Raw genomic sequence first — 72,089 nt, forward strand, 5'->3', positions numbered from 1 at the left:
AGCATATAATCACACAGTATACACAGACATGTTTCTATTGGCTGAGAAGGTACTGGAGAGGTGGGGCAGCTATAATCTCTGGATTTTTAGACCAAAAGGATGTCGGTAAGGGACATTTCAGAGACAGATGTAAAAAACCCCCCACAAATTTTGATATACTGTCCCTGGTTTTACTGAGGCTGGCAACCCTGATGGGGCCCCCTAGTGGCATGGGGCCCTCGGGCAGTGCGGTGGAGGTTATTTCTACTTTCAGCTTTGTCAGCCATTTTTTAACTTTTGACTGCAAAAGATTCCAACGTGTACCTTTGTTAGCCAATAAAATAACCCCTTTTGCATCTCTCTGAAAACTAGCTTTCATGCGTCACTAGGAGCCCGCTCTTCCTGGTGCCTGGGCTGCCATTCCATTGAACAGTGAGGAGAAATTGTTAAAAACAGCAACACTTGCTCAGTACCGCCCAGGGGGCAGTCCTACTGGCTATAACCCCTCACACTGCATCCAGCAGCTTAGTTTTTTTTTCTGCCTAGTGTAGGAGAAGGAGCTGTCTCTCGTTGGGACCATTTGATTCCTGTGGTCTGCAATGACAGGTTGGATAATGTAGATCTTGGTAGTGTCCCCAGCCTGGCCATCAAGCGTGAGCAGGCCCTAGCTACGTGATGGGTCGGCCACGACATGCCCCATCTGATCCAGGGGCAGCGGGCGAGCTATATGCTCCCGGGCACACATATGACCAGGCTAATTCTGTGTGTGTCACAGTGTGCCATGGTCGACAGACACCCCGTACTGATGGGTCTGTCCGTGGAATGAGTCCAGCAGTCCCTTCAGGAAGGGTAAGTATGGTTCCACCTGTCTTGGCAGGATGGAGCAGCTGGGCATTCCCTGGGAGGTCATCTAGGGGGTCTCTCACTCTCTCTTTCTTTTCTCCCTGTCCTTTCCCTCCTCCCCATGCTATGTGTGACTGGGCAAATGGGGGTGTTGTGCACGTACCTGGCCGAGGGGTCCTCCAGTGGGGCTCTGGGTCCTGGCAGGGGGCTGTGCTGAGTGTTGGGGGTCCGCTCGTCCTCTTCCCTGTTTCTGGGCCATGGTGGGGTGTTTGTGCTGTGTTTTGACATGTGGGGAGGCCGCCGCCCATTTTCCTGGCCATTTTTTTTTTTAGCCACAACCAGTTTTTTGCCTTTCAGCCATTTTCAAAAGCCATATTCTCGGCACCCTCTGACGTCTTTGCTGAGGCGGCCGGCGGCCATTTTCTAGTAGCCTCAGGTAGCTTTGCCTCTAGCGCTGGGTGCTTGTTTCCTTCTAGAACAGCGCTCTTTTCACACAGACACCTCGTGGATGACACAGGGGAGAGTGGGCAGCAGCAGCACAGTGCAGAACCTGTGTCAGGGTGGTGAGTCCTGCGGGGGGCCCCTCAGTCTGTGGCAGCTAGGAGGGTGGACTTTTTGTGTGGCTTGCCTTAGGTCCCTAAGTGGTGACAGGCGAGTGTGGGTCAGCATGGCGTCGGAAGCTGGTGCTTCTTCCCTAGATGCCCCTATTATTGCAACTGGTTCCCCTGCACCTGCAGTGCCTATGGACGTTCTGCTGGCGGTCCTGGAGGCCTTTGTTACCAGAGTGGAAGCGGCGTGCGGGCACAAGGGGGGTAAAAAATGCCCCCCTCCCCCCACCGTCTTCTGTGGAAAGCTCTGATTCAGACTCGGGCCTCGCTGTGACAGGCAGCCCCTGTTCTAACGTATCAGAGGATGCAGACCATTGGGAGAAAACTCGCAATGCAAATAGTCTCCAGCTGACAGCAGTTGGTCTAATGCCCCATACACACGGTCAGACATTCCGACAACAAAATCCATCAGATTTTTTCTTTGATGGATTTTGTGCCAAACTTGTCTTGCATACACACGGTCGGACAAAGTTGTCGGAAAATCCGATCTTTTGGAACGAGGTGACGCTCGTTGCGTACGACGGGACTACGTAGAGGCTAGTAGCCAATATCTTTGGTCTCGTAATGTAATCTGAGCATGCGTGGCACTTTGTTCGTCGGAATTCTCTACAAACAATCGGAAAAAGTCAGATCGGATTTTGTTGTTGGAAAATTTTAGATCCAGCTCTCAAACTTTTTCCGTCAGGATTTCCGATGGAAAAAGTCCGATAGAGCCCACGCGCGATTGGATTTTCCGACAACATAATCCGATCAGACCTCTTCCGTCGGAAGATCGGACCGCGTGTACAGGGCATAAGACCGATAAACTCCAGATGGTAACAGAGGAGATATCAGGGGCCACCGCCGGCTGACGTGTTTCGAAGGATTACCTTCTTCCTCAGAGCCCAGCAGTTCCTTGAGGGTGTCCCTGTTCTCATTGATGCAAAGCTGTTTTGCTGCTGGCCAATTTATATCAAGTTCTCATTCAGAATGAAAAGAACTTCAGATGATAAAGCAGTGTGTAAGCAGATGCATTTGGGGGTGCCATTGATATTGTCCCCACTGTTGTATTAATTGCAATGTGTAGCTATGCAGATACACTATATTGTCAAAAGTATTGGGTCACCTGCCTTTACACCAGGGGTCGGGAACCTGTGGCTCTTTTGATGGCTGCATCTGTCTCGCAGACAAATCATTAATAAAAAAAAAAATCATTAACGTTAAAAATATAAAACATTCTCATCTGTTTCAATTCATCCATTTCCTAGCTCATGTTCATAGTTGCGGGTGGCTGGAGCCAATCACAGCTGTCTTCTGCCTTGTACACACGGTCGGACATTCCGACAACAAAATCCAGCTGATTTTTTTCCGACGGGTCTTGTGCCAAACTTGTCTTGCATAAACACGGTCGGACAAAGTTGTCGGAAAATCCCATCGTTCTTAACGAGGTGACGTAGAACACGTACGTCGGGACTATAAACGGGCCAGTAGCCAATAGCTGTGGTCTCTTAATTTATTCTGAGCATGCGTGGCACTTTGTCCGTCGGAATTGTCTACACACGATCGGAATTTAAACCTTTTATCGAAGAAGATGGCACACATTTACTTGTATTTAGTTTTAAACATATTGGGGCTGATTTACTAAGATGAATGCGCCGTGCCGGTTCATACCTCAATTTGTGCGCCAGATAAATTATCAAGTGAGCGTATGAACCGGCGCACGCCTAAGCACAACTCATAATATGCCGGCGCAATTGATAATAGCGCACACCGTATCATTAACAGTACATTCACACATGGGCAACGCGACTTCCAGCACGACTTTGGGAGGCAACTTGGACATGACTTGAGTAGGAATCACAGCGCGACTTGGGGCGACTTACAACACGACTTTAAGTCGCCCCCAGGCCAGGCAACTTTAATTTTAAAAGAAAAACTGCCATGAGTTCCCCTCAAAGAGCATACAAGGCCCTTCAGGTCTGGTATGGAACCCTGCGCCAAAAAAAAAAAAAAAAAATGGCATGGGGTCCCCCCCTCAAAATCCATACCAGGCCCTTCAGGTCTGGCATGGATTTTTAGGGGGAACCCCGCGCCAACATTTTTAAAAAAAAAGGGGCCAAGCCTGTCCTCACATATGCCCTTCAGGAAGAATGGTCAAACATTCCCATAGACACACTCCTAAATCGAGGTGAAGCTGTTATAGTTGCAAAGGGTGGGCCAACTCAATATTGAACCCTACGGGCTAAGACCGGGATGCCATTAAAGTTCATGTGCGTGTAAAGGCAGGTGTCCCAATACTTTTGACAGCTGTAAACCACATAAATACCAGGGGAGGGCTCACAGCTCTCTCTCTCTTCCACATGCAATTTACAGAGGAAGACCTGTTGCAACATGTAGTCCTACCGGAGCACATGGCCTCCCCTTGTGGGGTTCTCCCTGGACTAGGAACCTACCACTACTGGACTTTTGCTGAATGGACTTTGCTTCTCTGGAAGGTATGAGCCTGGGCAGCCTGCATTAGTTAGCTAGGCCTGGTTAACACTATTGCGGGTGCGGGAATCGCTGCGATAATCATGTGCGCCAGGCCTTAGGGCTGGGCTCTGGTTCATGTGTGCTGTGCTGTTGAACTGTGCTGCTGAATCTTCAGTAAAGCTGTTAACTTTTTAAAACCTGGTCTAAAAGCCATTCTAAAGTGTATATATACATACATTCTAAAGTGTATATACAGTAAAGCATGCTTCTTATTCTCACTGTGGAATCTAGGGGTGAATCCTCTGCATTGTTTGTGTAAAAAGGCTATTTGATCCTGTCGTCTCTCATCCTCCTCTTCTTCCACTGTCCCCAATCTATCTCTGGATAGAACAGAGTCTAGGGGACATGCTGCACATGCTCAGTCTGGTGTGTATTGCTAGAGAGTTTTTTCTCTCTTGCGAGGGTGTATGTGAGCAGCACAGGGCCAATCAGCATTGTCCAGGCAGAGGGTCAGGTGTCCTGCATCCTGATAGGACAATCAGGGGAAAATGAAAACCCTGCCTTCAAGCTTTAACCAGACACTGATAGAAGTCACAAGTTTAGTAATACTTTATTCATATGTAGTGACATGGGACAGAATGTTTCAGAGGAACTCTGTGCTTTTATTACTGCACACAGTGACATGGCTCACCTTGAGGTTGGGGAACTGCCTTAATGTTTGATTCTCACATGACCGCAGTCCATGTCTGGCCCTGGGTATTGATGAGCATGTGCACAGCCAAAGGTACCCCCACATGCAGGGCGAGTGGCCCCGCCCACAAGTGTAAAAATTGGCCTATCGCGGCACAGTTCTGATGAGCAAATGTCTTTGCATTCTGACAAGGAGAAGACTTCCCCTGGAGGTCCCTGCAGAACTGGCTGAATTTTGATCCATGATGAGTAGCCATCTTAAGACTAGGAAATAATGTAGTAGGGATGGAGGGCACAAGCAGGTGTGTTCTTACAAGATAATGCAGTGCACAGTTGTCCAGCAGCAGAACAATTTTAAAAAGTTTGAAACTAGAGATACACTGTATGTACTAGAGATACATAGTACAGATACAAGGGGTTGGATAAACATATGGAAAAACTACATGGTTTGCAGGTGCGAAAGTGATGACATGTTTCACATTGAATGTGGAAGTGATGTAACCAGTGACGTACCCATCCATACAGGGCGCAGAGGCGCCCCCCCCAATCCATTCTCTGGCCCCTAATCAACATGCAGGGCGCCAGACGCATGGATTCCAATGGGGTTTTTTTTTTTTTTATTGTAAAGCACATGTTTAGAGCCTGAGGCTACAATTGGCTTTAAAAAAGGATGGGCTCGGGCCGCCGAGGCGCCGAGGCACCTCGAGCCCACCCATTTGAATGGCAATAGCAAATGAATATTCCCTATTGTCTTCCTGATTCTCCTCCCAGCAAATCAGGAAGCAGATCCTGAGACCCAATTGCCCAGAAAATCTTATGACTCCCGGCCAGTTGGGTCTCGGACCCACTTCCTATGGAGTAGAAGCAAAGGCCCCAGAGTGAGGAGCAGCAGCCCTACCCCGGATCGTTGTAACCTTCCTCCTAAGGTTTTCCTCCCAGCCAAGCAGCTAGCAGCTCCTGAGACCCGGCTGCCAATGGAGTCTTAGGACTCCCAATCATGTCTCAGGACACACTGACCTGTTCAGCCTGTGTAACCACAGTGTACGTGTCATTCTTCCCAATAACCACCAGTGTAATGGTCATTCTTCCCAATAACCACCAGTGTAATTGCCATTCTTCCCAATAACCCCCAGTGTAATGGTCATTCTTCCCAATAACCATCAGGATAATGGTCATTCTTTCCAATAACCAACAGTGTAATGGTCATTCTTCCCAATAACCACCAGTGTAATGGTCATTCTTCCCAATAACCACCAGTGTAATGGTCATTCTTCCCAATAACCACCATTATAATGGCCATTCTTTTGGGTTCAGAAGAACCAATCCTAAGCTCATCGCTACTGGCCAGCTATGTAATGGCCATTCTTCCCAATAACCACCAGTGTAATGGCCATTCTTCCCAATAACCACCAGTGTAATGGCCATTCTTCCCAATAACCATCAGTGTAATGGTCATTCTTCCCAATAACCATCAGTGTAATGGTCATTCTTCCCAATAACCACCAGCGTAATGGTCATTCTTCCCATTACCCACCAGTGTAATGGCCATTCTTCCCAATAACCACCAGTGTAATGGTCATTCTTCCCAATAACCATCAGTGCAATGGTCATTCTTCCCAATAACCACCAGTGTAATGGTCATTCTTTCCAATAACCACCATTATAATGGGCATTCTTCTGGGTTCAGTAGAACCAATCCTAAGCTCATCGCTACTGGCCAGCTATGTAATGGCCCTTCTTCCCAATAACCACCGGTGTAATGGTAATTTTTCCCAATAACCACTGGTGTAATGGTCATTCTTCCCAATAACCACCAGTGTAATGGCATTCTTCCCAATAACCATCAGTGTAACAGGGTGTTCTGTCCATCACCAGTGCAAGAGGGACATCTCTCATTGACCATCAATGTAGTATGACTCACCAATAACTCCCAGTGTGACAGCCCAGCAATAACATCTAACTTCCAGGTTTGGATGAACTTGGGTGCGGACTGAATCCAAGCCCAAATCAAAGCACATCACTACTTTATCACTAGTGTAATGGCCATTCTTCCGAATAACCACCAGTGTAATGGTCATTCTTACCAATAATGACCAGCATAACAGGGTGTTCTTTCCATCACCAGTACAAGAGGGACATTGCTCATTGTCCACCAATGTAGTATGACTCACCAATAAACTCCAGTGTGACAACCCAGCAATGACCGCTAACTTCCAGGTTAGAACGAACTTGGGAACAGACTAAACCCAAACCCCAATTCTGAGCTCATCACTACTGACCACCAGTGTAACGGCGATTCTTCCCAATAACCACCAATGTAACGGTGTTCTTTCCACCACCAGTGCAAGGGGTACATCTCTCATTGACCACCAATATACAACTAATAGCCTCCAGTGTGACAGCCCAACAATGACAGCCAACTCCCAGGTTCAGACGAACTTGGGTGCAGACTAAACCCAAACCCACCACCACTGACCACCAATTAAATGAGCCTTCACCCCAATAACCACCAGTATAACCACCAATCTTTCCAGTGACCACTTCTGTAAGGGGAATAGCCCTCACTGGCCACTAATGATCATGTTAGTTGCCTGTAAAGGTGGGTCATTGTTTCCACTACATGGCCACTGCATGTTGATCAGGCCAAACCAAAGTTCATCACTACTGACCACCAGTGTAATGAGCATTATTCCCAATAACCACCAGAGCAACATTGTATTCTTTCCACTGACCACCGGCGTAAGGGGGATATCTCTCACTGACCACCAATCTGCTAACATTCCATGACAGGGGTTCCCAAGACCTGAACATTATTTTAGTGTAAGTGTGAGTGCAAATATATAAAAATTTAATTTTAATATACTGTATCTATAGTTTTTGGACATTTCCCATTTGGTAACAGCTACTTAAAGAGCTTCTATAAACATAGCGGAATACAAAAAAACTATTTCAAAGCTTTATTATTTCAGAGAATACTGAAAAGGAAGAGAGTAAAAAAGCCAAAAGGCATTATGAAACCCTAAAAAAACAAAAAAAACAAAAAAAAAAAAAAAAAGGCCAATGAAGTAATCCGGCCTTCCAATTGGCTCGCCTCAGTTATTGAGGTCACTTAGAACCATCTTTACAGTTGTAGCAGCTGGGTTGGGTGTCCCAGTGGAAGCCGATGCTGGTCAGGAGGCTGGGGGTGTATCGCCCACTAATGTAGCGCAGTACGGTACCCTCAAACAAAGGAAAGTCATTGAAGTTTGTTCCTGATGGTTGCCCGAATTTGAATATTCTTCCACGGCTTGTCACGAAGATCAGCTCATTCACATAAGTGCCGTATTTCCCCGACACTTGAGTGATGTTTTCACCGCGGAACAGCAAGACTTCGAAAAGAGTACCAATGGAATATCCGTAAAAAGTCCCCCAGACATCACCATACTGGAGCTGGATCCTGGAGAGAACAATATGAAGATATTAGAAAAAAGAACCAGCCGTATTGTAACGCTTCCAAGAGCTGAGATGTAATGCTGAAATCAGAGCCTACCATTTCATGCTCAGTAATGTGTGTGTGTAACCCCTCCAGGTATTTATTGCCTCTCACAGAGATCACAGAGGATCCTGCCTAAATTAGCCCTACTATGTGTATGTATGAATGTGAGTTAGGGACCTTAAGTTGTAAGCTACTTGAAGACAGGGACTGATGTGAATGTATATTATGTAAGTAAAGTGCTGCATAAATTGACAGCTCTATACAGGTACCTTAAAGTGGTTGTAAACCCTTACAACCAACTTTGACCTACAGGTAAGCCTAGATTAAGGCTTACCTGTAGGTCCAAGAAATATCTCCTAAACCTATACGGTTTAGGAGATATTTACCCGAAGACAGCGGCGTGCAGGCGCACTGGGGCAGGCTGCAGATTGAGGCGATATGCCGCGAGTGTCGGCTCCCGTGCGCATGCGCGGGAGTGACGTCATCGCGGATCCAGCGAATCACAGCGCCGGAGCAGCGAGACCCGGAAGTCGCTCCGGGATACATGGCAGCGGCGAAGAGGAAGATGGAGGACCGCTTCGAGGGCTTCGCTCTCAGGTAAGTTATTCATAATGAGCTAGTATGCTATGCATACTAGCTCATTATGCCTTTGCCTTACAGGGTGTGCTTTTTAAAAAAAAAAAATTTTGCCTTTACTTCCTCTTTAAATAAATAAAATCACAGTACTCCCCCTGACAAAGCCTTCATCTGCTTTTTTTTTCTCCAGACGGTTGGCACCATCATTGTTCAGAGATTACCCAGGGCTACTATCTACTTCCTGGAGATGCCGGCTCAGAGATGACACATTTATGTAAATCCTGGTGTCTATGCAGTTCTTAGCAGTGTTCACAAATGGCTGACCCTTGCTGCAGCTTTTTACCTTATCACTTGCTACAAAGTTACAATGTTGCAGTCTGATCACTGGGGGAGAGGAGACATAGAAAATGCTTCCTCCTGCCTGCAGCAGATTGGTGACCTCAGCTCAGCCTAGACAAAATCACCTGACAGGAATTTACATTACAGATTTGTATTATATGTGTACACCTGAAATGTGCTGAAAATGTTGGTGTGGTAGACAAGTGATAATCTGAAGGAAATTACCCAACTATATTGGCGGGAGTCTCCCTGATGCGAAAGCCTGTTATTTGCCCGTTCCGTTGTTCCGAAGAGAAAGAGAATGGTGTACCTCCACCAGCTCCGAACTCCCCAGAGAAAGAAGAGGGCTGCGACTGAACTGAAAGGTGCAAGAGAGAAGAGCGGTCAGACAGGCAGACGTCTCCTACAGGGAATGTGTATTCTATGCACATACAGTTTAGCCACCTATGAGAGATTGCCTTGAAAGCAATTTAAATAGGCACAGCTTACCAAAATGAGATGCCTGCACTCAATGTCTAGATCTGTACACCCATTATGAGGGGTTCCCGCCATCCCTGTGCTGAGTTCCCGGGTCTGTACACCAGCTGTGCCCATTATGAGGGGTTCCCACCATCTCTGTGCTGAGTTCCTGGGTCTTTACACCTGCTGTGCCCATTATAAGGGGTTCCCACCATCCCTGTTCCGAGTTCCCAGGTCTGTACACCTGCTGTGCCCATTATGAGCGGTTTCCATCATCCCTGTGCTGAGTTTCTAGGTCTGTACACCTGCTGTGCTCATTATGAGGGGTTCCCACTATCCCTGTGCTGAGTTCCGGGTCTATACACCTGCTGTGTCCATTATGAGGGGTTCCCACCATCCCTGTTCAGAGTTTCCAGGTCTGTACACCTGCTGTGCTCATTATGAGTGGTTCCCACTATCCCTGTGCTGAGTTTCTAGGTCTATACACTTGCTGTGCCCATTATGAGGGGTTCCCACCATCCCTGTTCCGAGTTCCCAGGTCTGTACACCTGCTGTGTTCATTATGCGTGGTTCGCACCATCCCTGTGCTGAGTTCATGGGTCTATACACCTGCCTGCTGTGCCCATTATAAGAGGTCCCCACTATCCCTGTGCTGAGTTCCCGGGTCTGTACACCTACTGTGCCCATTGTGAATGGTTCTTACCATCCCTTCACTGAGTTTCCAGGTCTGTACACCTGCTATGACGGAATCCGGACACCCTGTTGGGTATTTCCATCAAGAAGCTGCTTCCCAAGTCCTGGAACACGAGACTAATGGATCTGACTACAGTAATCCCAAGAACCAGACAACACCAGTCTTGGCGTACACCAATAGCCTGGTTTATTTGAGATTTCACACAAATATATACACCAGGGTGACAATACAAACTGTAACTAGAAACCTAATTAACATGAGCTAATTAACTAATCATTTACCCAGACTAGGTGACTCGGAGATATGACCTTTCAGGTCAGCCTTGTCGTCCCCTAGCTCACGAACTACAATACACATTATCATAAATATCAACACAGAACTCCTTCACAAAATAGCAGAGTTAATTAGCACAAACAACTAAGGGTGAAAGATTATAAGTCACACTAGACTTATTTACAATAAACACATTATAGCAGACAACAGACAGACAGGTGTCTGGAGTTGATGACGTCAGTATCTACTATGAGTCCCAACAGTATGAAGCAGTCACTATTTCTAATATGGCATATAGGCCCTATACAGGGTTCCCAGAGTCTGTGTGTCCTGAGGAGACATCCAAAGTAACATTACTTCAAGGGTCCCCAGGCATACACCTCACAAAGAGTATTGTTCCCTTAAAACCCAGGGCCCATAATCAGTAGGCCAGAGGCTAGCATTCAGTCCCCTCCAAAAGCTCCTGTCCTGGGTGAGTTTATCACACCTGCTATGCCCATTAACCACTTAAGGACTACCGCATGTCAATGTACGTCGGCACAATGGCACCGACAGGCACAAGCACGTACATGTACGTGCTTGCCTTCTAGTGGGTGGGGGGTACGATCGGACCCCCTCCCGCTGGCTGCGGCGGTCCGTTTCGCTTCAGGAGCGATCCGGGATGAGGGGATGGCCGTTGGTTTCTGGCCATCCCCTCTCGATCGCTCCTGGCGAATGAGAAGCTTCCCCCACTGTGTAGTGTAAACACAGGCAGGGAGGAAGTGATTTCATTCTCCTTGGGGCGGTCTATTTGACCGGACTGCGAGGAGAACACATAGTAAGTGCACCAAACACTACACTGACATGTAGGTACACATAGGCACACAAATCACCCCCCCCCCCCCCTCCCTGATTGGTCACTGATTGCAGTGATCATTTATTTACTGATCGCTGCATTTAATGTCAGTTGTGACAGTAAAAAGTGTCAGGGCAGTTAGTTTTAGGTCCAGGGTAGCCCCCTGCCCCTAGAGTTAACCCTTTCACCCTCTTTTGCCAGTGTCACTAAACAATTGTTTTTCTGATCACTGCATTAGTGTCACTGGTGCCGCTAGGTAGCTAGTTATTTTTTATGTTCACCGCCAGGTTTTTATAGCTTTAGGTACCCCCATATACTACCTAATAAAGATTTTAACCCCCTGATTGCCCCTAGAGTTAACCCTTTCACCAGCGATCACCGTATAAGTGTCACTGGTGACGCTGGTTAGCCAGTTAGTTATTTAGGTTCCCCGTCAGGTTTTTATATAGCGTCAGGGACCCCCATATACTACCTAATAAAGATTTTAACCCCCTGATTGCCCCTAGTTAACCCTTTCACCAGTGATCACCGTATAAGTGTTACGGGTGACTCTGGTTAGTTAGTTTGCTTTTTATAGCATCAGAGCACCCACCATTTATTACCCAATAAAGGTTTAACCCCCTGATCACCTGGCGGGTGATATCAATTAGGTTTTAGGGTCAGGGTCTGCGTCGCCCCAGGCAGCGCTAGGTTAGTGCCAGTACCGCTAACACCCACGCACAAAGCATACACCTCCCTCAGTGGTATAGTATCTGAACAGATCAATATCTGATCTGATCAGATCTATACTAGCGTCCCCAGCAGTTTAGGGTTCCAAAAAAACGCATTGTTAGCGGGATCAGCCCAGATACCTGCTAGCACCTGCGTTTTGCCCCTCCGCCCAGCCCACCCAAGTGCAGTATCGATCGATCACTGTCACTTACAAAACACTAAACACATAACTGCAGCGTTCGCAGAGTCAGGCCTGATCCCTGCCATCGCTAACAGTTTTTTTTGGTAGCGTTTTATATTTAAATCCTGAAGGCGGTGCTTGGTTTTCGGGGTCCCGTACGCGGTTAAGCTCCCAAAAAGTCCCCCACATGTGGTATCCCCGTACTCGGGAGAAGCAGCAGAATTTATTTTGGGGTGTAATTTGACTTATGCCCATAGCATGTGTGAGCAATATATCATTGAGTGACAACTTTGTGCAAAAAAAAAAGTTTGTAATATTCCCGCAACTTGTGGCAAAATATAAAATATTTCATGGGCTCAACATGCCTCTCAGAAAATAGCTTGGGGTGTCTACTTTCCAAAATGGGGTCATTTGGGGGGTTTTGTGCTATTTTGGCATTTTATGGCCTTCGAAACTGTGATAGGTAGTGAGGACTGAAATCAAAAATTTGCACCCTTAGAAACCCTGAAGGCAGTGATTGGTTTTCGGGGTGCCGTACGCGGCTAGACTCCCAAAAAGTCCCACATATGTAGTATCCCCGTACTCAGGAGAAGCAGCAGAATATATTTTGAGGTGCAATTCCACATATAACTATGGCATGTGTGAGCAATATATCATTTAGTGACAACTTTTTGTAAACTTTTTTTTTTTTTTGTGTCATTATTCAATCACTTGGGACAAAAAAAAAAATATATATTCAATGGGCTCAACATGCCCCTCAGTAATTTCCTTGGGGTGTCTACTTTCCAAAATGGGGTCATTTGGGGGGGGGGGTTTGTACTGCCCTGCCATTTTAGCACCTCAAGAAATGAGATAGGCAGTCATAAATTAAAAGCTGTGTAAATTCCAGAAAATGTACTCTAGTTTGTAGACGCTATAACTTTTGCGCAAACCAATAAATATACGCTTATTGACATTTTTTTTACTAAAGACATGTGGCTGACTACATTTTGGCCTCAATGTATGACTAAAATTTAGTTTATCCGATTTTTCTTATAACAAAAAGTAGAAAATATATATATTTTTTTTAATTTTCAGTCTTTTTCCTTTTATATCGTAAAAAAATAAAAATCGCAGAGGCAATCAAATACCATAAAAAGAAAGCTCTATTTGTGGGAAGAAAAGGACACAAATTTAGTTTGGGTACAACATTGCATGACCGCGCAATTACCAGTTAAAGCAGTGCAGTGTGAAATTGTAAAAAGACCTCTGGTCCTTAGGCTGACAATTGGTCCGGGGCTAAAGTGGTTAAGAGGGACTCCAGATGACTCCAAGGATTCCAAACAGGGATAATGGTTTTATGTACCTTATGAACTGATGCATAATACTGTATGTCAGCACTAGATACAGAAAATAGTGGGAATAAATCACCATCAGTCATCATCATTAAACATCCTCATTAACCACTTAAGGACCGCCGTATTGCCATTGTACGTCATCACAATGGCACAGGCAGGCACAAGCACGTAGATGTACGTGCCTGCCTTCCAGCGGGTGGGGGGTCCGATCGGACCCCCTCCCGCTGGATACGGCGGTCCGGTTCGCTCCAGGAGCGATCCGTGATGAGGGGATGGCCGTTGGTTTCTGGCCACCCCCTCTGGATCGCTCCTGGCCAATGACAAGCTTCCTCCCACTGTGTATTGTTTACACAGGAAGGAGGAAGTGATGTCATTCTCCTCGGGGCGGTCTTTTTGACCGGACTACGAGGAGAAGACTAAAAGTAAGTGCACCAAAACACGACACTGACACATAGGTACACAAACCCCCCCCCCCCCCGATCCCCCCCCGATCGCCCCCCCCCCTCTCCCCCCAGTCACAGTGTCACTGATTGCATTGATGATTTCTTTACTGATCACTGCATTCAGTGTCAGTTGTAACAGTTAAAACTGTCAGGGCAGTTAGTGTTAGATCCAGGGTAGCCCCCTATCACCCCCCAATAAAGATTTAACCCCCTGATTGCCCCTAGAGTTAACACTTTCACCCCCTTTTGCCAGTGTCACTAAGCGATCATTTTTCTGATCGCTGCATCAGTGTCGCTACTGTCGCTAGGTAGCTAGTTATTTTTTTAGGTTCACCGCCAGGTTTTTATATCGCTAGGTACCCCGATATACTACCCAATAATGGTTTTAACCCCCTGATTGCCCCTAGTTAACCCTTTCACCCCCTTTTGCCAGTGTCACTAAGCGATCATTTTTCTGATCGCTGCATTAGTGTCGCTACTGTCGCTAGGTAGCTAGTTATTTTTTTAGGTTCACCGCCAGGTTTTTATAGCGCTAGGTACCCCGATATACTACCCAATAATGGTTTTAATCCCCTGATTGCCCCTAGTTAACCCTTTCACCCCCTTTTGCCACTGTCACTAAGCGATAATTTTTCTGATCGCTGCATTAGTGTCGCTAGGTAGCTAGTTATTTTTTTAGGTTCACCGCCAGGTTTTTATAGCGCTAGGTACCCCGATATACTACCCAATAATGGTTTTAACCCCCTGATTGCCCCTAGTTAACCCTTTCACCCCCTTTTGCCAGTGTCACTAAGGGATCATTTTTCTGATCGCTGCATTAGTGTCGCTAGGTAGCTATTTTTTTTTTAGGTTCACCGCCAGGTTTTTATAGCGCTAGGTACCCCAATATACTACCCAATAATGGTTTTTACCCCCTGATTGCCCCTAGTTAACCCTTTCACCCCCTTTTGCCAGTGTCACTAAGCGATCGTTTTTCTGATCGCTGCATTAGTGTCACTAGTGCCGCTAGGTAGCTAGTTATTTTTTTAGGTTCACCGCTAGGTTTTTATAGCGCTAGGTACCCCGATATACTACCCAATAATGGTTTTAACCCCCTGATTGCCCCTAGTTAACCCTTTCACCCCCTTTTGCCAGTGTCACTAAGCGATCGTTTTTCTGATCGCTGCATTAGTGTCACTAGTGTCGTTAGGTAGCTAGTTATTTTTTTAGGTTCACCGCCAGGTTTTTATAGCGTTAGATACCCCCATATACTACCCAATAATGGTTTTAACCCCCTGATTGCCCCTAGTTAACCCTTTCACCAGCGATCACAGTATAAGTGTCACTGGTGACGCTGGTTAGCCAGTTAGTTATTTAGGTTCCCCGTCAGGTTTTTATATAGCGCCAGGGACCCCCATATACTACCTAATAAAAATTTGACCCCCCTGATTGCCCCTAGTTAACCCTTTCACCACTGATCACCGTATAAGTGTTACGGGTGACTCTGGTTAGTTTGCTTTTTATAGCATTAGGGCACCCACCATTTATTACCCAATAAAGGTTTAACCCCCTGATCACCCGGCGGGTGATATCAATTAGGTTTTAGGGTCAGGGACTGCGTTGCCCCAGGCAGCGCTAGGTTAGTGCCAGTACCGCTAACACCCACACGCAAAGCATAAACCTCCTGTAGTGGTATAGAATCTGAACAGATCAATATCTGATCTGATCAGATCTATACTAGCGTCCCCAGCAGTTCAGGGTTCCAAAAAAACGCATTGTTAGCGGGATCAGCCCAGATACCTGCTAGCACCTGCGTTTTGCCCCTCTGCCCAGCCCACCCAAGTGCAGTATCGATCGATCACTGTCACTTACAAAACACTAAACACATAACTGCATCGATCGCAGAGTCAGGCCTGAACCCTGCGATCGCTAACAGTTTTTTTGGTAGCATTTTATATTTAAATCCGGAAGGCAGTGCTTGGTTTTCGGGGTCCCGTACGTGGCTAGGCTCCCAAAAAGTTTGTAATATTCCCGCAACTTGTGGCAAAAGATAAAATATTCCATGGACTCAACATGCCTCTCAGTAAATAGCTTGGGGTGTCTACTTTCCAAAATGGGGTCATTTTGGGGGGTTTTGTGCTATTTCGGCATTTTATGGCCTTCGAAACTGTGATAGGTAGTGAAGAGTGAAATCAAAAATTTGCACCCTTAGAAATCCTGAAGGTGGTGATTGGTTTTCGGGGTGCCGTGCGTGACTAGACTCCCAAAAAGTCCCACACATGTGGTATCCCCATACTCGGGAGAAGTAGCGGAATATATTTTGGGGTGCAATGGCACATATAACCATGGCATGTGTGAGCAATATATCATTTAGTGACAACTTTTTGTAAAACAAAATTTTTTTTTCTTTTTTGTCATTATTCAATCCCTTGGGACAAAAAAAAAAATATTTAATGGTCTCAACACGGCCCTCAGCAAATAGCTTGGGGTGTCTACTTTCCAAAATGGGGTCATTTGGGGGGGTTTTGTGCCATCTTGGCATTTTATGGCCTTCAAAACTGTGATAGGTAGTGAGGAGTAAAATAAAAAATGTATGCCCTTAGAAATCTTGAAGGCGGTGCTTGGATTTCGGGGTCCCGTACGCGGCTAGGCTCCCAAAAAGTCCCACACATGTGGTATCCCTGTACTCAGGAGAAGCAGCAGAATGTATTTTGGGGTGTCATTTCACATAAGCCCATAGCATGTGTGAGCAATATATCATTTAGTGACAACTTTGTGCAAAAAAAAAAAGTTTGTAATATTCCCGCAACTTGTGGCAAAATATAAAATATTCCATGGACTCAACATGCCTCTCAGTAAATAGCTTGGGGGGTCTACTTTCCAAAATGGGGTCATTTGGGGGGGTTTTGTGCTATTTTGGCATTTTATGGCCTTCGAAACTGTGATAGGTAGTGAGGAGTGAAATCAAAAATTTGCACCCTTAGAAATCCTGAAGGTGGTGATTGGTTTTCGGGGTGCCGTGCGCGAATAGACTCCCAAAAAGTCCCACACATGTGGTATCCCCATACTCGGGAGAAGTAGCGTAATATATTTTGGGGTGCAATTCCACATATAACCATGGCATGTGTGAGCAATATATCATTTAGTGACAACTTTTTGTAAAATTTTTTTTTTTTTTGTCATTATTCAATCCCTTAGGACAAAAAAAAAAATATTCAATGGGCTCAAAATACCCATCAGCAATTTCCTTGGGGTGTCTACTTTCCAAAATGGGGTCATTTGGGGGGGGGTTTGTACTGCCCTGCCATTTTAGCACCTCAAGAAATGAGATAGGCAGTCATAAATTAAAAGCTGTGTAAATTCCAGAAAATGTACTCTAGTTTGTAGACGCTATAACTTTTGCGCAAACCAAAAAATATACGCTTATTGACATTTTTTTTACTAAAGACATGTGGCTGAATAAATTTTGCCCTCAATGTATGACTAAAATTTAGTTTATTCGATTTTTCTTATAACAAAAAGAAGAAAATATCTTTTTTTTTCAAAATTTTCGCTCTTTTTCCATTTATATCGCAAAAAAAAAAATCGCAGAGGCAATCAAATACCATCAAAAGAAAGCTCTATTTGTGGGAAGAAAAGGACGCAAATTTCGTTTGGGTGCAATATTGCATGACCGCGCAATTACCAGTTAAAGCAGCGCAGTGCGAAATTGGAAAAAGACCTCTGGTCTTTAAGGTGTTTATTGGTCCGGGGCTGTAGTGCAGTTCCATCTGATATCTTGGCAATACATACGGACCAGGTACCACTCAAGATGCATAAAGGAAATTGAGACATTGCCTTATGGGAGAACCTTTCTTCTGAAGCACTACAATCCATCTTACCTATCTGGAAGTACATTATTGGGTAAACCATTTTTAAATTAATAGTGGGTATCCCTTATATGTATAACACCGGATTTATTTATTCAGTGTAATCTTGTTTTTCTTTTAACAGATCACCATCTCTGAAGAAGACCCCCTTTGGGGTCGAAACGCGTTAGCTTTATGCTCTCACTGTTATCTACTCATACAGTGTAACATAGTTGTGTCTGTTATTTTACTTCCATGTGACATTATATGTACTTTATATACATGATTTTGTCTGTTGTCCAAGTGCTCAGGTGAAGCTCATGTTTGTTTTTACCAATTATTATTATTAAAATACCTTTTATACTACTTCTATTGGCTTCTATTACTGTCTCTTGCTGCCAAAAAACCCCGTTTGTGGGGGAACTAGTTTTATTTGGGGCTGTAGTGGTTAACCAATCATCAACAATTGTAATCCACTAGTACAATAGATGTATAGGGTGCTGTAATAACCCATACTCACCACTCACAGCCGCTGTGGAGCCCAGCAAGAAGCACACACACAGGAGGGTCAGCATCCTGATATTAAGTTATCACCTAGAAGATATGAGTTATATTATTGCAATTCACTGCAAACCAAAACCACATTTCATACAACAATTCAGACCTTTACTGGGAGTACCACCTGTTATCTTAGACCGGTCATTCTCAACCAGGGTTCCTTCAGAGGTTGCTAGGGATTCTTTAGTGTGTGACTGACCTCCCATCTAATAGAACCTCTAAAACATTGGGGCAAATGCTACTTGTCAAAGCCAACAGCATGACTACAATTATTATTTTTAGCTATGTGTAAGGGTGGCAGACTCTGCACAAACATAAGGGGTGTATTCTTCCCACTGACCAGTGACCACCAATGTAAGGAGCATTCTTCCCTTTGGTCACCGATAAAAAAATGATTCTTCCCACCGACCACCAATATAAGGAGGATTCTTCCCACTGATCACCAATATAAGGAGGATTCTTCCCACTGATCACCAATATAAGGAGGATTCTTCCCACTGATCACCAATATAAGGAGCATTCTTCCCATTGATCACCAATGTAAGAAGCATTTGCCCCAATTTTGCTTTATCAAAAGTCTTGAAATCAATATGTATAATAATTATATGGATTTTATGCTTATTTACATGAAAAGGAAAAACAAATATATAGCAAAATCTGTTGTCAAACAAAGAACGGCTTTAGAGCAAAATCAAAACTCTCATCAATGAACATGTCATTACTGGGGGAAAAAATAGTCTTAGTAAGTTTTACACCACTATACCAGACATCAAACCTGAGAGGTCAAGAAAAAAACCCGCACCCACTATGCATGCAGCCCTTATTCAAAAAGAATAATGAGGGGGGAGGGGCTGCTGATTAGGTGTGCTCCGTGAGGTCTGCAAGCACAATGCTGAGATACAATTGTCGTGCTGATGGCTGAGACATGCTTGGATATGCCCAGCTACTGATGTAGTGTATCGCTGTAACGCTGCTCAACTGCTATACTGCTATCATTACGGGCTATAGTATGCCGGACGGAGATATAAAGGACTTAAAGGAATTTGAATAGCTAACTAACCTGCAACTTGCACAGTATCGAACCGGCTTGGCGATCCGGGACCGAACGGAGGGTTTATGTTTGCACCGTGACCGGAGTGAGGGAGGTGAAGAGCTCAGGACGTATCCAGACGGTGACTTGTTGAGACTATAGAGAGCGCCCAGAGAACACCCTGACTCGGTGAAGATTCGACAGAGAGATAGCCGGAGTAGGAGGAAGGGGAGAGTGGATCCAGAGTGCCGGCTCGTCTCTATTCGAGGAGGCGGATTCGGCTGGGGACCCTCACCTCGGTAGCTCCTGGCGGCGTCAGTGGTAAGGAGAGTCAGACGGCGTGTGGAGGCGCATCAGAACCCTTCGGGACTCCCCGGACTGCTCCGGTCTGTGGTGGCGCATCGGGACCCTTCGGGAATCTCCGGACTGCTTCGAGAAAAGTTCGGGTGGAATCGGTGCTTTCCGGAAGGCTCCGAGGATCTCCGGAGATAAACGGGGTAAGGAGCCAAGATACGGAATAGAGGCGAATAGAGAAAAATAGCCCCACCGCAATAAAAGTACCGGGAGAAGTTTCCTGTGTAGGAACAGAAGGAATAGAAGGCAACAGAAAAGGTAACAGAAAATACACTCACAGTGGATACTGGGCTATATAAAGAAGCAGGATACTTGGGAGTACAATAAGGAGCATGTCAATGTCTATACTTATGTTCTTGTATATATGCTCTGCATAAGTAAATCCCTCCCTAGAGGCAAGGATGAAGAAGTGACTGAAACACCTTCTCTTTTTCCTGGCATTATTTTTTATTTTTTATTTTTTGGGACCAATATATACGCATTGTACTAAAAAGTATGGTGAGCTGTAGGAGAGGAAAGAGAAGAGGACTTATGGTCTTTTTTGGTTTTTTCTTATTTTTTTGAAAGAGGGGAGGGAAAAAGGGGAAAGAAAAGAGAAAAGATTGTGTGTTTTTTTTTTTTTTTTGTTGTTTTTGGTTCGCGATGAGATGATGGTCTATGATTTTCGCATGGTTCAATACGGTTAAGCTATATTGCACAATTTATAAAAGAACTCAGAAGTCCAAGAAATATTGCGCATGGTCAAAGGTGATCATTAATAACTATGGCGCCAAAAAAGGGAAATAAATCATCTGGTTCCGGAGGGAATAAAAAGGAGAAAAAGGATAGTAAAAGCAAAGTTAGCTCTGAGGCTCAAGTTCAAACTACTGATATTAAGGAATTTTTCCAGCAACTGCAGCCTCAGATACAGATGCAAACATCGCAGATAACACATATCTCCCAGGAAGTATTGAATTCTGTGGAATCATCCTTGATCTCAGGTGTTTCTGGAATATCAGGAGAAGAAATGCTAACACAGCCTAGAAATAGCTCCCCAATAGACATATTGGATATAGAACTAGATGGTAAAAAGGAGAAAGAGAAAGAAAGCTGGGATATGAAAACGTATATAACCTCTTTACCCACAAAGGCTGATATGGATCACTATATCCAAAGATTGGAGAATGTGTATAAAACAGAAATACAAGAGATAAAGACAATTACTTTAGATATGCAAGAAAAAATAGAAAAGGTGAATATAAAGACTGAAAGCTTGGAAAAAGATCTAATTCAAGTAAAGAGAAGAATGCAAGAACAGGAAATAGAGTTAAAGCAATTGGTAAATATTATTGATGAACAAGAAAATAGGAGCAGAAGATGTAATATAAGGATAAGAGGATTAAAAGAAAATGTGCCTTTAGAAAAACTCGCTGAAGTGGTTCAAAAAATCTTTAAGGATATAATACAGGACCTATCAAAAACTGATATGATAATTGATAGGATACATAGAGCTGCGGGCCCAAGAGGATCAGAGGAAAATAAACCCAGGGATGTAATCTGTAAACTCCATTATATTCAAACTAAGGAGAGGATTATGGCGGCAGTGCGCAAAAACAATCAAATATTATATGAAGGATCAAATTTGCTTTTCTTCCAGGACCTGTCTAAGTTAACGTTAGATAAAAGAAGAGCTTTAAAACCCCTTTTGGAACAATTAAGAAAAAAGAATGTGCAATATAGATGGAGATTTCCTTTTCAATTGCAAGCCCAGTATGAGGGCCAAACTGTCATTTATAGAGATCTAAATGATTTGCACGACTTTCAGAAGACCTTGCATCTCGCGGAAGTGACATTACCAAACTGGCCCAAGGACTTTGGGAGGAGAAGATAGGGGGACTGAGGGTGAGGGGGGGGGGGATGGATGGAGGAGGGGGGGGGGGGAGGGAGGTGGGTAAACAATAGTATAATTCAGAAGTGAGGATAAATTATAATGATGATATGCACAATATGGAACAACAAAGATATGATGTAATTTATAGGTGATATGGCACGGGGGAGGGGAGGGGGGATGGATGGATGGAGGAGGGGGGATATGGGAGGTGGTGGAAAGGGAGTGTTAACATATTTTTGTGTTAAAAGAATTATAGGTTAAACAACACCACAAAGTAGAAATGAGGATAAATTATAGAAATGATATGCACAACATAGAATAATAAAGATATAGGTGACATAACACTATATGCACTTAATTGCACTTAATTGCACGTAATGGGGGGGATGGGGACTGAACGGTACGATATAAGGTGATAGGACAACAAATAGGATAAATTATGAGGGAATGAATAGGGGAACAGGTATAATAACTAGTAACTTATTAATATCACTTTTTTTTTTTTTTTTTTTCTTCCGGATTTTATTTTAATATAAACACTAATAAAGTGTGTGGTGATTCCCTCTCTTCCCCCCCCCCCCCCCTGTTTTGTCCCTTCCCTTTTTTTTTTTTTTTTTCTCTTCCTCTCCTCTTTTTCTCTTCCCATCCCAGGTCTCTATTTTTCTATGGATTTAGATAATTTTCCAATAATGATAAGAGGATTAAAAATTAAAGTTAGGGACATATTAAAAAATTATATGAATAGAGGGATAACAAGGAGATAGAGCGTGAAAAAGTGAAGAAGAATGTGAAGAGCTTGCATAGGCCAAATGGGAGTATATCAGGATCAGCAGTTTAAATACCCCCTAGATAGGGACCTCACCATTGGTGAGTTAGACTAATATAGTCAAATCTTAGGGGAACAGAGGTGTCATAGGGGTGGGTGTAGAAGGGTGGTAGATAACTGAGTGTGTATGTGTTTATGGGTATAGGGAGGGTGGGATAACTTTAAGTGAGATTATTGTATATTTTTTTTTTTTTTTTTTTTTTTATGGGTAGTGTGAAGTTTTGTTCTTTTAATGTAAGAGGTATTAATTCCCCCGCTAAAAGAAATCAAATTTTAAATTTCCTACATAAGCAGAAAATAGATATTGTGTTATTTCAGGAGACACATTTTCGCTCAGATCATATACCTAAAATTAATAATATAAATTATAATACATGGTTACATGATACTTTTCCATATTCCAAATCAAAAGGGGTATCAATTGCGTTCCATAGGAATTTGCCGGTCCAAATATTACAAAAATATGAAGGCAAAGATGGGAGATCTTTAATAATAAAGTTTATGCTATATGGAAAAAAATTTACTATAGTTAATTTATATCTCCCTAATTATGGACAAATAGAGAGCGGTACAAAAGCCCTATCGGACGCAATGAAGAAGGCTGAAGGAGTGGTAATAGTGGGTGGTGATATAAACTTTTTAATGGATGTAAAGAAAGACACTACAAATATACAACTACAAAAAAAAAATAATAACAACAACAGAATAAAGGAATTTAAGGACATATTAAAAAAATATCAACTAATAGATATATGGAGGGCCCAACACCAAAAGGAAAAAAACTATACATACTATTCAAATATACACAACTCATATCATAGATTGGATTATTTTTTTATAAATAAAGAGGGCTTAATGATGAAACCAGTAACAGAAATAGGGGGATTCCTTTGGTCGGACCATGCCCCAATATATGTGGAAATTTCAGTGATTGAAACAAAAAAAAGGAATGGGATATGGAGATTGAATGATAATTTAATTAAAGATAGAAAGTGCGTGGCAGAAATACTACAAGTTATAGAAGAATTTCTGATAATTCACGAAAGGGACGAAACCTCACCTGCAATTCAATGGGAAACATTGAAATGTGTTATGAGGGGAATATTCATCAAGCACGGGGCAAGAAAAAAAAAAGAAAAAACACAAAAAATATCTCAATTAGAAAATGATATTAAAGAACTAGAAGAAATACATAAAGTAAGTAGGAAAATGGGAGATGGAGCTAGATTAAAGGAAAAACAACTGGAATTACAATCTGTGCTTGATGAAGATTCCCTTCGGGTGAGGGATAAGAATAGAGCGCAGTGGTATAAATTTGGAAATAAACCTGGGAAAATATTAGCCAGAGCCTTAAAAAAGCAACAACCCCCAAGCTACATAGAGAAAATTGTAAAACCAAATGGGGAAATTACATACGACCCAGAGGAAATATCTGAAACCTTTCATACATACTATTCTAAATTATATAATATTAAGGATGGTAAGGAACACAAAGAAGGAGAAAACAAAGGGGAGAACATACAAAATTATGTAAAGGAAATGGCTATATTCAACTGCTTAAAAGGAAAGATGGAGGGGTTGGAGGAAGAAATTACAACAGAAGAAATTCAACAGACTATTGAAGAACTTGCTCTGGGGAAAAGTCCAGGGCCAGATGGATATACTGCTAGATTTTATAAGTCATTTAAGGAACAAATAATACCCATACTTAAGGTAACATTTAATTCTATATCTTTAGATCAACCATTTGCGATACAAGGTACAGAGGCTCATATAGTACTAATATTAAAACCCGAAAAAGATCAATCACTATGTAAAAATTATAGACCTATATCATTGACCAATTTAGATATAAGAATATTCTCAAAAATTTTATCCAAAAGAATAACGGATATTGTTTCAAATAATATAAGCCTGGAACAAACGGGGTTTTTGAAAGGGAGGGAGACAAGAGACAATATCATTAAAACATGCACGTTGATTGAATACGCTCAAAGAACTGCCATCCCTACCTGCCTATTGGCTATAGATGCCGAAAAGGCATTTGATAGGGTGGGATGGCAGTTCTTGGAGGAAGTATTGAAACAAACAGCGATGGGACCCAAGATGTTAGGAAGGATCATGGCCCTATATAAGAACTCAAGGGCTAAAGTGAGAGCAAATGTTATCAAAGTATATAAATATATCAAATGGAACCCGACAAGGGTGTCCTTTATCACCACTTTTATATATTATGATGATGGAACATCCCATGGAGGCTATAAGAATAAACAAAGATATTACGGGGATAAAGGTCAAAGGCAAAGAATATAAGATGGCTGCTTATGCAGATGATCTTCTATTATATATAACCAACCCTATAATTACTATACCAAATTTAATAAAAGAACTTGAGAGATTTGGTGAAATTAGTAATTTCAAAGTAAATTATGACAAATCTGAATTAATGAATATTACATTAGAAGAGAAAGTTCAAACTATTGTACAAAAGAATTTTCCATTTAAATGGAAGCAAGATGTGATAAAATACTTGGGAGTATATATTCCAAGAGATTTAAAACTTTTGCAAGATGTGAATTACAACCTGGCAGTTCAGAAGGTAAAGAAACTTCTAGGCAAATATGATAAAATAACCCAATCATGGTTTGGGAGAATAAATATTGTAAAGATGGAGATTTTGCCAATTATGCTGTATATCTTTCAAACGGTACCCATTATACCATCAAAAAAAATTATGAAAGATCTGAAAGAAATGGTAGAAGGCTTTGTATGGGCACATAAGACCCCTAGAGTAGGTAGGGAGGTATTAATTAGAACGAAAAATAATGGTGGATTAGCATTGCCTGACTTTTTTAAATATTCACAAGCTGCCTCTTTAATGAGAATAATCGACTGGCAGCATAATGAAAAAGACAAGCAATGGATAAAATTGGAGGAAGATATATTAGGGGCTAAAATAAAACACCAGCCATGGATAAAACCTAAGTCAAGACCAGAGAGGAAGGAAATGCCTATTTTTGTAAAAACAACTTTAAAAATCTGGGATGATATGATAAAGAAAAAACAACTATCATCATCAATAGGCCCTATGACCCCTTTATTTGGTAATCCCGAATTTAGGCCAGCTATAAAAGATAATACATTTTTGAAATGGAATATAGAAGAACATGACCGGATAATACAAATCCTAAATGATGGAAATATTCCAACGTTTCAGGAATTGGGGCAAGAGTATAAAAACAAATGGTTTCAGTACTTACAGCTGAGGGCATTTATTGACCCAATAAAGATAATGATTAATAGACCACCAACCATATTTGAACAAATAGCAATGAATAAGGATAAAGCAAATAAGAAATTAGCCAAGATATATAACCTATTACTTCCTGGTGGGGATATTAAAAAAATAGCAGGAATAAAAAAATGGGAGGAAGAAATAGGGCAGGAGTTGACAGAGAAAGAGTGGGGAGAGGTATTTGAAGGAATATATAAAACACCCTTAGCTATTAAATATCAAGAAAAAAATTATAAAATTCTATTAAGATGGTATAGAAGCTCAGTGATTATGAATAAAATAAATAAACGGAATTCTGAATTATGTTGGAGATGTAAGAAGGAGAAGGGTACTCTAGAACATATTTGGTACAGTTGCTGGAAGATAAAAATGTTTTGGGGTAAGATAATAAAAATATATCAGGAACTGACAGATATAAGAATAAATCTTGATATAAAGACAATACTATTCTCCCATACATCTGAAAAACTAAAACGAAAAGAGATGGAATTTTTTTATCAAATAACTACAATAGCTAAAACTGTAATAGCACAGAAATGGAAAAAGGAAGTAGCCCCAACAATAGTAGAGTGGAACTATGAGATGAGCGAGGTGTGTTTCATGGAGAAACAGATTAGACAAGAGGGATATGTAGAAAAACCGATGTCGGACTATTGGAAGAAATGGGAGGAATTGAGTACCTCAGGAAAATTGTGGGAATTTATGTAAGGGAGGGGGATCGAATGGATTAGTACTGACAATTTTTTTTTTTTTTTTTTTTTTTTTTTTTTTGTTGTGTATGGGGAATGTTTTATAATGATGTGAAAATTGAATGGAAAATTTTTTCAATGTATGTTTTATAATATAAATAAAGAGAAATTTGAAACAAAAAGAAGATACTAACCAACAAAAGCTATGGGAGTGAAAAGAAACAGTATAAGAAAGAGCTCCTCACCCAGAGATGGACAGTTCACCAAAGGCAGGTCAGACTGCCCGAGACTCCCTGCCCCTTTCAAGACCCCGAATCTTCCCAAGAATATTGTGCACCGCCACCTCATCTGGGAGGACTTTCTTCTGCAGGGTAATCTGGCACCATGCATTCCAGTAACGGACAACTATGCTAACTAGAAAAAGTGTATCCAAATCAAAGTCTCAGGGAGTCGGAAATGCCCCTTACACTAAGGTGACCAGATTTTCATAATGAAATCCGGGGACATACTTTTTTTTTTACTAGTAATGGCAGCAATCAGCGACTTGTAGTGGGACTGCAATAGTGCTAAAGATATATACTGTCATGGTACTAATGACACTGGCTGGGAAGGGGATAACATCTAGGGCAATCAATGGGTTAAATGTGTGCCTAACAAGTGTTTTCTCACTGTGGGGGAGGTGCTTTTTCTAAGGGAAGACATAGATCCCTGTACTTGCTTTGCAGGAACACAGGATCAATGTCTTCCACACTGACAGAATGGCGCACTGCCTTGTTTACATAGGCAGACCACTAGGCGAGTCCGCAGGATCCGCTGATTGGCACTGATACCCAGAAATGCAGGATCACGTATATAAGTGATCCTGCGCAGTGAAACCGCCTTGTAGCAGTAAATTGTCTATCAGGCGATCAGAAACTGGTTAAGATAATCAGCAGTATGATAACTCACAGGCAGCAGGCACTCTATCATGGCTCTGGCTGGCTCTGTCAGCATTATGATAATTCACAGGCAGGGGGCGCTCTATCATGGCACTGGCTGGCTCTGTCACAGAGTGTCACATAACATGGCTACTGGGTGCTGATTTTGTTAACTTCTGCCCAATAAGTGCCCCCCGCTGCCTGTGAGTTCTGATATCATCCATTATGCCAGAGAGACAGACAGTGCACTGCAGTCTATTCACAGACACCCCCAAAGCTCACCTGTGTTGAAGCCTTGAAGGCACTGGCAGCCCCACAATTGGATCCCCTCCCCCTCTATTCCTGCTGCTGGATATCATCAGCTGAGCTCAGCTGCCTCTCTCCGCCGGCCTCACAGCCTCTCAGGTCTCACTCTCCGGGCCCCAGCTACTAGTGGGTGGGGAGCGGAGGAAAATTATTCTGCCGGGCAAGGCAAGGAGATGAGCAGGCAGGTGGCTGGCCTGGATTTGAGCTAAGGCAGAAGAACATGTGAGCGGAGCTGAATGGGCATGTGCCGGAAACTGAAGAAATAGTCCATCCGCTCCGACCAGCACATCATCATCAGAAAAGGACACAGATAATGGAAAAAATACACCCCCCCCCCCCCCCCCCCTAAACTAGTAATTCAGATTTTATTTTTTTTATTCTGCACTGACTGTCTTTGTAAATTGCCCCAGCTCCTGTTGAAGTCAAATCCAGGGACAGACTTGGTCCGGGGACAGTTTCTTTAATCCAGGGACTGTCCCCTGGAACCGGGGACATCTGGTCACCCTACCATACACCCACTCCACATGACTATGCGATAGAGAAAGGAGAAGCCTAGAGCCCTCCCCACCCTTTTATATACCTCTATGTTAAAGGGACACTGGAGCAAAAAGTTGTCCATAGACTCCAATTACCAGCACACTCCGCTCTAGGACAATCCCAACCATCCACAGGGGGTTGCTTCAGGTTCCCTCTCACATAGAGCCTTCTATGGAAAGCGAGCCAGGCTTGATCCCTAAACTTCAAAGGGATTCTTTCCAAATTGATTAGATGCAATGCTTCTCTCATTACGGAGCCTGGGCAATCCCTAAAGGCCAGTTACACACTGAAAGCAGAGCCCAAAATCCTCTTCTCCAGAAGCTTCTTTGGGAGGGACTCGCCAGTTGCGCATTCCCGTGCGCATGCACATGGGGACGGCTCTCTGGCGCACATCTGTGCGCAATAGGAATGCACTGAGGCGCACGCGTATGCGTGGCCCTATTGAGTGGTGCGTGCGCACAAGCAACAATGACCTATAAAGGAAGTGTTAGCATTCAAACAAGCTGCTGGTTCGTCTTCAGCTTCCTGTGATTCCTACATTCGTTCCTGTGACCTCTCTTACCTGTTGTGACCAGGGATTGCCTTTTGACCTTGCTGATCTTCTCTTGACCCGACCTCTGGCTTTGATCCTGGACTTCTGCTCTCTGAACGTGTTTGACCCTCAGCCTGCACCTGGACTTGTCATGTATCTCCTGTGATAGACCTCTGGCTTGCTCTTGGATTATCCTTCTGCCTCAGCATTCCTGGTACCTGTTGTCTCCTGATCTGAACTGTGCTTGACCCCCCACCTGCCTTCTAGATTCTGCTTTTGCCTAAGGGCCGGTTCACACAGCAGGCGAGGCGAGGCGTCTCCGACTTGCCTCGCCGCGACCTGCGGCGACCTCAGCGGCGACTTGCAGATGACTTCTGTATAGAAGTCAATGCAAGTCGCCCCGAGGTCGCCCAAAAGTAGTACAGGAACCTTTTTTCTGAGTCGGAGCGACTCGAGTCGCTCCTCTCAGAACGGTTCCATTGTACAGAACGGGGGCGACTTGCGGGAGCGAGGCGAGGCGAGTCGTGTCGCCTCGCATCGCCCGCTGTGTGAACCGGCCCTTATGGACTTACTGCTGTTGTTCCTGGACCCTCATGGGTCACTACCTACCTGCTCCACTCAAGCTACCTATTAACCTGCTAGCAAGTGACTGTCCCGCTGGTAGCTTGTGCCTCTTGGTGCCAACCACCCTCTGTACCACCTTCAGGGGTGGTCTGCGCCGAGTCGTAACAGCGACCGCTCTCGGCATCTTGGCCTCGGTGAGTACTCTTTTTATGATACAGGGTCTCTGCTAGCATATTACCAAGATTGTACTTTTAAAAAATCAGAGAGATGAAAACTCTTGGGTTGACCATTCCTAGGCCACCTTCCCGCATGAATAGATAAGTTACATTGCGTTTGATCCGGTTCAGTCTATTTCCCCATAACAGTTGAATAAAAAAACAGCTGTAGACCCTTGCATAGGCTGATTCAGGCAAGATACAGTCGAAGCTGACATAAAAAGATTGGCATTAAGTTTTTTGATCCATGTCAACCCTCTCCCTCAAGGAGACTTTCCATTTCTTTCAGCTTGCTACTTTGGCATTGGCATTCACCAACCAGATTTGATGCCCAACACTTTAATTTCTTGCTGGGGCTCTGGGAAGGTATCCGGAAGTTGGAAGCTTTCACCCTCCTTGCTTTAAGCCTCGGTGTACTGCTCTATCACAGAGACCATCTCCTGTGTCTCTTCTTCGTCCCAGAAATAATAACAGACACATCTTTGGCATAGGCCACAACCTTCAATGGCGGTACACCAGTAATGCCCAAAGGCACCCGCACAATGATCCACCCTCTAGCCTTCTTATGAAGGGGTCAATTGCGAATGCATATAGCAGGGGGCTCAGAGGACACCTGTGGTGCACACCAGAGCCAACCCCAAAAGGCCATCCAACAAGTGGGGAGGTCTCAGCCCCTTTATACAATGTTTTCAGCCAATCTTCAAAACTCCCATGCAGGCCATATCTACTCATGATTGACTCGATCAAAAGCCTTTGCCTGATCCGAAGCCAGTAAGTACTTTCTCCATCTGGCAGCCCTGCATCACTCCAAAGCCTGCCGGACAGCTAAAACTGCTGAAAAGGTACTTCTACCTTGGACTGAGCATTGCTGATGATTGGACAACAAATTGCCTGCTACTGACAAGTGTCAAAAAAGAATCTTCACAAAGATCTTACTATCATCATGGAGAAGACTGATTGGGCGCCAGTTCTCAATCATTGAGGGGACTTTACCTTTTGACAGAAGAATCACAGCAGATTGCCTCATGGAGGGAGCATACCCTCTTTTAGACAGCTGTTATAAACCTCCACTAAAAATTGAGCCAGAATGGACTTAAAACACTTGTAAAATTCAGCTGTCAACTCATCTAGCCCAGGCAATTTTTTGGTAGCCAGCTTCTCCATAGCATGAACTACCTCATCCGCTGAAATTGGTTATGTCAAATCCATCAGTGACCATTTACCAATCCTGTAATAGAATCCAGGATTGGTCAGCCTATCCCTTCCCTTTCCCCTTCCTATCCCTTCCCAGAAAAGCCGAGACAGACAGGTACTGAACTACATTGCCCAGCACCCTCTGATGGTCTGGTGACACCTGTCAGGGGTTTTCCCTCCTTGTCTGCACACGGTTTCTCCACAGCAGAACGTTCGCCAGGCAACATCCATCACAGCCAGTGGGTTAGACATGTTGGAAGGCAGCTTGGTGTACTGGGATTTCTGCCCTTGCACTGGCTTAGCTGGTCTGTATCTCATCTGCTCATCCTCAGGAACTTCTGATGGATCATCAGAAAAGGCAAAACTGTCTGCCCTCAGGGGTGACTCCATCTGCTGGATGAACTTAAGGGTGCCGTGCTCACTCTCAACCCCCTGGCTGGTTTCCGCTGGTGATTCCCAGCCAGGCATGTACTGGCCATCGGGACTACCGGGAGTTTCCCGGTTGGCCGATGGCTCAGTGGTCCACTCTGATGTAAGGGGGCTGGTGATGGGCCACTCTGATGTAAGGGGGTGCTGATGGGACACTCTGATGTAAGGGGGCTGGTTATGGGACACTCTGATGTAAGGGGTGCTGATGGGACACTCTTATGTAAGGGGGCTGGTTATGGGACACTCTGATGTAAGGGGGCTGGTTATGGGACACTCTGATGTAAGGGGTGCTGATGGGACACTCTTATGTAAGGGGGCTGGTTATGGGACACTCTGATGTAAGGGGGCTGGTTATGGGACACTCTGATGTAAGGGGTGCTGATGGGACACTCAAAATGTAAGTGCGTCGGTCTGGATGAAGTCCAGGGCCAAATTTCTGTCCCAGTCCAGCCCTGTTCCCAGCCCTGATATGTGGAGAGAGGTGCAGAGGCAGATTGTCTGTTACCTGAGGCTGCTTATCCACAGAACTCGCTGATGTCTGGCTGGCAAATCTCCTCTCATGATCAAACTTTTTGGTAAAAGCACCACTTCTGGATGCTAACTTTCCAGTAATAAAGATTGTTTCTTTATCTTTTCCTCCATTTTGTTGTTACTTTGGCTTCATGGCTAAACAATTCTTACTCCAGGCCTGGCGGTATTTGGCCCTCAATGATTTGTGTTCAGCTTTGAATCCTTTAAGCTTCCCCTCGGCTCTTCCAATCACCTGAAAACTATCAATAATCTTCTGTCTGAAGACATCCACATTCTCACCAGGGCCTGGACCACCACAGTCAGGACCTCCATCTTCTTCTCAGCTCCTTCAGTGTGTCCTCCTCATTCTCCCACCGACCACCAATATAAGGAGCATTCTTCTCATTGACTACCAATGGAAGCTTAATTTTTCCCGCTGACCCTTAATGACTTGGTTGAATTAAGGGTTACCCAAAGTCTGAAAACTATTTTAGGGGTTCCAGTGGGGGGAACAATGCCATATATGAAAGTATTTATATAGCTCAGTGATTCTCAACCAACCAGGGTTCAGTGGAACTCTAGGGTTCCTCCAGAGGTTGCTAGATGTTCCTTCAGCATTGGGCAATTTCAGCCTCTCAGATAAGTTCCTACTGACACCATTGATCTTTGGTATTTCTTCCCAATGACCACAAGTGTAAGGACCATTCCTCTCAATGACCATCACACGATTGTATCATGAGTTGTAGATTTATAATTTTTGGCAGGGGTTCCTCGAGACTGGAGAATTATTTCAAGAGTTCCTCTGTGTTCAAAAGGTTGAGAAAGGCTGATATAGCTTGACCCTGAGTTATAATCATGGATAATGTGGGATGAAAGGATGGTCAGCACTGACCGACTCACATAAACTTTGTTCATGATGCACTCAGTGATGTGTGCGTCCACTGAGACTTCTACTATGAACAGCAATGAAAAGAGTCCTTCCTTATGGGTGGAACTCAGGGAGAGCCAACAGTCATGGCAACAGCAGTTGATATAGCTCATAAGGATATATATATACCATATACAGGGTTCCTTCTCTTACTTGTCTTGCCTTGGGTGCTGACAACCCACGCTACGAAAATAATGGCCCTTGGGACATCTGCAGATAGTGTTGTGTTTTCCTTCCCTATGTGCTTACAAGGCCAGTGTTGGAAAATAACCCCTTTCACACCACACCGCAACTTGCGTTGGTGGTAAAACGCCGCTATTTTTAGCGGCATTTTACCGCCGGATTTGCGGCGCATTTCGGCCGCTAGCGGGGCGCTTTTACCCCCCGCTAGCGGCTGCGAAAGGGTTAAAACCGCCGGCAATACGCCGCAATAGCGGCGTTTTGCTGGCGGCATTACAGCGCTGCCCCATTGATTTCAATGGGCAGCAGCGGTGGAGGAGCGGTAAACACACCGCTCCTTCACCGCTCCAAAGAAATTGCTGGCAGGACTTTTTTCTGACGTCCTGCCAGCGCACCGCTGTAGTGTGAAAGCCCTCGGGGCTTTCACACTACACACAATGGTGCAGCTTCTTTAGGGCGTTTTGCAGGCGCTATTTCTAACGCTATAGCGCCTGCAAAACGCCCTGGTGTGAAAGGGGTCTTAAAGAGGTGGTGATCTATCTGAAAAACATTGGAGAAGTCAAAAATCATGAAAAAAAAAAATCATTACTTTTTTTGGGGACCATTGACATTTATACAGCGATCGGTGCTATAAATAGCCACTGATTACTGTATAAATGTCACTGGCAGGGAAGGGGTTAACACTAGGGGTGATCAAGGGGTTAAGTGTTTTTCTAGGGAGGTGTTTATAACTCATGGTTGGGGGAATGGACTGACTGGGAGTAGAGAGAGATTGCTGTTTCTAATTACTAGGAACAGCAGATCTCTCTCTATTTCCCTGTCAGAATGGGGATCTCTGTGGAGCAATGGCATGTGTACGCCTGCTATAGGCTTTAAAGGGACCGCCGTAACAGTACGGCGATTTGCACAGCCAAGCTATTCTGCTGCAGTATATTTGCGGTGGCTGGTCAGCAAGCAGATAATGGAGGGGAGTGTAGGGAGCACAAATGTGGGAGCACTGACTAATGGACATGGGCGCCGCCCCCTCTTTCCAGCCACTCCCTCTATGAATAATGGATAGATTCATGCATTGTATGAATCTATCCATGGCCACTGCCGCCACCCCCTATTCAGGTGTCCGGTCCCTTTTCGGACACCGGGCGCCTGAATTTTTTTTAAGCACCTGTTAAGAGCCATAGGCTCTAATAGGCTTCAAAAAAGGTGGACTCGGAACACAGAGCATTGCGCTCGGTGTCCACCAAGGCGTGTTAGAAAGTGAATGAATATTTGCTTTTCTAACACTGAACTGGCACTCCATCAATCAGGAAGCGCGGGTCTGTTACTCGTCACCTGATTGGCTGAAAGGACAGGCGCTGCTATTGGACGCTTATCAGGAGGAGAGGAGGAGACGCATGGAGGACACAGCTCGCTGCTGTCTGACACACTGCAAGTTCCCACAGCTAGCCACCATCACCCGTCTCCACCAAGATAGAGTAAGTGCCGGTCAGATGGCGAGTGGGCAGGGGGGACACAATGGCAACTTTTGATGGGCATAGTGGTGGCATTTGATGGGCACAGTAGTAGCATTTGATGGCACTTGATGGCACAGTGACAGCATATGATGGCACAGTGCCAGCATTTGATGGGGCACAGTGGCTGCAATTGATGGGCACAGTGCCAGCATTTGATGGCACAGTGGCAGCATTTGATGGTCACAGTGGCAGCATTTGATGGCGCAGTAGCGGCATTTTGGCACAGTTATGGCACAGTGGCAGCATTATGGGGCACAGTGGCTGCAATTGATGGGCACAGTGGCGACATTTGATAGGCACAGTGTCAGCATTTGATGGGCACAGTGTCAGCATTTGATGGGCACAGTGTCAGCATTTGATGGTACAATGGCAGCATTTGATGGGCACAGTGGCAGCATTTGATGGGGCACAGTGGCTGCAATTGATGGGCACAGTGGTGGCATTTGATGGCACAGTGACAGCATTTGAGGGGCCCAATGGCAGCATTTGATGGCACAGTGGCAGCATTTGATGGCACAATGGCAGCATTTGATGGGCACAGTGGCAGCATTTGATGGGCACAGTGAGGCTGCAATTCATGTTTTTTTTTCAGTATTTTTCAGAATTATTCAGTTTGTTTGCGCCCCCCAAAAATTTTGAGCAGTCACCAGCCACCACTGACTGTGTCCTGAAACAGTTCTCCATTCTCCGATAAAAACAGTTTTAAGTCTGCAGTCTCTGACCATCTCCTGTAATATGTCTGCAGACTCTGCCCATCTCTGGTAATATGTCTGCAGCCTCTGACCATCTCCGGTAATATGTCTGCAGTCTCTGACCATCTCCGGTAATATGTCTGCAGTCTCTGACCATCTCCGGTAATATGTCTGCAGTCTCTGACCATCTCCGGTAATATGTCTGCAGTCTCTGACCATCTCAGGTAGTATGCCTGCAGCAGGGACATGTGGTGAGGTCCGTGTCTGGTAAGGCACTGGCTAGTATTGCTGTTTTTATGAATAGGTATTAATTTTCATTGTATTCATTTATTTGTTTTATTTATTAACTTGATTCATGTGTTAGGTCACACGCCTCCTTTCTCCCTTATCACTCCAGACTTCCCCCAGTCAGTTCAGGCAGCGGGACACGCATGATCTCTTCATACAATATATCATATTATTTGAAAATACTACCACTTTGTACTAAAACCGCCAGCATGAGCACAGGAGAATATCTTTTCTGCCTACACCTATACTGGACAGATTGGACCAAAAGTGCTTTACCATTGGTCCAAGGCTCCAAGCTGTCTATTGAGCTAAGTGCCTCTAATTCTTGGTTCACACTGAGGTGGCTTCAAAACTCTGAAGCTGCCCCATACACTGTGACTTCAGTGCAGCTTGCAAACGACTTCTGTAATATAAGTCAGTACAAGTTGACTTGAGTCGCTCCAATTAGAATGGTTCCATTGCACTGAATAGAGCATGACTTGTCTGGCGGCTAAGTCGCCGGACAGGTCACCTCAGTGTGAACCGCGCCTAACAAGAAGTCGGAGGCACTGTGAGCTCATCCTCTCAGACTGCTGCAAACAGCGTGTGCCAGCTTGTATTTACACTGGCCCCTCTGTATGTAGCTTCTGACAGGCTGTGCAAGGAGCCTCCTATCTTTGGAACTATAGGTGATAGGAGCCCCAAATGACCAGTGGCGTGGTAGGACTTCGGCGACCTACCTCCCAAATGTGGGGCTCTGTGACCCCAGGTCCCTGGGCTACGACCCCCAAATCTCGGTTGTTTTCTTTTTTTATGTTCATGGCATGTGAGGCTCTGCCACATATCAGGTGTGAAACGCGTTAACTGTGCGTGTTGGTCAGTGTTCACTTGGATGCTTTGGACTTTTGTCTTTGTTTTTATGCAATAAAGGTGAATATTTGAGAGTGCCTGTCCAGTATATTTTGTTCCTAAAGTTCTTTACAAGATGTCTATTTTAAGAGGATGACCATTGCTTTTGATAATTATTGTGGATTTTTTTTATTATTATTATTTGCTTTTAAATTGTATGAATAAAAGAAGATTATTAATTTAAAGGGGCACTAAATTCTATGCACGTATTCTTAACTCCTTAAGTCCCTACTGTTGCTCTCAGCCGCCTCAAAATGTTCACATTCCTTATCTTTTGCTGCTGGGATCTGACTTCATGTTAGAGGGTGACTACATTGGTTCTCCATAGTCCAACCAGGACCGTCTTTAATATTGATTGGACCCCGGGCAAAACTTTTCTTGGGGCCCCCACCTCATACAGTTTCGCTCTCCACCTGCTCTGAGACATACAATAAATAGCAGCTAGACTCAAAATCAGTTTACAGAATCAGATCAGGCAGCTATTGCAATTGGTTGCCAGAGGTTACAGTGTATCATTACCGGTCACTGAGTGGTTGCTAGAGGTTACAGCACATGATTTCTGCTTGTTAATTGGTTGCTAGAGATTACTGTGGATATGACCTCAGGGGGGCATGATATACATATCAATGCTGCTGGCCGCTGCTATTTACATATGATTGCCGGTAATTTACATGTAAACACAGGGTCTGCAGGTGAGTCATCTGTACACAACAAAAGGGCAGAGCTGGGTAGCATTAGTAGCAGCACTTCACACTGAGGTATCGGGACACAGCACAGGACTAAAACCTCAAGGGACGAGGGAATTTAAACCAGGATAGTTGGCAAGTATGAGGCAGCTGCTTTGGGCCCCACAACAATGACAGGAACCAGGGCAGCTGCCCCTTTTGCCCTGCCTTAAAAACGGCCCTGAGTCCAACTGTATGTAGGAATGTAGCCAACCTCTCTTGCCCCCCCCCCCAGACTATAACCTCTTTTATGGTTTCCACTGGCTGTTGTGGAATCTTCAAGACCCTGTATAGATGTAATAGAACAGTATAGTGTCGTGCTTATGAGGATAATTTTTTTTCACAGTATATATGAATGAGTAATTTTTAAAGGATAATATTTTTAAGATACCGGATCAATCAATATGAACACAGACTAAAAATAGAAGATTTATTCACCAGACATGTATTCATACAAAATAGTTTTATATATATATATATATATATATATATATATATATATATATATGTGTGTGTTGACAAAAACAAACGTTACATAAAATTTAAAATACCGATTGTGCTACATAAAATCTTGAATATCAATTGGAGCACCCACTAATGGGAGTGTTTTTTAAATGTCACAGCAATGATAAACTTCCCTGTAGAATCAATAACCTTGTAAAAATGATATTAATGCCACGTACACACGGTCGGAATTTCGGCCAGAAAAAGACAGATGAGAGCTTTTCATCGGAAAATGCGACCGTGTGTATGCTCCATCGGAGTTCAGCTGTCTGAATTCCCAACAGCCAAAAATTGATAGCATATTCTCAATTTTCCTAACGGAAAAACTTTCTATCGGTAATTTCCGATCGTGTGTATGCAATTCCGACATGCCAAAAATCACGCATGCTCAGATTCAACTACGAGACAGAAGCTATTGGCTACTGACTATTGAACTTCCTTTTTCTAGTCACGCCGTACGAGTTGTACGTCACCACGTTATGAATGATCGGAATTTGATGTGACCGTGTGTAGGCAAGACAGCTTGAGCCGAATTCCGTCGGAATTCCGTCGGGAAAACCATCAGAGCTATTTCCGATGAGAATGTATGATTGTGTGTACGCCGCATTAGACAGAACATCTGTATTTCACAAATTCAACTGTTACTATACTGCAGGTAAGTAAATGGTTAACAATGTGAAATAAAATTAGACGTTTTTATGTCAATAGGATGGAAACTATGAAATTAAAAATTGGAACTTAAGCCCCGTACACACGAGCGGACTTTTCAACATCCAAAGTCCGACGGAATGATTCCGTCAGACTATTCGATCGTGTGTGGGCTGCAACGGACTTTTGATTCGCAAAAGTCTGACGGACTTTAGAAAATGGAACATGCTTCAAATTTTTCCGACGGAACTCCGCCGGACCCAGTTCCTCCGAAAAATTCGCTTGTGTGTATGCTATTCCGACGGACTAAAACCGACGCTAGGGCAGCTATTGGCTACTGGCTATGAACTTCCTTATTCGAGTCCAGTCGTACGTCATCACGTTCGAATCCGTCGGAGTTTGGTGTGATTGTGTGTGGCCAAGTCCGCTCAGTCGAAAAGTCCGTCAGAACTCTGTCGGAACTCCGGCAGAACTCCTTCGGATGTCTGTCGGACATAAGTCCTCTCGTGTGTACGGGGCTTTAGAGAAAAATCTACAAGACAGTTTCTGATTTGAGAGAATAATTATGCAACTGTATAATACTTAATAAATCAATGTTTAAGAGAACACAAAAGAATATTATGTAAAATCAATACAAGATAATTACCCTTTCAAAGTTGGCTTCTGCTTAAGGAGAAATTATTTCTTGCGACCTCAGAGTTTCAAAGCATAGGGTGTCATGGAATCTTCATGAATGTAGAGAGTTGATGAATGGAGTTTCTTTGTCTTCCATATATACCATATAGGACAATAGGCTCATACAAATTATAATAAGCCCAGCCCAAAAGGTATGACTTCTTTTGCATTGGTTGAAAAAAAAAATCTATTGATTAACTTTCGGGAATTTGGGTAATATCACTTCCAACCACTAGACATGTCTGAAGGAAGAAATACGTGTTATGACATATCTATTAAATAATATGTTCTATTTTCATAATGTGTATCTTGTTGTATAGTGGTGCTGATGAATATATATATATATATATATATATATATATATATATATATATATATATAATATTCAGGGATTCTGGTAACCAATGCAATGCACAATACAACCAGTATAATTTTAACCCCTTCCCTCTGAGCGCACGCAGATATGCGGCCTCGGATTTCAGTGGTTATACACGGCTTTTACCCACATCGGTTGTTATCCCTGGATAGCTGATCGGCCGCTCTAAAAAACAGTACCGGGATGATGCCTGCAGCTGCGGGCATCATGCCAGTACTGTTTTTTAGAGCGGCCAATCAGCTATCCAGGGATAACAACCGATGCGGCTAAAATCCGCTCAATTGTTAGCCCGGAGCAGCGGGAGGGGACGCCACCCCCTCCCGCCGCCTCCCGCCGCTCTGACCGGACCTCTCATCCTACCGGGAGACCTGATCCACGATCCGCCACCTCCGGCAGCTAGAGACAGACTGGCGTGAAGCTGGAAATGGCTTTGTTCCAGTCTCGTGAATGTAAACACGGAAGCGATGTCACAACGTCACTTCCTGTTTACTCGGCTGCCAATGGCGCCAGATTAAAAAAAAATATACAGTATTCATAATCGCAGTTTCGGCGATCTGAATACTTTGAAGTACAAAGGAGGGATGGCAGGTCTTTTAGACCCCCGATCCCTCCATAAAGAGTACCTGTCACCACCTATTACTGTCACAAGGGATGTTTACATTCCTTGTGACAGCTATAAAAGTGATATTTTTTATTTTTTTTAAACAATTTAATAATATAAAAATAAATAATAATAAAAAAAAACAACAATTTTTAAAGCCCCCCCTTCCATGCGAACTCACGCAGCAAAGAAAACACATGCGGAAGTCGCCCCTGCATATGTAAACAGTGTTCAAATCACACATGTGAAGTATCGCCCCAATCATCAGAGTGAGAGCAATAATTCTAGCACTAGACCTACTCTGTAACTCTAATCTGGTAACCGTAAAAACTTTTTAAATACGTCTCCTATGGAGATTTTTAGGTCCCGTAGTTTGTCGACATTCCACGAGTGCGTGCAATTATAAAGCTTGACATGTTTGATATCTATTTACTCGGCGTAACATCATCTTTCACATTATACAAAAAAAATTGGTCTAACTTTACTGTTTTGTTTTTTTTAATTCATAAAAGTGTCCCTTTTCCCAAAAAGTTGCGTTTAAAACACTGCTGCACAAATACAGTGTGACATAAAATATTGTAACAATCACCATTTTATTCTCTAGCCACCTCGCGCCCGCCCTATAGCCGAATGACGGCCGTAGGGCAGGCACGTTCGTCCAGGAGGCCGTCCCTGGATGTCCTAATGTGACATCGCGGAAGTTCTGTGTTCGCCGTGTCCCCCGGGGACAGGCAAACACAGATCGCTGTAAACGGCCAATCACAGTGGCTGTTTACAGCGCAATCGGCGTGTCCAATGGGAGATGATCTCATATGTAAACATATGAGATCATCTCTCAGCGCCGCTCTCCCTCCTCACACAGACCGAGTGTGAGAGGGGAGAGATGAACGGCTGCAGCGGCAGCCGTTTTGCTTTCCTTCGTTTTGATAAAAAAAAAAAGTAAAAAATAAAAGTGCCATCCTCCCCCAGCAGTGCCATCCATCCTCCCCCAGCAGTGTCATCCATCCTCCCCCAGCAGTGCCATCCATCCTCCCCCAGCAGTGCCATCCTGCCCCAGTGCCATCCTGCCCCAGTGCCATCCACCTCAGTGCCATCCACCCCAGTTCTACCTGCCCCCAGTGCTACCTGCCCCAGTGCCACCTGCCCCCAGTGCCACCTGTTGTCAGTGCCACCTGTTGTCAGTGCCATTTGTCCCCAGTGCCATCTGTCATCAGTGCCACGTATAAGTGCCATCTGTCATCAGTGCCACGTGTCATCAGTGCCACATAGTGCCATCTGTCATCAGTGCCACGTATTAGTGCCATCTTTCATCAGTGCCACGTATCAGTGCCATTTGTCATCAGTGCCACCTGTCAGTGTCACGTGCCATCTGTTGTCAGTGTCACGTGTCATCAATGCCACTTATCAGTGCCATTTGTCATCAGTGTCACGCGACATCGGTGCCATGTAGTAGTGCCATCTGTCATCGGTGGCACGTATTAGTGCCACGTATTAGTGCCATCTGTCATCAGTGGCACGTATTAGTGCCACGTGTCATCAGTGCCACGTATAAGTGCCACGTGTCATCAGTGCCACGTATAAGTGCCATCTGTCATCAGTGTCACATATTAGTGCCATCTGTCATCAGTGCCACGTATAAGTGTCATCATTGCCACGTATCAGTGCCATCTGTCATCAGTGTCACGTGTCATTGTCCTGGTGCTTCAAAAGTGTAATAAATAGTCAACAAGTTAGATGTGTAATTTATGTTCTTAGAACACATGATGGCGCTACCTGCATGTTGGGCCTCTCTATGTGGCCAGGCTGTGAAAAAGTCCCACACATGTGGTATTGTAATACTCAGGAGGAGACGCAGAATTTTTTGGGGGGTGTCATTTGTGGTATACACATGCCATGTGAGAGAAATAACCTATTACAATGACAATTTTGTGGAGAAAAAAAAAATGAAAAATCTTAATTTTGCAAAGAATTGTGGGAAAAAAATGACAACATCAAAAATCTCACTATGCCTCTTACTAAATACCTTGGAATGTCTACTTTACAAAAAGGGGTCATTTGGGGGGTATTTGTACTTTCCTGACTTGTTCGGGTCACACGAAGCGAGATTGGCCACCAGTACATGTGATCAATTTTGTGCGATTCGCACCACAGCTTGTAGACTCTCTAACTTTCACAAAGACCAAATAATATCCACTAATTTGGGTTATTTTTACCAAAGATATGTAGCAGTATAAATTGTGGCCAAAATTTATGAAGAAAAATTAATAATTTGCATAATTCTGTCACAGAAACAAAGAAATATGCGTTTTTTTTCAAAATTTTCGGTCTTTTTTCATTTATAGCGCAAAAAATAAAAACCCCAGAGGTGATCAAATACCACCAAAAGAAAGCTCTATTTGTGGAAAAAAAAGGACAAAAAATTCATTTGGGTACAGTGTTGCATGACTGAGTAATTGTCATTCAAAGTGTGAGAGCACCGAAAGCTGAAAATTGGTCTGGGCAGGAAGGGTGTTTAAGTGCCCAGTAGGCAAGTGGCTAGATTCTCTGCTAAAAAAAATAAAATAAAATAAAAACATATATATATATATATACATATATATATATATATATATATATATATATATATATACATATACATATATATATATATATACATATATATATATATATATATATATATATATATATATATATATATATATATTGTGGCAGCAGGCAGGTAAAGTCACCTGGTTGTATCCAGGATGGGAAATATGTATGCCCTAGATTCAGGCTTTATGCAGACTTGTACAACTAGAGGGGAAGAGTTAATGAGCCCAGCTGAAGTAAGTGGGCTCATTAAGACCTCTACAAAAAACCCCAGCATGCTTAGGGAGATGCTCCATCCTGGAACCAGTTTTGTGTTGTAAAGACTGGGGAGTGTGATATCTGTTCTGTGCGGTGAGTTAACGCCTGTGTGGCAAACCCCTACAACAGAGACAGGGACTGGTGCAGCACAAGGCTGCACTCAGTTGTTAGACAGGGAATCTAAGTGTGTAATTAGAGGTCAAGCTGACCAGGATTTATTTTCATGTTTTATTTTTGTTTGGCTGTTATATGTTTCACTGCATAGAGCATAAATAAACCGCATCTTTTGTTTTTTTGCACCTACAACGCTGTCTGCTGTGCCTGATTTTGTGTTGTGAACCCATCCAGGGTGTCACACACACCCGCTGCCGAGCTAACCCCTCACAGTTGGTGGAGAATTTTGGCAGTTTCTTTTAAGGCCAGCATGGAAGAGATACTGAGACAGCTGGCTCTAGCAAATGCAAATCAGCAGCAAGCAAATGCAAATCAGCAGCAAGCAAATGCAAATCAGCAGCAAACAAATGCAAATCAGCAGCAAACAAATGCAGCTTTACAAAAGAGCCTTGCAGCCCAGCAGCAGACAAATGCAACTTTTCAGCAGAGTCTGGAAGCTCAGCAACAAGCCCAGCAGCGATCTGAAGCCCGCTTCATAGACCTGTTGCAGAAGCAAGAGCAGAGTTTTCAACAGCAAATAGAGACATTAATACAGCAACGTCCGCAGACCAATGAGGCAAGTAGTTACACTAATACCGCATCCTTTGGTGTGAGCCGTTTACTGACAAAAATGACTGGAGAGGATGATCCGGAGGCGTTTTTGACCACATTTGAAAGGACTGCTGAAAGGGAAAAGTGGCCTAAGGAGCAATGGGCTGGACTGGTGGCCCCTCTGTTAACTGGGGAATCACAGAAAGCTTATTATGACCTAGAGCCTGACCAAGCAAAAGACTATGTGGTGCTAAAAACAGAAATATTGGCACGGCTGGGTGTCACCCTGGCCGTCCGGGCTCAGAGTGTGCATAATTGGACTTTTCAGGTTGGAAAACCTCCCAGGTCTCAAATGTATGATCTCATTCACCTGAGCAGAAAGTGGCTGCAGCCAGAGACTTTGACCGCACCAAACATTGTGGAATGTGTTGTTATGGATCGTTTCCTGAGAGCTCTTCCTACTGCCATCCAAAAATGGGTAAGCCATGGAGATCCAGAAAATGCAGATAAACTTGTGGATCTTGTTGAGAAGTACTTGGCTACAGAGAACCTGACCACCTCTTCCAGGGACTAACAGACTTTCCATCCTAAGACCAGATCATCCCCAGTGGCGGGTAAGATGACTCCAAGGGGTGAGGGTGGAGAGAGTGAGAGGATGGGAGTTCTACCTAAGGTCTGGCGGGAGCAGCCCAGGAAGCCCAGGCTGCAAGAGGCAGCAAAAAAGATTATTTGCTACCGCTGCCGCCAAGAGGGACATATTGCAGCCAATTGCCCCGTTGTGGATGAGCCTATGCAATGTGACTTTATAAGGGAGAGACGTCAGTCGCTGTTTGCGACAGTTGCATGCACTGCCATTCGGGGACCTGAGAAACATTTATGTAAAATGTGTATTAATGGTAGAAATGTTGATGTGTTGCTGGATTCAGGTAGCCTGGTAACATTGATAAAAGCTGAATTAGTTACTACAGAGGTCTCTGGGAAGAACAGGGTGGCTGTTATTTGTGTGCATGGGGACACCCGAGAGTATCCTGTAACTTCAGTGTTTTTTGAGACCCCCAAAGGTAACCTCTCTCATCAGGTGGGGTTAGTGTCTCACTTACCACATGATGCTATTGTGGAAAGGGATTTTCCAAAATTCTGGGAACTCTGGGATTGTCCTGAGCCCCCCACTGGTGCCCCTATAAACCAGGAAGATGACCAGAATTCCTCTGGGAGTGGTGAGGACTCTCCTGAATTTCCCTTGTCGGTATTGGCGGGGGAAACTCCAGAAACTGGGGAGGAGCCAACATCCTCAGATGAAAACATGCCGTCTGTGGAGTTTTCAGATCTTGAGGTTCACAGGGAAAATTTTGCCACAGAACAGTTAAAAGACCCCACCCTAATAAAGGCACGGGAAAATGTGGTGAAAATAGATGGCGAGTTAGTGAACCCAGATAAGACTTGCACTTATCCGTACTTCACTATGGAAAGGGACCTGCTGTATCGAGTGGCTCAAAGGGTAGAAGAAACCATTGAGCAACTTGTAGTGCCCAAACCTTACAGGAAGTTGGTGTTAGAATTGGCCCATGGGCACATTCTGGGAGGTCATCTGGGGACCGAGAAAACCAGAGAGAGGGTACTGCAGAGATTCTATTGGCCTGGGGTCATGAAGGAAACAGAAAATTATTGTTCCTCCTGCCCTGTGTGTCAGAAGTCGGCACCTATGCCACATTTCTGTAACCCGCTGGTACCTCTTCCTATCATTGAGGTCCCCTTCGAGAGGATCGCAATGGATTTGGTAGGTCCGATAATGAAGTCTGCTAGGGGGCATCAGTACATTTTGGTTATATTGGACTATGCCACCCGTTATCCGGAAGCAATTCCTCTTCGAAATACCTCGGCCAAAACCATAGCCAAAGAGCTATCTCTTGTTTTTTTTTGCAAATATCATTTTATTAACATTTTAAGCGTCAAAGACACACATGGGGAGAGCCCCAAAACAAACAATAACAAATATAACAAAGGAAAAAAAAAAGGGAAAGAGGTCGCAGCCTCACAAACATGCTGTACAGATATTAGTCCAGGAACATATAAATGATCAACAAAACATGTCCTACCTACCAGCCGCAGGGGGCTGAACCCCCCTGGCCAGGACCAATCAAGGTGCCCCCGCCACTTCAAAAGAAACAACCATGCCGGGGCCTAACCTAGCGCCTCGGCATAAGGTCATCAGGAGCAGGTTCGGAGCTGCGGCCAAGAGAGAGAGCGGAGAGAGAGGGGGGGGGGGGGGAGAGAGGAAAAGTCAAGGGTAGGGGGCGATGGGTATGGGGGGGGGGCGGGGTTGGCATCACCTACTCAGCCGCCAGGTACCAGTAGCAAAAGAGTCAACGGCCCAATAGAGCTTTGCCCTCATCTGAATACACAAATGCGTTCCAGAGGGACCAAGTCTTTCGGTACATCTCTTGTCGACCCTGGGCCGTAAGTACCAGGTCTTCCAGTTTATTTATATCCTCCACCTTCCTAATCCACATCGCCGCCGAAGGCGGCGTTTGCTGTTTCCAAAGCAAGGGGATGCAGGACTTGGCCGCGTTCGTTAAGTGACGTAGTATCGACCGCGCGTATTTTTTAGGGGGTAAATCCGACACATGCAGTAGAAAAAAGGCTGGATCATCAGGGATTCGCCATTCAGTAAATTTTTGAGAGACGGACCGGACCGCGGCCCAAAACTCCGACAGCTTAGGGCAGGACCAAAAAACATGAAAAAGCGTGCCCCGTCCTTCACCACAGCGCCAGCAACACTCAGACGTGTCCGGGTAGATGGTGCGAAGGCGACTAGGCGTCAAATACCACCGGACCAGAATTTTATAATTGGTCTCTTGTATTTTGGTGCAAATCGAGGACCGCAGAGTGAACCGCAGTATGTTGTTAACTTGGTTTTGTGTGAAGGTGCAATCCAGGTCCGTCTCCCATTTAGTAATACCGGCGATATGTGGGGGTTGTGCAGGTGTATTAAGTAGAACGTACATTTTAGAAAGGGTTCGGGAGGTCGGTTCAGTGTCAGAACAGTATTCCTCAAAAGCAGTGAGTGGTCTGGTATAGCCTGGGGGGTTCGGGAGAGAATGGAGAAAATGGTGGAGGCGACAGGCTATCTCTTGTTTTTAGCCGCGTGAGTATTTGTAAGGAACTGCTTATGGACCAAGGTACACCCTTTATGTCCCGGGTTATGAAAGAATTATGCAAGTTGTACAAAGTGACACAATTGCGTACATCTGTGTATCACCCCCAAACAGATGGGTTGGTTGAAAGATTCAACAAAACCCTAAAACAAATGTTAAAGAAGGTGGTGGATAGAGATGGAAAGAATTGGGACTGTCTAATACCCTATCTGATGTTTGCCATTAGGGAGGTACCCCAATCCTCTACGGATTTCTCACCCTTCGAGTTGCTCTATGGGAGACACCCAAGAGGGCTGCTGGATATCGCCAAGGAAACTTGGGAAAATGAGAGTTCTCCTCACAGGAGTGTGATTGAGCATGTCGCCCTGATGCAAGATAGAATTGCACAGGTAATGCCAATTGTAAAGGAACAAACCTTTAGCGCAGTTAGCACAGCAGAGAGTGTACAACCGTGGGGCCAAGACCCGTACTTTTTCCCCGGGGGATAGGGTCTTGGTGCTAGTCCCTACGGTTGAAAGCAAATTTCTGGCCAAATGGCAAGGTCCATACGAAGTGATTGAAAAAATTAGTGAGGTGAACTACAGGGTTAGACAGCCAGGAAGACGAAAGCCGGAGCAGATCTATCACGTAAATCTGCTGAAAGCCTGGAGGGATAGGGAATCCCTAGTCGCAGAGACTTTGTCACAAGCACAGCCTGATTGCTTAGTTCCTGAGGTTGGAATAGCAGACACCTTATCGAAAGCCCAACAACAGGAGGTTAAAGAGTTTGTACTTCGTAACAAAAAGGTTTTCTCTGAGCTGCCGGGACAAACATCTGGCATAGAGCATGACATTATCACCCCGCCAGGAGAAAGGGTAAAACTAAAACCTTATAGAATACCAGAGGCCCGACAGGAGGCAATACGTGGGGAGGTTCAAAGGATGCTGGAATTGGGTGTGATAGAGGAGTCCCAGAGTGACTGGTCCAGTCCTATCGTACTAGTGCCCAAACCTGATGGGAGCTGGCGGTTTTGTAACAATTTTCGACAATTGAATAAAGTTACAAAATTTGACACCTACCCCATGCCGCGTATAGATGAGTTGGTTGACCGGCTGGGAACAGCTCGATATATGACAACACCAAAGGGTATTGGCAAATTCCCCTGGCCGAGTCGGCCAAGGAGAAAACTGCGTTTGTAACCCCAGATGGGGCATTCCAATATAAGAGAATGCCGTTTGGGTTACAGAATGCACCGGCAACATTCCAGCGGAAAATGGATAAGATTCTGAGGCCCCATCAGAAGTATGCTGCAGCTTACCTGGATGATGTGATTATCCATAGCACAGACTGGGTCTCACATTTGCCAAAAGTACAAGCAGTCCTAGACTCTATCCGGGAAGCTGGGTTTACGGCGAATCCAAAGAAGTGTACCATTGGACAGGTGGAGGCCAAATATCTTGGGTACACTATTGGGAGGGGGGTGATAAAACCCCAAGTCAATAAAGTCAAGGCCATACAGAGTTGGCCACGTCCCAACAGCAAGAAACAGGTACGAGCCTTTCTGGGAATCGCTGGCTATTATCGACGATTCATTCCCCATTTTGCTTCTCAGGCTGTGCCCCTCACCAACCTGACAAAAGGGAAAGAGTCTGTTATGGTTAAATGGTCCCCAGAGGCTGAAGAAGCATTTCAGTCCTTAAAAACAGCCTTATGTAGCCAGCCAGTGTTGTACTCACCAGACTTCTCTAAGGACTTCGTGGTACAAACTGATGCATCAGACGTTGGGTTAGGAGCAGTGTTATCCCAGGTCTGGAACGGGGAAGAGCACCCAGTCATTTACCTCAGCAGGAAGTTGAAGTCCCATAAGGTAAATTACGCCACGATTGAGAAGGAATGTTTAGCAGTGAAGTGGGCTCTAGATTCCCTTCGGTACTATCTGCTAGGTAGGCACTTTGACCTGGTGACTGATCACGCTCCTTTAAAGTGGATGGCTCAGAACAAGGAGACCAATAGGAGGGTAAATAGGTGGTTCCTGGCCCTACAGGAATTTAACTTTACAGCATCGTTAAGCATCGCCCTGGTGTTAAAATGGGGAATGTGGATGCTTTGTCTCGGATACATGCGTGTCTGACTTCTTGTGTTACAACCCCAAGGTTGAAACAAGAGGGGGGGGTATGTGGCAGCAGGCAGGTAAAGTCACCTGGTTGTATCCAGGATGGGAAATATGTATGCCCTAGATTCAGGCTTTATGCAGACTTGTACAACTAGAGGGGAAGAGTTAATAAACACCAGCTGAAGTAAGTGGGCTCATTAAGACCTCTACAAAAAACCCCAGCATGCTTAGGGAGATGCTCCATCCTGGAACCAGTTTTGTGTTGTAAAGACTGGGGAGTGTGATATCTGTTCTGTGAGGTGAGTTAACGCCTGTGTGGCAAACCTCTACAACAGAGACAGGGACTGGTGCAGCACAAGGCTGCACTCAGTTGTTAGACATGGAATCTAAGTGTGTAATTAGAGGTCAAGCTGACCAGGATTTATTTTCATGTTTTATTTTTGTTTGGCTGTTATATGTTTCACTGCATAGAGCATAAATAAACCGCAACTTTAGTTTTTTTGCACCTACAACGCTGTCTGCTGTGCCTGATTTTGTGTTGTGAACCCATCCAGGGGGTCACACACACCCGCTGCCGAGCTAACCCCTCACAATATATATATATATATATATATATATATATATATATATATATATATTGTGCTCGCAGTCCACCCAGGTGTGTTAGGAAAGCAAATGAATATTTGTTTTTCTAACCCTGAACCACCTTTCCGCCAATCATGAGGCGAGGGTCTAATACCAGTCACCTGATTGACTGAAGGCACAGGCGATCTCATTGACCAGCTAGCAGAAGCGAAAAAGAGACGCACGGAGGACACAGAAGCCATCGCCTGACCCACGCTACCCATCCCATGGCTTGCCGCCGTCACCCGTTGCCTGACCCACCACCAAGATAGGGCGTCGGTCAGACAGAGAGCAGGCGGGTGTATGGGGGCGGGGCACAGTGGCTGCATATGATGGGAACAGAGGCTAAAATTGATGGGGCACACAGGTGGCATTTCATGGGCACAGAAGCTGCATTTGTTGGGCACAGTAGCTGCAATTGATGGGCACAGTGGCTGCAATTGATGGGCACAGTGGCTGCATTTCATGGACACAGTGGCTGCATATTATGGGCAAAGTGGTTGCATTTCATGGGCACACAGGCTGCATATGATGGGCACAGTGGCTACATTTCATTGGCAAAGTGTTTGCATTTGATGGGGCACAGTGGCTGCATTTGATGGGGCACAGTGGCTGCATTTGGTGGGGCATAGTGGCTGCATTTGATGGGGCATAGTGGCTGCATTTGATGGGGCACAGTGGCTGCATATGATGGGCACAGTGGCTGCAATTGATGGCACAGTGGTTGATGTTTTTGTTTCAGCTTTTTTCTGAATTTTTCAGTTTGTTTGCCCCCCCCAAAAAAAGTTTTGAGCACCAGTCGCCACTGGTGGATATTATATAGATATGGCCATTAAAGATATGTCATTTGTAATACCGATTGGTATCTTTAAAACTATTTTTACTTCTAATTTGTTCTACTTCAAAATATTATATTTTTTACCTCATTGGGTCAGTGGACACTGAAATCATAGCTGTATTTATAACCTGGAATATAATATATAATCTGAATGATTTATAATCATATATATTTTGAAATACCACTGGGTAGACAGAATTCAAATGTCTTCCTGAAGTGTTTGAATTAACTTTGGACAGACTCAATGAACAGTTGAAGTCCATACGTGACGTAACGCGTAGGAAACCGGAAGTGACGTCTACATCTGAGCAAGTCGCTCACTGATCTGTTAGCTGTGTGCCTGTTTATCCGTTCCTGCTTGTGAGTAGTTTTAGCTGTTTTAAATAAAATACTCGCTTTTAAATACTACACTATGGAGGATGTTCTTTACTTGTTGTTTTGAGCATTTTCACTGGTAACAACTACAAGGAAAGCGGCACCGTCAGAAGTCCTCTCTGCAGCCCCCCTGACTCTCCCGTGTACCCCCTGCAAATTAGCTGTTTTGCTGCACACCTCGCAGCCGTGAGGTAATTATTTAATATAACCAGCACTGGCACGGAACACCATTGGAAGGGAGTTGGCTTGGCACATTGCACTTTATTTGTGTTTGTGAAATTGCATCCAAAGTTGCACGATTGGACTGTGTATGGGACACTTTATCGAGATTCACTAATTTGCTGCTATTGAGTTTTGTTTTTTGTTAAGGAATGTAATTAGTGCATTCCTTTGGTTTTCTGCAAGTTTTTTTTGCATTTTTATGTCTAGATCACTGATTTCTTCTGCATTTATAGAATATTTTTTTTATCTGCGGTTATATCACATATATCCATTTCCATATATATTTTAATTTTATCTGCAGTTATATCACATATATCTATTTCTTATATATCTATTTCTATATATATTGTAATTTTAATCTATTATATGCACTTTATGGTCTTAAGCACACTTTTGCCTATTTTCAGACACCTGAGTGATGCACAGGAACACTTTATATTAGATGTTTATTCAATGCACAAACGTAATTTCTTTCATAAGCTCTAAGTGCTGTTTACAAAGCACTATTGCACTTTTTTCTTTCTGACACTTATTAATTATTTATGCATTTTTATTGATTGTATTAGTTTTTTTTTTTTTTTTTGGTATTTAGGAAGCGCAACACAACCCCCTTTTTTTTCCGTTTTCTATATTATTGAGAGTTAACTCTAAAGCCCCGTACACACGAGAGGACTTATGTCCGACAGACTTCCGAAGGAGTTCCGTCGGAGTTCTGCTGGAATTCCGACGGAGTTCTGACAGACTTTTCGGCTGAGCGGACTTGGCCACACACAATCACACTAAACTCCGACGGATTCGAACGTGATGACGTACGACTCGGCTCGAATAAGGAAGTTCATAGCCAGTAGCCAATAGCTGCCCTAGCGTCGGTTTTAGTCCGTCGGAGTAGCATACACACGAGCGGATTTTTGGAAGGGGACCGGGTCCGGCGGAGTTCCTTCGGAAAAATTTGAAGCATGTTCCATATTCTAAAGTCCTTCGGACTTTGGCGAGTCAAAAGTCCGTTGCAGCCCACACACGATCGAGTAGTCTGACGGACTCAGTCCGTCGGACTTTGGATGTTGAAAAGTCCGCTCGTGTGTACGCGGCAATAGAGTGTTTGCTGCTCCCATTAGAACAGATCTTTGCCTTCTTACCACCTTTTGGCCATAGAGCGCGGGAGCCTTTATATAAACATTTAGTGAACAATTGTATAAACAATTCTTAATGTCTTAACAATTAGAGATTAGAGAGATTAGAGATGGGCGATTTCTCTTTGAGAACAATCCAGTTAAGTATATGTGTCAACTTTTTATTGCGACATTAAGCCTCTTTATCTACCCAACCCAAAACATGCAAATATCGTTTCTATTATTTAGTGTGGATTATTGATTGACAGTTGGTGAAAAAATGTTGTTGGTGACCAGCCTTAGAAACCCAACATAAGCAGTCCAGTGTGGAAGCCATCTCCGATGAACTGTTGGAAACACGTGAAAAATTACAATCCTTGCTCAACCTCAAAGAGAAACGCATTCTTTATTTTAGAAAGGGCGTCTATTATAAGAATGGGGATAAATGTGAGAAATTTCTTAAAAAAGCTCTTAAAGCAACAACCCACACTAAAACTATTTTGTCTATTAAAGATGTAGATGGTAAACCCTTATGCAAAACTGAACAGTCACAGTTTTGAGCCTTTTACATAAAGCTTTATAACCAGCCCTTGCCCCATAAACCACCGGACTTCCAAGGAGATAGAGAGCAAATTCTGCATGACTAACGTAAAGAGATTGGTATGCCTACCTTAAAATCTGCTGAAATTGAATGTCTGGAGGCCCCTATCTCAGAGGATGAGGATCTATTGGCAATTCTCTAAAGCCCGGTAAAAGCCCAGGCCCAGACGGGTTTTACGGCACATCACTACAAAGCCTTTACTGACATCCTTAAGACACCCTTTCCTATGTGCCCTTAAAGTGGTTGTAAACCCTTACAACACACTTTGACCTACAGGTAAGCCTAGATTAAGGCTTACCTGTAGGTCCAAGAAATATCTCCTAAACCTACACGGTTTAGGAGATATTTGCCGAAAGACAGGCACCGTAGACAGCGGCGCGCAGGCGCACTGAGCGCGCCGCGGTCAACGGCAATATGCCGCGAGTGGCGGCTCCCGTGCGCATGCGCGGGAGTGACGTCATCGCGGCTTTGCCGAATGACAGCGGCGGAGCAGCGAGACCCACTGAGAAGATGGATGCGGCGGACTACAGGGGACAGCGGTGACATCGCTGGCTCCTGTGTCAGGTAAGTGACACATAATGGACTGCGATGTATAGTAGTCCATTATGCTTTACCTTTGCAGGGAATGAAAGAGGAAGTAAACTCATCAGGGATTACTTCCTCTTTAACCACCTAAAGACCCCTTAAACTATACCAGAGGCCTTTACAATGGCTCATATAGCCCTAATTCCCAAACCGGCTAAAAATCCCACAGATTGCGCTAGCTACAGGCCAATTTTGCGATTGAATTGGGATTTAAAAATCCTGGCCATAATCCTGGCCATTAAACTGGAGGCTTTTCTACCCAAACGTATTGGTCTCCAACAGGTGGGATTTATGCCAGGGTGGGAAGCTCATGATAGCGTCATAAAGACTCTCAATCTGATTCACTGTGCTCATTCGAGGGAAATCGAAGGCCTTCTCCTGTCTACTGATGCGGAGAAGGCCTTTGATTGGGTGGCCTGGGACTATCTAATTACCACCTGCCCCCCACATGATGTTGTGGATTACAGCTTTGTTCCATATGCCACAGGCCCAACTCAAAATAAATTGCATTGTCTCTGAAGCGGTACATATAAATAATGGTACGAGGCAAGGTTGTCCCCTTTCTCCTCTCCTGCTTATATTATCCTTAGGGCCCTTTATCCACCTGACCAATGCTAATCCAGACATAAGAGGTTTCCAGTTAGGCCCTAACACTTATAAAATAGCAGCCTATGCAGATGGCCTCCTCCTTTTCCTTGCTCAGCCCCACATCTCTATCCCAAACCTTACCAAAGCTTTCTGGCTTTTCAGATATGTATCCAACATGAAAATCAATTATACTAAATCAGAAGCCCTTAACCTCACCTTATGCCCTAATTCATTATCTAGGGCATGGGCCTCTTGCTCGTTTAAATGGGAAACCTTGTTAATTACTTACCTAGGAATTAGACTCATGGTCAAACTCACAGATACTTACCACGCTAACTTCCAACCCTTGTTAAACCATATACAACAGGACCTGAAGGGATGAACAACTAGGCCCTTCTTGTGGTTTGGTAGGGCTGCCATACTCAAAATGGTAATATTGCCCAGAATCTTATGCCACTTCAAATACCTTACCTATACCAATCCCCTGCCAATTTGTTAAGCGACTTATGCAATCATGCGCACCTTCTGGACTTACCTCCAGCTGCACAACTATGTGTATACCTCTCAAGATAAACACCAGTTTTTAAGACCTATGACTTCCTTTGAATCCATCTGCCCCTTGGGAACTCCAATAACCAAATCTACCTCACTTATGTATTCCTGGCTTCAGGGGGCTAGATGTGGGGAACACCATGGGGCCCGAGCACAGTGGGAAAAAACACTTTACATAAGTTTTACCGATGATCAATGGAGACAGCAAGCTTCAATCTTTGTTCACAAATGTTTAATCGGTACAAGAATACAGAAAATGTCCTGTAAACTTTTAACACACAGCACCTCTGAACCCTTTTACATTACACAGCCCCCCCCCCCCCACAGCTCTGGACCCCTTTACATTACACAGCACCTTGCACCTCTGGACCCCTTTTTATTACACAGCACCCTGCACCTCTGGACCCCTTTACATTACACAGCTCCCGTAGCTCTGGACCCCTGCATGTTACACAGACCCCCCCCAGCTCTGGACCCCTGCATGCTATATAGACCCCCTTCCCCCCACAGCTCTGGACCCTCTGCATGTTACATAGACCCCCCCCCACAGCTCTGGACCCCCTGCATGTTACACATACCCCCTACAGCTCTGCCCCTTCCTAACTTAATCATGCAGAGGGAGAGACATAGCAGTGCTGAACAGAGGGCGGGAACTGCTGGAGTTAATTTTTCATATTAACATGCTAATGATTGGTTGCCAGGAACACCTAGCAACCAATAACCTGCTGGTTTACTTAAAAAGTTAACTCCAGCAGTTCCTCTATTAAGCACTGCTCACTCTCTCGCTCTCTCCTGCAGTACAATAAGAGAGAGTGTCTTCTTCCTCCTGAGTCCTGCTCCGCTCTGTCAATCTGGCGGCTGGCTCTGGGTGTCACTCGGCCGGATAGTGGTATGGTCCAAACCTGGCCCGGGCACCCCCACACACTGTCACAGCTCTCCTCTCTGGGCTCTCCCTGCCCTATCACAGAGATGCACTGCCTGAGCCCGTCCCGCTGTCACAGCTTCACTTGTGGGGGGGTTGTCAAAGTTGGGAGCTTTCATGCTCCCAACTTTGGGGGAACAGCTTGGGGATGGCCCCTTCCAGTTCTGACTGTGCACCAGTGCACAAAGCAAGGTCCATAAAGACATGGATGAGCGAGTTTGGCCTGCACAGAGCCCTGACCTCAAATCAATAGAACACCTTTGGGATGAATTAGAGCGGAGACTGCAAGCCAGGCCTTCTCGTCCAACATCAGTGCCTGACCTCACATATGTGCTTCTAGAAGAATGGTCAAACATTCCCATAGACACACTCCTAAACCTTGTGGGCAGCCTTCCCAGAAGAGTTGAAGCTGTTAGAGCTTCAAAGGGTGTGGCTGCACTACTGCTGATCTCCTGAGCTCCAGTGAGGCCTACTGATCCAGGGAGCTTGATTACTCCCTATACCCAGAGTGGATGCAGGAACCTGGGGTGGACCCAGGGGTGGATCCCCCAGATGGCCAGAGTACCGGTCCTCCCATACCAGTGTTTGAGGACCTGGGAAATTGCCCAGCTAAAGGTGAAAGCCTGTCGGCCTACAGAAAGAAGGTCTGCGCTAGGATTGCGAGAATCGCCAAGGAGGAAGAGGTTTTGGCGAAATTAAAGTTGGATTTCAAGCATAAAAAAATTGCAAATGACCGGCTTCACAGCTCTAAAAGAAGACAGATGCGGCCTGAGTTGATGGCTTTGGAGGCCAAAATAGAAAAACAGAGTCGGCTGGTGGCCACATTAAAAGAAAGCAGCGGTGCTTTCAAGGAGAAGAATGCCAATGATGATCGCTTCCGTACAATGCGCAGAGGGGCCATAGAGGCCAGTGGAGGGCAGGCATCACCAGAGTGTGAAGATCCAAGGTCAGTGCAAACCAAAAACATTTCTGTGGGCTTGGATTGTGTTTCTGGCCAGCATGCTGGAAAATCTTTGCATCCCGTGCCAAGTATCAATATGCCGGCAGAAAATGGAGAAAGCTCTGGTGCACAAGCTGCAGGTGATCAGCAGTCAAATGTTTTGACTGGTAATCTGTCATCAGGCCAAGGAAGTTCTGTGCCCTTCTCACCACAGCAGAAGGCTATGGAGCAAGATGATCCATCTGAGCCTGTGAAGGGAACAGGTATGTTAAAGTTCATTTCAGAAATGGAATCACCTTTGCATGGTTGCAAGTGTGCCATGTCTGAATCATCTGAGGATGAAGAAGAGGATAATGATGTCCCCCCAAAACCTTTGAAACATCAGATGACAGAAAAATCCGGTTTTGTTCATGACTTGCCTGTACAACATAATGGAGGTGTAGTTCCTATGGATGGTGCAGTAGAGGGCAGCAGAGAGCAAGCGCATCTCCTGGCTGAGACTTCCACCTGTGTACAGCCAGTCAGTGAAGGGTGTGTGGACTCTGCTGTGAAGAGTGCTGATAAGGACATCTCCACTGTTGGTAACCCTTTAGTTATTGGTAATGAAGTAAGAATTACCAAGGGTAATGTAAATATTTCTTTGTCAGAAGTCTCTACTCCATCTGTTCCTGACAATAATGTTGTTACTGCTTTATCTAAAATGGGGTCTGTAACTAAAAGTGATGTAGGGGATGTTGCAAGGAGTGCGAATGTTTCCTATGCTGCAGCGCTGGCTGCACCTGTCCCAAGGGTGAGTAGGGCCAGTTATTCTGCAGTCGCTAGGGGTGATGTGAGTGAAGGTCCAGCTGCTAATCTAACACCATCTGGTAGCTCCTTTAAACGCCGCAATGTGGTCCAATTGAGGTGGACTGGAGAAGGCCCCCCCCCCAAATAGGAGAGATGTGGTGGACCGTATTCTGGGGATGGGGTTCAAAGCGGAGGAGATTTTTGCACTTATCAGCCCGGTTGGGTCATATGAGTATGATCTCTCCTTTGTCAAGGCGGAAGGGTTGGATATCTTTTGGGACCGGTATGAGCAGAGGTGGAAGGAGTCCCCAAGATGGGCAGGTTTGTCACCCAAAGTAATTTCTCGCCAGCCATTATATAAGAACGTCACCATTTTAGTACGTAATGAGTCTATTCCTGCTGCAGATCTGGTGGTGTGGTTGGGGCGATATGCGGATGTCCAAGCCCCCTTGAGGAAAGTTGTAGATGATAGGGGGATATGGACAGGAGGATGGACAGTGTTAGTAAAACTGCATGTCACGGGTAATGTTGTTAAGCACATCCCTTCGTCTGCCTTTATAGGTCGTGACAGGATTATTACCTTTTATGCAGGCCAACCAAAGCTGTGCCATCGCTGTGGGGAAAAGGGGCATTTTTCCAGTTCATGTTCTGTGCAGAAATGTTCCCTCTGTCAGGGCTCAGGGCATGTTGCAAAGGACTGCAATAGTATACGTTGTAACCTTTGTAACAAGTTAGGTCACCCCTATAGCCTTTGCCCTGAAGCCCTCCATAATCAGCCGGAGGTGGTGGAAGAACTGCTGAGGATGGAGGAGGAGGAACGTGGGGAGCAGCAGGGGGTTGGTGGAACTGTTTCAGCTAGTCCTGAGGGGGCCCCCCCCAGGAGTCAGTTTCCCAACCTGAAGGTGTGACCCCTCTTGTGTCTGTTCCCCAGTCTGTGCTCCCTACTGTGTCCGTGTCTACTTCTGTTGTGTGTTCTTCCCCAGTGTTTCAGGTGCCCAGTGTTCCGAATGTAAATAAGTCATCCAGATTGGCTGAGGCTGCCAAAGGGGCAGATTCATGCAGATCTGAGGTGGCAACTTCATCTGGGCCTTCCCTAAGGCAGCGTAAGACCTGTAGTGGGGGTTCTAAGGTGAAGAAGGGGGAAGTTGTCACTGCTAATGATGTAGATGAGGTATTTCAGGGTAATGTTTCAGGGGAGGAGGGAGAGTGGACCAAGGTGGGGAGAAGGAGGAATAAGGTAGTCCTGACCTCTGCCTCCTCGGTTTCCTCTTTAGAGGTAGATGACCTACCTCTGGGAAACAAGTTTGGGTCCTTATCTGAGGGGGAGGAGGAGTCTTCCGTGTCTCAGATGGAGGAGGATGAGGTAGAGTGTTCCTTAAAGAGATTAAGGTCTCCAGTAAGGGGGGAGGGAGCTCAGGCTAAGAAACGGCTACCTCAATCATCCTGATGGCAGTTCCCACTCCGATAAAGGTGGCAACGATTAATGTTGCCAGCATAAAATCTGTAAGGGCTCGTGATATGGCCTTATTTTTGCTCAGCGAGATGGATGCTGATATTTTATTTTTGCAAGAGACCCGGCTAAACAGCCTTGTCGATGTCCAACTGGCAAAGAGGGAGTGGAGGCGTGGGCCCTCCTTCTGGTCTCTTGCGGCTGAGCCTTACAGCGGAGTTGCAGTACTTTTTACTGGCATGGTAACGTGTCGGCGGGTTATCGAGGTAGAGATTGGAAGGTGTATGGTCCTGGACGTCTCTGTGAAGGGGCATGATCTGCGTTTAATAAATATTTATGGACCACAAACCAGATGGGAGAGGAAATGCCTCTTTACAAAGATTAAGCCTTTCCTTTTTACATCTCGGCAAGTTGTCTTTGGAGGTGATTTTAACACCGTTACTAGGCCCAAAGACAGGAAAGGCTCCACTGACAGTCTGAGATATGATAGCGTCTTTCTCAATACGATAGCCAGGGAAGCAGGTCTGGAAGATGCGCATATTAAGCGTTGCCCAGACAGCACGGGGTACACGTTTAAGCGAGGCAGTTGTGAGAGCAGGATAGATAGGTTTTTTTTTAAGGGGGACTCTGCCTTTTCGGCTCCTGAGTGTCGTATGGTGGAGTTCTCTGATCACCTTTTGCTGTCTGTTATTCTCAATGCTTCAGATATGCCACCTAAAGGAAAGGGTATTTGGAGGATGAATTCGGCTCTGCTGGATGATGAGGAGGTAAGACAATCCTTTGAGGCTTTTTTTCAGGCTCAGGTAACCGTCCTGGATTTCTGCAGCAGTAAGTCGGAGTGGTGGGAGCTTGCCAAAAGCCGGATTAGTGGGTTTTTCAAGGCCATAGGAAAAAGGAAACAGCTTGGTAAGTACATTGCCTACCAGCAGCTGCGGAGAAAACTTGATCGCCTTGTCTCGAGTGGTGGAGATTCAGGGGCAATCTCTGAGGTGAAACTTCTCCTTAGGAAGTATCAGTATGACCGGCACGCTTCTTTGGTTCTGGAAAGGGACTATGGGAAATATCACTCGCCCGACCCTTATCAGAACTGCAAACAAAGCGCAGCAGTTAAGACGGTTGTTGGGCTAAGGGACAGTACGGGCTCTTTGACAAAATCCAGGTCAGGGATCCTGGAGGTCTCAAGGTCTTTTTATGTAGATCTTCTGGGAGAGAAGTACCTCGATCGGGCAAGGATGTCGAGTTTTCTGGATTCTACACCAGGTCTGGGAAATAACATTCCGCTGGCAAGTTTGACAGGGGAAATCACAGCAGAAGAGGTAGTCAAAGCTATAGATGGTCTGGCTATTAAGAAAACCCCGGGGCCAGACGGATTGACGGCTGAATTTTATAAGACTTTCAAATCCAGCTTGGTACCTTATCTTGTGGAGGTATTTAATGGCTGTCTGCAGGAGGGTTCACTCCCTCCCTCCATGAGACAATCTGCTGTGATTCTGTTGTCAAATAGCAAGGATCCCTTGATGATTGAGAATTGGCGCCCCATTAGCCTTCTCAATGTCGATAGAAAGATTCTGGCAAAGATAGTTTTCTGGCGCTTGTCGTCAGTAGCAGACAAACTTCTTTCTCGTCAGCAGCACTGTTCGGTCCAGGGCAGAAGCACTTTTTCAGCGGTGTTAGCTGTCCGGGAGGCTCTGGAGCGGTGCAGGGCTGAAGGCTGGGGAAAGTATTTGCTGGCATTGGATCAGGCAAAGGCTTTTGATCGTGTCAATCATGAGTACCTCTGGCTTCTCCTTGACAAGTATGGCCTGGAGGGTGGGTTTATTGGATGGCTTAAGACTTTATACAGAGAGGCAGAGAGCTTCATGCTTGTTAACGGTTGGGTTGGACGGCCCTTCAGGGTTGGATCGGGGGTGCGCCAGGGGTGTCCGCTGAGCCCTTTGCTATACGTGTTCGCAATCGACCCCTTCATCAGAAGGCTAGAGAGCGGACCATTGTGCGGGGTGCCGGTGGCCATTACTGGTGAGCCGTCCTTGAGGGTTGTAGCCTATGCTGATGACGTTTCTGTCTTTGTCTCTGGGACAGAGGAGGCGCAAGAGGTTGTCTCAGTTATAAAGCAGTATTCTGAGGCATCAGGCTCCAAGGTCAACCATGATAAGAGTGAAGTTTTTTGGATGAGCGAGGGAGGTGAGAGCTTTGCACTTCCGGACACCTTCCCCAGGCCTCAGCAGAAAGTCAAAGTATTAGGCATCGAGTTTGGCCCTGATGATTACAGTAAGTCAAATTGGGAAGCCAGGCTGAATGATGCTGATGTCAAGGTGAAATGCTGGAAGGGGTGGCGGCTCTCCTTGAGGGAAAGGGTGGACTTGATTAAGACCTACCTGATTCCTACTTTTCTGTATGTCAGCTTTGTTTGCATCTTGCCAGAATCCTGCTATACCAGGATTTATAGTTGTTTCTTCCAGTTATTATGGGGGAACAGGCTGAATCTTGTGAAACAGAATGTGACTTACCTATCTAGGCGGAAGGGTGGCCTAGGGATGGTCAACCCGGTTGTATTCTTCTCTCTGATGTTTTTGAAGCACAATTTTGGTAACATGCTAGCAGAGAGACCGCCTGGATGGGTAGGTATTTTCCAGATCTGGTTTAGACCTTTTCTGGACTGTTGGGAGAGTGGCGGCCCAGTGAAAAGCCTAAGGATCAAGCATGGTAAGCTCCCGGCTTATGTTGCCCCGTGCCTGAAAATTCTTAGACGGTGGCAGCGGAGGATATCAGGTCCCTTCCTAGGAGACTCCTGGGTGAGAGGATCGTGGGTACTGTCTTTCATGCGCCACTGGCCTTAAGGGATTGCCCAGGTCATATTATGAGGGAGGGTTTACGTTTAATAAATTCTGAGCGGATTCCCTTGAAATTTAGGGACCAGGCCTGGCTCGCTTTTCACGGTAGGCTCTATGTGAGGGGGAACGTGAAGTGCCGCTCTTTGGACAATCGTGGTTGTCCAAGAGCGGAGTGTCAGGGTGAGGTGGAAACCATGGACCACTTCTTGCTTCAGTGCCCTTTCAATATAGAAGTCTATAAAAAGGTGGGGAGGGCTCTGAATATTCCTTTCCTGCCTAGCATGTCTTATGCTGAGTGGGTGTATGGAGCATTGCGGAATCGCAAGGGATTTGATTTGGACACTCTTTTTTTAGTCAGCTTAGTAGTCCGATATTACACCTGGAATGCACGGTGTCAGGTATCCCTTCGGCAGAAAGTCCTTCCTGTTCTGGTGGTGGTGTGTGAGATTCTTGGTGAGGTAGGGAAAATTCGGGGTCTTGAGAAAGACAGATGGCGGCAAAGGGTCTGGATAAAGGCGTGGAGGAATATCAGGCCAGTAGCTGCTGTTTGTTGATCTCTGGGTGTTGGGTTCTTTCCCTGTTTTCTCTCTGGACACTCCCTTAGATTTTCAAAGTTAAACATTTTTTTTTGAAGAAAGGCTACATACACATGATAATCTGTTTCTTGGTCTGAATGGTAATCAAGTTGAGTAATGGGTATGTGTGTGTATGCATATAAAATGTGTATGTGTGTATATATGGTATAATACAGAGATATTTCTCTTGGTTGGGAAAAACCTTTTTTGTTTCCCGTATTATAGGTTGAAGTAAGCCTTTATTATTATGTTTGGTCGTGTATACAAGATGTTATGCATATGTGTGTATGTATATATATAAAAAAAAAAAAAAAAATGTATATATAATATTTATTTATTTTTGTATTTTTGTATAAAAAAGTTGGAATGTGTTTCTTGTTTGCAAGATTCTCAAAATAAAAAATTGCCAACTCAATATTGAACCCTACAGACTAAGACTGGGATGCCATTAAAGTTCATGTACGTGTATTGCCCTTTACATTGGTGGTCAATGGAAAGAATGCTTTTTACATTGTTGGTCAGGGGAAAGAATGCACTTTACATTGGTGGTCAGTGGGAAGGAGGAGGAAGACACACCCAAGGAGCTCTCTCTGAGAACCAGCCCTTTTTCTTGCCTGGGCCTTGCCTGCTAGCTTGGCCCAGAAATAATGCCTGATCCTGGGGGAGGCCCTGGGGGAATCCCCCTGATGACGTGGGGCTAGGGTTGCCACCTGTCCAGGATTCACCCGGACAGTTCGGGTTTGGAATCATGTGTTCGAGTTTCAGACTGCCTGAAACCCGGACACATTATTTAGACTGGGCTATGGCTTCCCAGCAGGGTTGCTGCATGCAGTTGGCTAAGCTGAGAGTGTCAGGGTTCTCAGGTCACCCCTTACATCAGATTTCCCCTTTACACCAGAGGTCACAGTGTTTCCTTACATCAGAGTCCTCTCCATACATCAGAGTTCTCTGTGTTACCCCTTAAATCAGGGATCCTCAAACTACGGCCCTCTAGCTGTGGTGAAACTACACATCCCATGAGGCATTGTAAAACCCTGATATTCACAGACATGACTAGGCATGATGGGAATTGTAGTTCCTGAACAACTGGAGGGCCATAGTTTGAAGACCCATGCCTTAAATCATGGTTCCTAGAGTATCCCTTACTCCCCAGAGTTCTCCCTTACATCAGAGTCTGCAGAGTCCCCCTTATAGTGAAATGATTAGAAATGTTATTTAATAGCAAAATATATGTATAAAAAAAAATTGCTGTGAGCCGCTAAAGTGTTCGGGTTTGACTTGAAGAAAAGGTGGCAACCCTACGTGGGGCCTAGTGGAGGACGTTACTGTGGGTCCAGGCCCTGGTGTGGATGCAAATGTCTTCAGTCAGAAGACTATCGATCGTTTTATGGAGATTGGAGGAGCTGAAGAAAAACTTAAAAGTTTTGAAGGCTGAACACAAATCCTTCAGAGCCAAATACTGCCAGGCCTGGAGTAAAAATCGTTTGGCCATGAAGCCTGAGTTGCAGTTATTGGAAGAAAAGGTGAAGAAACAATCTTTATTTTTGGAAAAGCTGGAAGACAGAAGTGGAGCGTTTAAATTAAAGTTTGATAATGAGAGAAGCTTTGCCAGCCAGACATCAGCAAGTGCCATGGATCAGCAGCCTCAGGTAATGGATGACCCAGGTCCATCTGCCTCTGCACCTCTCCCCCCATGTCAGGCCTGGGAATCGCCAGTGGCAACCAGCCAGGGGGTTGAGAGTGAGCTTGGCACCCTGACCTTCATCCAGCAGATGGAGTCACTCCTGAGAGCAGACAAGTTTGCCTTTAATGATGACCCATCAGAAGTCCCTGAAGATGAGCAGAGGAAATACAGACCAGCAAAGCCAGTACAGGTGGAGAAATCCCAGTACACCAAGCTGCCTTCCACGACTAACATGTCTGCCCCACCTGCTGTGGTGGATGGTGTCCTGGCTGAGGAGCCGAAAGAGAAGGCCCTGTGCAAGGAGCCGCCTGGAGTTTCTGCTGTGAAAGATCCCTCTGCAGACATGGAAGGAAAAGCCCTGACCGAGATGCCTTTGGACCATCAGAGGAAAGGTGATGAACCTGCAGCAAGCACCCTGGACATACATTTTTCTGCTCACGTTTCTGCTGAGACCTGTAGCTCCTCTGCTAAATTTCCTGCATGTGTTTCACAAGGTATGCCTGCTACTTGCAAGGATATTGTTTCACCTGAGTCTCCTAGTGTACTGATTGATGCTGGTGGGGGAGGGAAGGAATCAGCATTTTGCACCATGTGCAGTGGAAGTCATGGAGGTTTCACCTGTCGCAGTGTCAGACCAGCCTGCACTATCCTCTGTTAAAAGTCCTGTCCTGATGGAGAACAGGCCAGCTGAAGATTCCACCAGCACAGCAGTGGGAACTGACGCTGTTGGGAAGACTGCAGGAACTGTGAATATACCAGCAAGTATTAAAGCGGAGCTCCACCCTAAAGTGGAGCTTCCGCTCATTGGAACCCTCCCCCCCTCCGGCGCCACAATTGGCACCTTTCAGGGGGGAGGGGGGTGCAGGTACCTGTACAGTACAGGTATCTGCACCCACTTCCGGCATAGATATCCGCAGAATCTACACCCTTTTCCGCAGAATCTACGCCCCTTTCCGCAGGTCCCCCGCTGTCTGCTGGGAAACACACGGATCCCAGAGGCAGCGGGGACCATCCTTATTGCGCAGCGTGACTCGCGCATGCGCAGTAGGGAACCGGGAAATGAAGCCGCAAGGCTCCACTTCCTGATTCCCATAGCCAAGATGGCGGCGGCAGCACCCGAGAGGCGATCGAGAGATCGGCTTCGGGTGCCGACATCGCGGGCGCGCTGGGCGGGTAAGTGTCCTTATTTTAAAAGTCAACAGCTGCAGTATTTGTAGCTGCTGGCTTTTAAAAAAAAAAAAATGGCGGAACTCCCGCTTTAAGAATGACAATAATGCTAAAACAATGAATGTGGTGGTGAAGGGGTTAATATTGCTGGGAAAAAATAAAAATGACATTTCTCTCCCTGCTCAGACTCATCAATTGTGCAGACCAAATCTGTACAATCGATATCTGCTAGAAATGTGTCAGATGGTGCAAAACACACTTTTTTTCTGCAGGGAGGAATGTGGGGAGTTACGCGTCTGTTTTGGGGAGTCACACCTAGGAGGGTGGAGGGAATTTTGTGTAGCACTTACCCCCAAAGGTGCGGCTACATTTTTCTGGGCTTACCGATTGCCTCCTCCAGCTCGTGCTCGTTGTCCTTGTCTAGGGGTTCCCAGGGTTGATAACCCAGTAATGCAGCGTACACACGATCGGAATTCCGGCCAGAAAAAGACCGATGAGAGCTTTTCTTCGGAAAATGAGACCGCGTGTATGCTCCATCGGAATTTAGCTGTCTGAATTTCCGCCACCCAAAAATTGATAGCATGTTCTCAATTTTTCAGACGGAAAAACTTTCTATCGGTAATTCCAATCGTGCGTATGCAAATCCGACACGCCAAAAATCACGCATGCTCAGATTCAACTACGAGACAGAATATATTGGCTACTGACTATTGAACTTCCTTTTTCTAGTCCCGTCGTACGTGTTGTACGTCACCGTGTTATAAATGATCGGAGTTTGATGTGACCGTGTGTAGGCAAGACAGCTTGAGCCGAATTCCGTCGGGAAAACCATCAGAGCTTTTTCTGACGAGAATTCCGATCGTGTGTACGCGGCATTACTGTAAGACCGACACTTGAATTCCTTGTTAGGATTTTTATTTTGCATAAAATGGTTGAACAAACTCAGTCTCTAAGTTGGGAATAGAGGGTATCAGGGTAGAGTTTAGCTCAGGTGCTTGGAATTGCTGACTTCTATAAAAGTCTCTCTCTATGTACACAATCCATGGAACAGCCGCTCGCAACTGGACTCTTTAACTGTTGGATAAATCCTTAAGTTTTGGGTTTAGCAGCCAACAGGTAATACTAGCTTTTCAAAGTCTCTCACGCAGACTTGGTTGGAAACTTGGAAACTTAGTTACAGCTGGAAGGGTAGAAGTAGGAACTTTTCTTACTGTACCAGAATCTTTCAGCCGGTTCGGCGATACCGTAAGAATTGTGGATTCAATCAATATCTATGGCAGCTCCGCTTCCAGGCTCTTACCGTGCAAGCTCACTTGTGCATGGCTCACTTACCGAAGAGTCCTCTCCTGGTTGCATGTAGAGTTGCTGGGCCTCTCCAAAACCTGAGACAGCACCGGAACACCTTAGAATCCTCCTTCCAGTTACTGTGCCTCGAACTAGCCAGTTCTGAGGCTCGGAAACGGATGGATCCGCCCCCCAGGCCATGAGGGCCCCTGGAGGCTGGTCAGGAGGACTAGGACCATGGAGTCAGCAACAACTTCTGGACTGGAACCCCGAACCACGTGACTTCGTCACCTTAAGTACCCCTTCCCGGATTATGCAGCGAGACAAACTCCCACTGATTGGTTCCGAGACAGAGATTGGTACCCAATGCGTCCAACCAGACTGTGTTCTATAGCCTCCCACAGGTGTACAGCCCACCTATGACCAGGCAGAACTTCTATACAGCCCAGCCAAACTGATGCCAAAGTACAATTTAGCACAGTTAGTCCCAAAACTCATTACAGTTTTAGGCAAAAGCTAAATTTAAACATATAGCGCGTACTCGTTAGGAGTACCGGCGCTACATTTGTAAACACTAGTGGTCACAATTTAGGGAGGTTTGGTGGTGGGATGGTTGGTGGGTACAGGAAGAGGAATGTGGTTCAGTGGGAGGGGGAGGGGACCCCACCAGTAAGCGGGAGGGTGGCTGAGTTGGTTTTGGAAATGGGGTTTAAAGCCTTGGATATATTTGCTTTGATTTGCCCAGTGGGGAGTTATGAATTTGATTTATCCTTTGTAAAGCCTGAGGGTTTGGATTTATTCTGGGAGCGACATAGGAGGTGCCAGGGCCTTCCACAGTGGAGTGCTTTGGTTCCAAAAGTGATTTTGAGGCAGCCTCTGATAAAATCTGTGACAATCCTGCTGCGTAACGAATCCATACCGGAGGCTGATTTGATAGTATTGCTACGCCAATATGGTGAGCTCCTCGCTCCACTGCGGAGGGTACGAGATGAACTTGGGATATGGACAGAGGCCTGGACAGTGTCACTAAAACTGGGGGTCCTGGGAAATGTAGTTCAACATCTACCCTGTTCAGCTGTTCTGGGGAGGAATAGGCTGACCATTTTTTTTTACCAGGGTCAGCCTAAAGTTTGTAATAAATGTGGTGACAAAGGACATTTACCTGCACCCGTAAGAAATGCTCACTATGCCAGGATCTGGACCATTTGAATAAGGATTGTACCGAAATCCAGTGCAATTTGTGCCAAAAGCTCGGTCATCCTTAAAGTCAGTGCTGGAGGCATTACATAACTTGCCAGGACTGGAGGCTGAGTTGCAGAGGCTTGATGAGGAGGATGAGGCCACTAAAACTGTTGTTGCCCCTACTGTGTCTGTTAAATCTGTTGTTTCAGATCCTATTTCCCCTAGTGATGTGGTCCCTAATCCTTCTGTATGTAGATCCTCCAGACTAGCAGAAGCTGCTGGGGGGGCAGGTTTAGCGGATATTCCCTCTCAGCCTCCAGTCCCTGTCCCTCAGCAGCACAAACGTGGTCAGGGGAATGTGGGGGTGCTGGATGGGGGTGGGGCTGATGGAAGGGTGTCCATGTCTCGCCCTCTATTGAGGGAGATTCGGATGAGGGGTGGGAGAAGTTTAGGAGGAAGAATAAGAAGAAGAGGAAGACAAGTCATTTCTTCCTCCGAGTCAGACCAAGGAGGGGTTCCTCTTGGCAACGCCTTTTCAGTTTTGGCAGGTAATGATATGTCTGATATATCCTTCTCTTTATCATCCATGGATGAGGGGGACTCACATAGTATGAAGAGAGCTGTTTCTGGTGATGAGAGTATGGTAAAGGTTAAACGACTACTCCAATCATCCTGATGGCAGTTCCCACTCCGATAAAGGTGGCGACCAGCATTAAATCTGCAAGAGCTTGTGATATTGCCTTATTTTTGCTCAGCGAGTTTGATGCCGAGGTTTTATTTTTGCAAGAGACCTGGCTCAATAGTTTGGCTGATGTCCATCTAGCAAAAAGGGAATGGAAATGTGGTCCCTCCTTTTGGTCACTTGCGGCTGAACCCTGCAGTGGAGTTGCCGATATGGTAACGTGCTGGCAGGTAATTGAGGTAGAGATTGGGAGATGCATGGTCTTTAATGTCTCTGTTAGGGGGCAGGACCTGCGCCTGGTCAATATCTATGGACCGCAGCCAAAATGGGGCAGAAAATGCCTCCTGACAGAGATCAAGCCCTTCCTTTTTACGTCCCAGCAGGTTGTCTTTGGAGGTGACTTTAACACCACAACTAGGCCTGAAGACAGGAGAGGCTCCATAGACAGGCTGGGTTACGATAGCGTTTTTTCTATGGTGAGACGAGCAGGCCTGGTAGATGTGCATATTAAGCACTGCCCTGGCAGCAGAGGATTCACATTTCAGGGAATAGTCAGAGTAGGATAGATATATTTTTTTTTTTTTAAAGGAGAACTCTGCTTCTCTGTTGAGGGCGGTGGAGTTCTCTGACCACTGTATGCTGTCTGTGACTCTGAATGCCTCGGACACTCCACCCAGGGGAAGGGGTACCCGGAAAATGAATTTGGCTCTCTTGGAAGATGTAGAGGTAAGACAATCCTTTGATTTTTTTCAGGCACAGGTTTCTATTCTGGACTTTTGCATCAGTAAGTCAGAATGGTGGGAACTTGTGGAACAAAGGGCAATTGGACTTTTCAAGGCCATAAGTAAGAAGCAGCTTGGTATGTACATTGCCTACCAGCATTTGCGGCGGAAGCTTGATCGTCTTGTCTCGTATAGAGGAGTTCCAGGGGAGATTTCTGAAGTGAAGTTTCTTCTTAGGCCGCGTACACACGGGCGGACTGTCTGACGGACTTGGTCCGCTGAAACGTGTTTCAGCGGACAATCCACTCATGTGTGGGCTTCAGCGGACTTTTTCAGCGGACAGTCTGGCGGACTAAGTCTTTCGGAATTTCCGTAATATTGTCCGTCCAAACTTGGTTTCAGCGGACAGTCCGCTCGTGAGTAGGCTAGTTCGACGGACTAAGTATGGCGCATGCTCAGAAAGGATTTACACGGCGAAAGGTTGCATTGCAGTGTATTGGACATCGTATTTCTAGGCCCGTCGTACGTGCTGTACACGTCATCGCGCAAGCTTTCGGCGGACTGTCTGTTCATCGTGTGTGGTCAAGTCCGTTCATTCGAAAGTAGGACGGACTGTCTGTCGGATTGTCTGACGGACTTAGTTGGGCAGACAGTCCGCCCGTGTGCACGCGGCCTTAGGGAGTGTCAATACGACCAGCATGGGGTCTTAGTTCTGGAGAGGGATTATGGAAAATATCACTCGCCTGATCCTTACTAGAACTGTAAGCAAGGCATAGCAGTTAAGGCGGTCATAGGCCTGAGGGATAGTATGGGTTCCCTGGTTAAGTCCAGATCAGGGATCCTGGAGATCTCAGATCATATTACGCAGACCTTCTGGGAAGAAAGGGACTGTTGTCGGGACAGGATGGAAACCTTTCTGGATTTTACTCCAGGATTGGGAAATGGTACGTTGCGTTTGATGGATTTGACAGAACCAATTTCAGTGGATGAGGTTGTTCATACTATAGAGAAGCAGGGGAGGTTTATAGCTTGGCTAAAGACATTATATAGAGGGGCTGAGAGCTTCCCACTGGTTAATGGTTGGGTTGGACAGCCTTTTGAGGTTGGCTCTGGTGTGCGCCAGGGATGTCCTCTGAGCCCCCATTATATGTATTCGCAATCGACCCCTTCATAAGAAGGCTATAGAGTGGATCTTTGTGTGGGGTGCCTTTGGGAATTGCTGCTGTGCCACCTGGTATGGCTCAGGAGGGGGGGGGGGGGGGGCACTCGCTCGTCCCCACCCCCTTTCCTGGCCGGCCGGGTAGCGTGCTCGGATAAGGGTCTGATATGGACCTGAGGGGGACCCCCATGCCATTTTTTTCGGCGTAGGCGTCCATACCAGGTGATTGGGCCTGTGACGCCTTGTTCGCTGGTCCCGGATACCTGGAGCCGCGCTCAAAATGAACGGACTTTCCTCTGTGTGTGTGGGCAAGTCTGTTCATTTCAAAAGTACAGCGGATAGTCCGCCGGAAAAGTCACGTGTGTGGGAGGTTTGTCCGCCAGACTAAGTCCGCCGGATAGTATGATCGTGTGTACGCTGCATATGGATCACTTTTTGCTCCAGTGTCCCTTTTAACATAGAGGTGTATAAAAGGGTGGGGAGGGCTCTAGGCATCCCCTTTTTCTATCGCATAAATTATGCGGATTGGGTGTACGGGGCATTCCTGACTCACTGGGATTTTGATTTCAATAAACTTTTTTTCTAGTTAGTATAGTTGTCCATTACTTCACATGGAATGCACGGTGCCAGATTACCCTGCAGAACAAAGTCCTCTCTGTTGGGGTGATGGTGCACGATATTGTGGGTGAGGTTGGGAAAATTCGGGGACTTGAGAAGGGCAGGGAGCCTTGGGTGGTCTGGAAAAGGACGTGGAGAAATATCAGACCTGCCTTTGGTGAACTGCCCATCTTGGGTGAGGGGCTTTTTTCTTTTTCTGTTTCTTTCACTCCCTTAGCTTTTGTTGGTTAGTATCTTCTTTTTGAAGAAGGGCTGCATGCATAATGGGTGCGGGTTTGGTCTTTGACCTCGCAAATTTGTCTGGTGTAGTGGTGTGAGTTGTAGTAAGATTTATCTTCCCCAGTAATGACATGATTATTTGACATGTTTTTGCTTTTGCTGTAAAGACTTTCTATGTTTAAAAGATTTGCTATATTTATTTTCATTTTTATATACTTATGTATATTTTATATATATTGTTTTTATGCTTATTGATTGCAACACTTTTAATAAAGAAAAATTGGTGGTCAGTGGTCAGTGGGAAGAATGCTCCTTACATTGGTGGTCAGTGGGAAGAATGCTCCTTACATTGGTGGTCAGTGGGAAGAATGCTCCTTACATTGGTGGTCAGTGGGAAGAATGCTCCTTACATTGGTGCTCATTGAGAAGAATGTTCCTTACATTGGTGGTCAGAGTAATGAACGCCCCTTACATTGCGGGTCAGTAGGAAGAATGCTCCTTATATTGGTGGTCAGTAGAAGGAAGAATTTTCCTTATATTGGTGGTCAGTAGAAGGAAGAATTTTCCTTATATTGGTGGTCAGTAGAAGGAAGAATTTTCCTTATATTGGTGGTCAGTAGAAGGAAGAATGCTCCTTACATTGGTGGTCAGTAGAAGGAAGAATGCTCCTTACATTGGTGGTCAGTAGAAGGAAGAATGCTCCTTTCGTTGGTGGTCAGTGGGAAGAATTCTCCTTATGTTGGTGCCCAGACTGCCACCTTTACAGACAGCTAAAAAAAAATCATTGGTGTCATGCTGCTGGCTTTGCCAAATGGCATTGGCCATGATATTTTGCAGGCACTGTTAGATAAGAGGTCAATCAGCCATACCTTAAAGAACCCTGGTTGAGAATGGCTGGTCTATGATAACAAGTGGTACTCCCAGTGAAGGCCTGTATTGTATGAATTATGGTTTTGGTTTGCAATAAATTGTATTAATCAGTGGTGTAACTAGAACCTTCAGGGCCCCGATGCAAGAAACCATGAAGGGCCCCCCTGAACCCCAGCCAGGGCCCTTCCCTCCGAGTCCGGCGGTGGAACTCCAGGGCGTGGTCACAGGTATGACCTTTGTGAGCCCTGTAGTTCCACCACTGGTATCAGTATTTTTTTTTTTATTATTATTTTTTTAATTTTTAGGTGCCCCATTGGGGGACTGTCCCTAGGCAAGATGGGGCAACCGTCCCCAGAAGAGATGAGGTCCTTTTCTCCAGGGCAGATGAAGTTAGGGGAGGGAGGATGACTCTGGCTGGGGAGAACAGACATTGGACTGAGCGGCAATGCATGGAGCAGGAGAGAGGTACTCTGAGGAGCCGGCTGAGGACACAGGTCATGCGGGGAATGCACAACTAAATGAGCAGCCAGTGCGATATTTGAGCATGGAGCTCTGCTAGTCACCCGTGTGCACGGTGCACTGGTACCCCTAGCTGCCTATGCTGCTGCCGGCCATATGTAGAGGGGGCTGCATGGGCCCCCTGTATCACAGGGCCCGGTTGTGGTCGCGACTGCTGCACCCCCTATAGTTACGCCCCTGGTATTAATATAACCCATATCTTCTAGGCGATAACTGCAAAATCAAGATGCTGACCCTCCTGGGTGTGTGCTTCTTGCTGAGCTCCACAGCGGATTTGAGTGGTAAGTATGGGTTACTACAGCACCCTATACATCTATTGTACTAGTGGGTGATGATTGATGAATTATTCCCATTATTTATCTAGTGCTGACACATTACACATCATAAGGTACATAGAACCCCGTTTGGAATCAGTGTGGTCAGGAGCCCCTCCTATTGAACAGGTTACAGACCCAGGAACTCAGCACAGGGATGGTGGGAACCCCTTATAATGGGCACAACAGGTTTACAGACCCGGGAACTCGGCACAGGGATGGTGGAAACCCCCTCATAATGGGCACAGCAGGGGTACAGACCCGGCAACTTAGCACAGGGATGGTGGGAACCCCTCATAATGGGCACA

General features: G+C 45.3%; 1 protein-coding gene across 1 annotated transcript; it reads right to left on the bottom strand.

Moving 5' to 3' along the window:
• Positions 1-7,632: 7,632 nt before the first annotated feature.
• LOC143925384 (zymogen granule membrane protein 16-like) lies at positions 7,633-38,856 on the bottom strand. The gene is made up of 4 exons (XM_077449952.1): positions 38,558-38,856; positions 18,242-18,315; positions 9,187-9,319; positions 7,633-8,007 (listed from the first exon to the last, which is right to left on the bottom strand). Exons 2-4 carry the CDS (start codon positions 18,294-18,296, stop codon positions 7,677-7,679), a joined length of 519 nt encoding a protein of 172 aa, XP_077306078.1. The 5' UTR covers positions 18,297-18,315; positions 38,558-38,856; the 3' UTR covers positions 7,633-7,676.
• Positions 38,857-72,089: the final 33,233 nt, after the last annotated feature.

Source organism: Lithobates pipiens, unplaced genomic scaffold (assembly GCF_037356315.1).
Source record: "Lithobates pipiens isolate NorthernLeopardFrog02 unplaced genomic scaffold, aLitPip1_a1.2 Scaffold_22, whole genome shotgun sequence".
NCBI classification, from domain to species: Eukaryota; Metazoa; Chordata; class Amphibia; order Anura; family Ranidae; genus Lithobates; species Lithobates pipiens.

Coding starts and splice junctions, on each gene's coding strand:
- LOC143925384 (XM_077449952.1), bottom strand. CDS start 18,296: ATGCTGACCCTCCTGTGTGTGTGCTTCTTGCTGGGCTCCACAGCGGCT. Junction 9,320..18,241: donor CTCCACAGCGGCTGTGAGTG/GTGAGTATGGGT, acceptor TGCACCTTTCAG/TTCAGTCGCAGCCCTCTTCT. Junction 8,008..9,186: donor ACTCCCGCCAATATAGTTGG/GTAATTTCCTTC, acceptor TGTTCTCTCCAG/GATCCAGCTCCAGTATGGTG.